The sequence below is a fragment of the Capra hircus genome, chromosome 24 (assembly GCF_001704415.2).
Source record: "Capra hircus breed San Clemente chromosome 24, ASM170441v1, whole genome shotgun sequence".
Lineage (NCBI taxonomy): Eukaryota > Metazoa > Chordata > Mammalia > Artiodactyla > Bovidae > Capra > Capra hircus.
Genome location: NC_030831.1, coordinates 4,242,416 through 4,314,343, shown reverse-complemented (window position 1 = coordinate 4,314,343; position 71,928 = coordinate 4,242,416). Strand labels below are relative to the sequence as shown.

The 71,928-nt window shown below is 47.2% G+C and overlaps 2 protein-coding genes across 2 annotated transcripts; one reads left to right on the top strand and one right to left on the bottom strand.

Annotated features, from left to right (window-relative positions):
• Window positions 17,629-52,574, bottom strand: FBXO15 (F-box protein 15). The gene is made up of 10 exons (XM_018039710.1): window positions 51,898-52,574; window positions 47,284-47,394; window positions 45,363-45,467; window positions 41,272-41,514; window positions 40,597-40,806; window positions 36,917-37,043; window positions 35,781-35,863; window positions 34,723-34,865; window positions 19,161-19,285; window positions 17,629-18,007 (listed from the first exon to the last, which is right to left on the bottom strand). The coding sequence occupies exons 1-10, from the start codon at window positions 52,023-52,025 to the stop codon at window positions 17,738-17,740; spliced, it is 1,545 nt and encodes a 514-aa protein (XP_017895199.1). The 5' UTR covers window positions 52,026-52,574; the 3' UTR covers window positions 17,629-17,737.
• Window positions 52,658-58,735, top strand: TIMM21 (translocase of inner mitochondrial membrane 21). The gene is made up of 6 exons (XM_005696954.3): window positions 52,658-53,296; window positions 55,125-55,187; window positions 55,285-55,382; window positions 57,897-57,970; window positions 58,058-58,163; window positions 58,266-58,735. Exons 1-6 carry the CDS (start codon window positions 52,996-52,998, stop codon window positions 58,356-58,358), a joined length of 735 nt encoding a protein of 244 aa, XP_005697011.1. The 5' UTR covers window positions 52,658-52,995; the 3' UTR covers window positions 58,359-58,735.

Below are 71,928 nucleotides of genomic sequence, written 5' to 3'. Positions count from 1 at the left end.
GCCCAAGAAAATAAGGTCTGTCATTGTTTTCACTTTTTCCCCTTCTAGTAGAGTCCTATTTTCAGAACTCATTTCAAGATTCCTGAACTGATGCAAATGCCCTTGAAATGCATCTCTAAGTAGAGCAGCAGGAACTGAGCCAGGGTGTGGCGCTCACAGCAAGCCCACTGATTCATGCGTCACCTGGACTGGCACCTGGTAAGGATGGGCCCCAGGTGACTCAGGGCAGCTCTTGTCTTCAGGAGGTTTTGTCGTTCTTCCCAGTCATACCTGGAAGTAACAGCAGAGTTCTGAGTATGAGATCTAAGGACCCAGTCATATACCACTGGTCACCTGGTCACAGCAGGATTACACCTGGTTTTGCATCCATTCTAGAGCTCCGTAGAGTCATTTCTTCAAATCAAAGAACAAGGGACCTAGTGTAGTCTAATATGTGATAAGCTCATGTACAGAGCAAACGTCATGGCAGCAATCTCACTGTCCTCTTGTTGGACAATCTATATAAATTTATATCCTCAAACTCAGGTCACAGACACCTCCTCAATCCAGTCATTCTATTTGTGATGTTCACATCCTTTATTCAGGGTTTCAGGTGTGAGGGATTGGCATGGAAGGGCTAGGGGAGGGGGCTGTCTGAAGGTCAGAAGTCTGTTCTTTCACAGTGTTCTTCAGAATTTCCAGCTGATGCAGTAAATGAGATTACAGATGTATGTATATTTACATCTCCCTGCAGGAGATCCAAGAGGGAGGGGATATATGTACATATATAGCTGATTCACTTCATATATAGCTAATGCAATGTTGTAAAGTAGCTATACTCCAATTAAAAACTAATAAATGCATACATATATATCTCTTTACAAAAATAAATAAAAATAAAGCATTCAAACTTTACATAAACTACAATCAGGAAATGTCTATGAAATATGGTATGTCCTTAATAAAAAACAGTAGAGATTTTAAAATCTAACATACATAGGTGATGGATAATAGATGCATAGATAGATAGATATGGATGGAGATATAATTATATATATTGATAGCAGTTTTAACATATGAAATATTTCAAGCATAGTCACTTGGTCACTTCTTACTATTTTGCCATGTTGTCTTTATATCAGTTTTGTGAAGAATTCTCAGTCCCTTAACCCTTTACATCGAAACCTAAATTTAACCACTTATTTGAAGTTTGTTAGTCTTATGCATGTTTTTAATGCCTTAAAGGCATTTTTCTGTGAACTCATACTTCATAAAATACATGCAGGTTGGTTTTAAACGTTTCTAAATGTTATATAAACTGTACCATATTCTCATGCTATGTCTACGAGATTTATTCATGTTTATGCATGTAGCTCTGATTCATTCATTTTAACTGGTGTATTGTGTTATATTTTATGAATATACCCAATATTTTGTTCATTTTCCTATTGATGGACATACAGGATTTTTCTAATTTTTCCAGTGGTGCTATCACAAACAGCGCCATTATAAATATTAAGCATCTCTCCTTGTGCACTAGTCTCCCTTCCACACATACTGAGAAATGGAATTGCTAAATTGTTGTTGTTCAGTCACTCAGTCATGTCCAATTCTCTGCAACCCCATGGACCGTAGCACACCAGACCTCCCTGTCCTTCACCATCTCCCGCAGTCCACCCAAAGTCATGTCCATTTAATTACTGACACCACCCAACCATCTCATCCTCTGTCGTCCCCTACCCCTCCTGCCCCCAATCTTTCCCAGCATCAGGGTCTTTTCTAAGACCCTTAGAATTGCTAAATTATAGAGTCTGAAATATTTAAAATTATGAGAAATGCAAAATTACTTTCCAAAGTGGTTGTATCAACCACCAGCAGACCATATGCGCTTCTAGTCTCCACGTTCTCACCAAGACTTGGAATTGTCAGATCTTTTCGTCTCTGCCAACGGGAAAGTGTGAGCTGGTGCCTCACTCGGGTTTAATTTGAAGTTCCCCGATGATGCAAATCTTCATTCATGTGTTCAGTGTCGACCTACAGTCCCTCTCCTCTGACTTTTCCGTCTATAGTGCTTCCCCGGTGGCTCAGTGGTAAAGAATCTGCCTGCCAACGCAGGAGCCTCAGGAGACACAGGTTCCATCCCTGAGTTAGGAAGATCTCCTGGAGGAGGGAATGGCAACCTCCTCCAGTATCCTTGCCTGGGAAATCCCATGGACAGAGGAGCCTGGTGGGCTACGGTCTGTGGATTTGCAAAGAGTCAGACATCCGTCTAGACCTTTGTTAATTTCTATCAAGTTTCTGGTCTTCAGCTTATTGCTTTGAAGGAGTTTTAATATATTAAATATAATTAAAATATTTAAGTATATTTGCTTAAATATATTTAAACATTTATATTCAATAAATACTTTAATATATTTATCAGTTATATGCTTTACAAACCTCTCACAATCTTTGATTCATCTTTTCATGTTTTTATGAATGGAAGTTTTGCTTACAGACGATTTAATCTTCATTTTCTCCTATGGCTTGTATTTTTTATGTTTTTCATTTAAAATCCATCCCTATACCGAGGTTAGATATTCTCTGATGTTTTCATTTCAAATTTGAAAGTTTGCTTATCTCTTTGGTCTACCTAGGATATATTTTTGTGCTGATTGTCTAATTTTAATTCTGATTTTTTGCAAATGAGTGTCCTATCATCCCAGTACCATTTATTGAATAGTCCATATTCCCCACCTGATTTATATGGCTACCTTGCCAGTAAGTTGTGTCCACTGTGCATTATTTTGCTTCTGTGTTTTCAATTTTGTGTGTTTATAAATCAAGGTTTTGCCCTTGAGCTAGTTCCCACACTGTTTTAATTACTGTAGCTACAAAATAAATCTTCAAAGCATCTCCTGCTACCTGCTTCCTCAGACTTGTCTTCTCCATTCTTAAACTTGCAGCTTTCCACATGGCTTTTTAATTAGCTTATAAAGTAAAACTTTTTTCTTGCAATTAGATTTCAATGGTATTGAATTTATAGATTAATTAATTGGGAACTGACATTATTAACAGTCAGTGTTTCCATGTATAAAAGTGATAACTCTCTATTTATTTACATTTCTGTTGATGTCTTTTGAAAGAGTTGTAAGATTTTTCCAGAAAGGTCTTACATATCCTTGGTTGGGTGTTTTCCCCAAGTACCATATAGTTTGTTTTTATTCAGGTGAATTTGGGGGGCAATTACAATAAAGCATTATTTAATTAAACTTTCTGATTGTTGGTTTTTAAAGGAATTAAATTAAATTTTACACATAGATATTTTTCCAGAAGCCTTAATGAAGTTTCTAATTTTAATAACTCCTCAGTGGGTTAGTGTGGGTTTTTAATGTAGAAAGTCATATCATTTACCAATAACAGTTTCATTACTTCTTTCTAGTCCTTATTCATTTTTTCCCCTTTTTTCCAGTCCTACTGGCATGCCTTGGACCTCCACCCAAAGCATTCACACAAAGTTCACAAATGGACAAAAGTAAAGCATTTAGCAATAGATGTTCAGATTATTAAAATATGAGGACAAATAAGAATGTGATAACCTAAAAGTCAGGACAGTGGTTATCTTTAGGGAAAAGAGAAGGTGTTTGATGGGAAGGCACCAAGGACTCAGGGACTGTGGCAATATTGGGTGAGGGTCAGTCATGATTTTGAATTATAGTAATTATCAATCTGTGCATTTTTCCTTCATGCAATTTCTATATGTGTGCTATAATTTACAATTTTTTAAATGTTTTTAATTGTTTAAGAATGAATTGGACAGCATTCTCTGTCTTCATATGCCTTAGAACATTCTGTTGACAGCTAGTGGTACTCTCTGGCCCTTGAATATAATGCAAAAAAGCAGATTTAAATAGTTTGAACTTTGCTGTTTTTTAAAAAATATATGGGGTTTTGATTACTGATGGGATTTTTAATGATTACATTCTATTAACATGTTCCATTTCTTATTGGATGAATTTTTGCTATATTTTTCTGAAAAATTCTTTTCTGTTGAACTAGATTAGTTCCTAACGGTCTCATGTCTGTTTTTGCATATTGGCACTTCCGCCCACTTTTCCATTCTGTTGTTCTCTGTGCCTGCCCCTCTGAGAGTGATTTTTATTTTCCTGCTTGTACTTTGTTGTGTACTTTTAAAAGTTCTTACCAAAAGTGTGTATTTCTTTTACAATCCATAACAATCTAAAAAGTCTATTTCAATTTGGGGAGGAAAAACAGTCAAACAGTTGAGAATTCTTTCATGATGTGAAAAAGCACCTCACCAGGCAAAAAAAAATCGCTCCCTAATGTACCTGCTTCAGTCTAGCATTTCACAAGTCAGGTTTGTTTAAAACCTGTGTACTTCTGTGCAGGAGAGAGGCTTCCCAGGTGGTGCAGTGGTAAAGAACCCGCCTGCAAGGAGACGTAAAAGACAGGAGTGCGATCCCTGGGTTGGGAAGATCCTCTGGAGGCAGGCACCGTAAACCCTTCCAGTGCTCTTGCCTGGAGAATCCCAAGGACAGAGGAGCCTGACGGGCTACAGTCCATGGCGTTGCACGGAGTCAGACACCACTGAGCACGCCGCACACATGAGCTCAGTTATCTCGTGTGTTGAGCTGCAGAGAAAGATAAGTGAAAGCATCAAACTCATAGGTCAGCATTTAACTGCCAATTTCTTTGTCACGCCTCACACACCCACGGGCAGCCAGGTTCACAATCTCTTCTCCATCTTCCACACCGTCTGGTATTAACAGACGATAGGACAGTTCTGTGGTGACCAGAGTAGGGATGCATCAGCTGTGAGGTTCCCATGTGGTGAAAACAGGACTTATCACAATGTCCCGTAGGAAATTTCATCCCAATTACATACATCTTCCAGAGAACAGCTGTGGCTGAGGAATTTCACAAAAGCCACATTCCCCCAAAACGAAGCCACTAACTCCTCTCGACATACGTGGCCATAAAACCTGCTGGGAGGGCAGTTCTCCAGCATTCATTTGCTTCTAAAAATAACTTGCTTCATCCCATAAACAAAGCACCGCTTTTCTAATGGATATTAGCGGTTTAATTGTTTGAGTCAAGTGGGGCGAGGATGGTAATTGCATTCACTTCTACAAATGCACCTGGACTGGACATTAGTTGACTGCCTGCTCTGTGAGGGATGACATCATCGTGTATCTTGCCCTTGGCAAACTTTAAGGAAGAGGGGAGGCTTCATCAGCTCCACGTGTCCTGACTGCGGGCTTTAGGAGGGCACTCTCCTAGTCTGCATCCTCTTCTAGACGCCACCCTCAAGGTCATTCTGAAGGTGAACCGCAGAGTTGGAACCAGGATACAACACCCTCCACGCCCGCGCCGGGGCCCAGATGGTTCCCGTGAACACTGCAGCCGCAGCGCCATCACGATGCTCTCAACTTCCTAAAACGGGCCCTTCTCAGCTGCCTTCTGCCTCCCTCGTCCACACAGCTGATGCCTCCCTCTCCAGTTCTCCTGGTTCTATGGCTGAGGAGGAAGGAGAGAATGACGCGGCAGGCTCAGCGCCATCTGCAGCTGCGTGTTATATATATATATCGGATTTCCGATCCCAAGGTGGGCATCACTGACTTCCTCCCAGGGAACAACTTCGCTAAGATTCTAGTTCAGCAAGCAGAGAACAGAGCTAGGAGCCTGGTTTTCATTCCTGGGGAGTTTTCGACTCCCTCATTGAAAGCTGTCCGGGAACTCTCATTCGAGGTCTGAAAATTTCAGCCTCATCTTCGAATTAAATAGACGTGGAAAGGTGAAAACAGAGAAATTACTGTTGAATCATAGACACATTTTATTCCAGGCTGCAGTGGAGTAAATGCTGTAAAGAGACAGGTAATAAGTTGCACCCGCTCTGTACTAAGGATTTGTTTTGTTGAACGGAACAACTTGGGCAAGGGGGCAGTTTGAACAGAAGCAGCTCTCTCTCCTCCATCACAGCTGTGGCCTCTCCTATGTTTCTCAGCACTGGACCCTATCATCCCCCGGACTTTTCTAAGGGCACACTGGGAATGTTAGGTCCACTGGGATTCCTCCACTCACCACCGGGTGATCTGTCAGACTTTACACTGCAGGTGAATCCCTGGTGGCCTTGATCTACAGCTCAGAGCTCTCAGGAAATACTTTCCCAGAAAATTATTCCAGGTGGCGCTAGTGGTAAAGAACCCACTTGTCCATGCAGGAGACATGTAAGAGGTGAAGGTTCCATTCCTGGGTCGGGAGGATCCCTTGGAGAAGGGGATAGCAACCCACTCCAGTATTCTAGTCTGGAGAATTCCATGGACAGAGAAGACTGGTGGGCTACAGTCCATGAGGTCGCAAAGAGTCAGACACGACTGAGCGACCAACACTTCCACTTTTACTAGGTATTCTGTCCGAGGAGCCATACTCAAGTCCTGGCATGGGGCCAGGTTTCAGTCCCAAACAGAACATTCAGGGAATAAATTCCTCTACGGCCCAACCATCCACAGATTGGCGGGGAGACACGCCGCCCGCAGAAGTAATGTTCCCTGTTGCGATTAGGTTTTAACATAAATCACAGTGATGGAGATGCATGCTTACACTTCCTAATGTAACAACGCCCTTGGGGAATACATGTGATGGTGACTCCGTGAGATGACATCACGCTGCTCTCTGCCTCCAGGATGAAACTTTTAACCTTTTCCTAATATCAGTGTGGAAGGTTTTCCATTTTTGTTCTACCCTATGAAAGTTTCGCCAGCTGGCAACTTTTTCCTACAGAAAGCTTTGAGAATCTCTTTAAATAGTAGTTATAGGACTCCCCTGGTGGTCTAGTGGTTAAGAATCCGCCCGCCAATGCAGAGACATGGGTTTGATCCCTAGTCCGGGAAGATCCTGCGTGCCACGGAGCAGCTAAGCCCGCGTGCCCCACCTACCGCAGCCCCCGGCTCTAGAGCCTGTGCGCCGCAGGAAGAGAAGTCGGCACTGCGCAAGCGCATAGTAGCCCCACCTTTCCGCAACTAGAGAAAGCTTGCCTACAGCAACGAACACCCAGCACATCCAAAAATAAATAAAACAAAATATTTTTTAATTGTTAAAGTAGTTATAAATGTACGGTAATCATCTTCTCCTGCAAGAGAAGGGCATGTCCAGCTGACGATCCGGCATCAGGCCGGCCTGTCGGGGCCGCATGGAGAGCACGTCGTGAAATGAAACGTCAGCTCGGCCACCAAGCTGCTATAGAAACAAGCCTCTCTCACCTGACTGTTAGCTCCACTTAAGCAGAATGGAAATCATCGGGGCAAACGAGCAATTTAGCAGTGGAACCGTGGCCAACAGAATCTTATCACATGAAGGATCTCGTTCTGGGAAAATGAGTGGATGGCGTTTGTAATTTGTTCCAGATACCACTTAGTAACTCGTTCCATGACAACTGCCCTAACCGGAGGCAAGAGGTCAATGTGCACTGGAAAAGCACGAGAACTAGGGGCTACAGACGACCACTGGGGTGTAGGCTGTGTGTAGATAAAAGATCAAATAATTTTTATTGCAGGCTCCATAGTCCAGTGACATCAGAACTTAACAGCACGCTGCAGTGAAGAGGTACTCGACAGGTTAAATCAATACAGAATGTTTTCACCCCATCATTTTAACCCTGAGGGTGTTTAGACTATTCACCAATAAAAGCATTTCCCTTAGAATTTAGCAACAATAAATGCCATTAAACCAGCATAATCCTTTGATGAGCTTTCTAGAACACACAAGCAAACTGTGTGCATTTTTTCACTTTCATCAGGAGCAATCCCTTTCCATACATATTTCACTGCACAAATTTAATTTCCTGATTTTTTGAGTCCCTATCAAATTTAACAAATTGACTTTTTTTTTTTTTGCCACTAAGCATTTTCTTACAAGCTCATTATTTCTTCCAAGTCTAATGTTCTTATGTCAAGATTTAGCTACTATCAGTTGTATTTTGGGTTTTCTATTTCTACCAAGTCTGAATTTTCCTAATAACGTATGCAATCAAAACATCACTGCAGCTGAAATGGTCAAGTTCAGATATTCTGCTTTATTTATGCATCCATTATATAAATAGGCTTCCCTTTTTTCTCATGGGCATAATCATCCATGAGTGACTGAAATCCCCTTAGTAACTCAGATTACTCCTCAGCTTTCTTTGGTTGATGCTTTGAGATCTTCCTCAGCTTCCCTGTAAAAGCCACCCCGGGAGGACCCAGTGGGAATCAAGCTGACTCTGGGCATCTCTAGCGGGGAGGGGACTATGGCCAATAAGTGACATTTCTCTTCTCTACAGGTACTCAGAGGCAGGCATTGGCATGATACGGGGAAGGATGCTTAGCTAGAGTTATCAGGAAAGGGACTACATTTCCTTGACAATGAGGATCGTGTTTCTAAAAGAGTTCAAAACGGTGCCCAAGTCCAGTGCCTGTCAGTGACCTCAACACATGGAAATACTGCCCAGGCTGTCTTTTTGAAATAGTGGTTGTCGTTGATGTTTAGTCACTAAGTTGTGTCTGACCCTTTTGTGACCCCATGAACTATAGCTGGCCAGGCTCCTCTATCCATGGGATTCACCAGGCAAGAATACTGGAGTGAGTTGCCATTCCCTTCTCCAGGGAATCCTCCCGACCCAGAGATCGAACCTGAGTCCCCTTCCTCTGCAGGTGGATTCTTTACCACCAGGGAAGCTCCTCATACTGTCTCCCAGAAGCTTTCTTATTTTGCTGTTCACATTTCCATCTACAGTCTAGCAGGGATGTGTTTCTGGGTGTGGTGTGGTGGGTCCACTTTTCTTTCCTCCGGACAGCCACCTTGTCATCACAACATCAGCCATTAAAGCCCACTCTTCCCCTCTGCTCTGAGCCACCTGTGCCACCAAACTTGTCTCTGAGTTCTGTCTTCTGCTCCGTTTGTCCACTCTTGCCTTGCACCAAAGGGCGGCCTCATACCTCCTGCCTTTATTTATGCTTCCTCATGGTAGAGCTGGCCCTGCCTCCCTGGCTTCTTCACAGTGACTGAGTTGCTCTCAGTCTTTCCATTGGTATATACTGGTTTCACTGATTTAAGACATCAGTTCAGTTCACTCAGTCGTGTCCAACTCTTTGCGACCCCATGGACTGCAGGTCCAGGCCTCCCTGTCCATCACCATCTCCCAGAGTTCACTCAAACTCATGTCCATTGAGTCGGTGATGCCATCCAACCATCTCATCCCCTGTCATCCCCTTCTCCTCCTGCTCAATGTTTCTCAGCATCAGGGTCTTTTCAAATGAGTCAGCACTTCGCATCAGGTGGCCAAAGTACTGGAGCTTCAGCTTCAGCATCAGTCCTTCCAACATTCAGGACTGATCTCCTTTAGGATGGACTGGTTGGATCCCCTTGAATCCAAGGGACTCTCAAGAGTCTTCTCCAACACCTCAGTTCAAAGGCCACAATTCTTCAGCCCTCAGCTTTCTTCAAGGTCCAACTCTCTATCCATACATGACCACTGGAAAAACCATAGCTTTGACTAGACAGACATTTATTGGCAAAGTAACATCTCTGCTTTTTAATATGCTGTCTAGGTTGGTCATAACTTTTCTTCCAAGGCATGAAATGGGTGTACAAAATACTTTCCATTTTAAATGCCTGTTTCAGGAAAGGCATAACTCTTTTAAACAGCTGTATCCTTGGATTAGGCAGAAACTGCTTCATTATATGTATATATTTACATGACGCTAACTACCTACTTGATGACATCTTCTCAGGTCTTACATGTCCCTGATGGTCCTTCTGCCTCCCAGAGCCTCCAGACATGTGGTATAACATAGAACACGCACATGGCACCAGTTAAGGTGCCAGCTTCAGACAGGGGCGAGTCACGGCTGTGTGTACCTGTGGGTATTTACCCTCTGAGCCTCAGCTCCTTACTCTATGAGGTCATCAGAGTACCATCTGCCCCACAGGTTTATTAAAAAGATACAGGTAAAGCTACAGATGACCATTATATCTACTACTGCGGGCAGGAATCCCTCAGAAGAAATGGAGTAGCCATCATGGTCAACAAAAGAGTCCAAAATGCAGTACTTGAATGCAATCTCAAAAACGACAGAATGATCTCTGTTCGTCTCCAAGGTAAAACATTCAATATCACAGTTATCCAAGTCTATGCCCCAACCAGTAACGCTGAAGAAACTGAAGTTGAACGGTTTTATGAAGACCTACAAGACCTTTTAGAACTAACATCCAAAAAAGATGTCCTTTTCATTATAGGGGACTGCAATGCAAAAGTAGGAAGTCAAGAAACACCTGGAGTAACGGGCAAATTTGGCCTTGGAATGTGGAATGAAGCAGGGCAAAGACTAATAGAGTTTTGCCAAGAAAATGCACTGGTCATAGCAAACAGCCTCTTCCAACAACACAAGAGAAGACTCTACACATGGACATCAACAGATGGTGAACACCAAAATCAGACTGATTATATTCTTTGCAGCCAAAGATGGAGAAGCTCTATACAGTCAACAAAAACAAGACCAGGAGCTGACTGTGGCTCAGATCATGAACTCCTTATTACCAAATTCAGATTTAAATTGAAGAAAGTAGGGAAAACCACTAGACCATTCAGGTATGACCCAAATCAAATCCCTTATGATTATACAGTGGAAGTGAGAAATAGATTTAAGGGCCTAGATCTGATAGATAGAGTGCCTGATGAACTATGGAATGAGGTTCGTGACATTGTACAGAAGACAGGGATCAAGACCATATCCATGGAAAATAAATGCAAAAAAGCAAAATGGCTGTCTGGGGAGGCCTTACAGAGAGCTGTGGAAAGAAGAGAGGTGAAAAGCAAAGGAGAAGAGGAAAGATATAGGCATCTGAATGCAGAGTTCCAGAGAATAGCAGGAAGGGATAAGAAAGCCTTCTTCAGTGATCAGTGCAAAGAAATAGAGGAAAACAACAGAATGGGAAAGACTAGAGATCTCTTCAACAAAATTAGAGATACCAAGGGAACATTTCATGCAAAGATGGGCTCAATGAAGGACAGAAATGGTCTGGACCTTAAGAGGTGGCAAGAATACACAGAAGAACTGTACAAAAAAGACCTTCACGACCCAGATAATCACAATGGTGTGATCACTAATCTAGAGCCAGACATCCTGGAATGTGAAGTCAAGTGGGCCTTAGAAAGCATCACTACGAACAAAGCTAGTGGAGGTGATGGAATTCCAGTGGAGCTGTTTCAAATCCTGAAAGATGATGCTGTGAAAGTGCTGCACTCAATATGCCAGCAAATTTGGAAAACTCAGCAGTGGCCACAGGACTGAAAAAGGTCAGTTTTCATTCCAGTCCCAAAGAAAGGCAATGCCAAAGAATGCTCAAACTACCGCACAGTTGCACTCATCTCACATGCTAGTAAAGTAATTCTCAAAATTCTCCAAGCCAGCTTCAGCAATACATGAACCGTGAACTTCCTGATGTTCAAGCTGGTTTTAGAAAAGGCAGAGGAACCAGAGATCAAATTGCCAACATCCGCTGGATCATGGAAAAAGCAAGAGAGTTCCAGAAAAACATCTATTTCTGCTTTATTGACTATGCCAAAGCCTTTGACTGTGTGGATCACAATCAACTGTGGAAAATTCTGAAAGAGATGGGAATACCAGACCACCTGACCTGCCTCTTGAGAAATCTGTATGCAGGTCAGGAAGCAACAGTTAGAACTGGACATGGAACAACAGACTGGTTCCAAATAGGAAAAGGAGTACGTCAAGGCTGTATATTGTCACCCTGCTTATTTAACTTCTATGCAGAGTACATCATGAGAAACGCTGGACTGGAAGAAACACAAGCTGGAATCAAGATTGCTGGGAGAAATATCAATAACCTCAGATATGCAGATGACACAACCCTTATGGCAGAAAGTGAAGGGGAACTAAAAAGCCTCTTGATCAAAGTGAAAGAGGAGAGGGAAAAAGTTGGCTTAAAGCTCAACATTCAGAAAACGAAGATCATGGCAACTGGTCCCATCACTTCATGGGAAATAGATGGGGAAACAGTGGAAACAGTGTCAGACTTTATTTTTTTGGGCTCCAAAATCACTGCAGATGGTGACTGCAGCCATGAAATTAAAAGACGCTTACTCCTTGGAAGGAAAGTTATGACCAACCTAGATGGTATATTCAAAAGCAGAGACATAACTTTGCCGACTAAGGTCCGTCTAGTCAAGGCTATGGTTTTTCCTGTGGTCATGTATGGATGTGAGAGTTGGACTGTGAAGAAGGCAGAGTGCCAAAGAATTGATGCTTTTGAACTGTGGTGTTGGAGAAGACTCTTGAGAGTCCCTTGGACTGTAAGGAGATCCAACCAGTCCATTCTGAAGGAGATCAACCCTGGGATTTCTTTGGAGGGAATGATACTAAAGCTGAAACTCCACTACTTTGGCCACCTCATGCGAAGAGTTGACTCATTGGAAAAGACTCTGATGCTGGGAGGGATTTGGGGCAGGAGAAGAAGGGGACGACAGAGGATGAGATGGCTGGATGCCATCACTGACTTGATGGACGTGAGTCTGAGTGAACTCTGGGAGTTGGTGATGGACAGGGAGGCCTGGTGTGCTGTGATTCATGGGGTCACAATGAGTCGGACACGACTGAGTGACTGAACTGAACTGAAAGCTTGTTGCGCAATGCCTGGCACACAGTAAGCTCCGATTTTATTATTATTATTAACCATGGTGAATGTCTCAGTTTCTCCCTAGGCAGCATTAAGTCAGGGAGCAAGCACAGTGTTTCATCTTGAGTCCGCAGACACTTTCCTGAGGCAGACATTTACAACAAATGTATTTCGTACACCCATTTCACTGTGACATACCTCTATGTCAATCAGCAAACATGCACACTCGCCCTAGGGGCAGGTACCGGGGTAGTTCACTGTGTCCCCCTCCAGGCTGGAAAGAGAAGTCAGAGGTTAACTCAGGCCAGTGGTCGGGGCTGAGGCCAGGCCAGTTCAGGAAGACTCTAAGATCCGACGTTTGGAGAGCAATTCCCAGCTTCTACACATCCTCGGGGCAGGCATGCATCCTGCGCGTCCTTTTCCAGAGCAGAGCATCGTGCTACGTGGACCTAAAACGGAGGATGTGTGAGCCCCAGGCCCCGGGGGCCTGGTCCTCAAGGTCCACCGGAGGCAGGGCCCCTCTGTAGCCGCCCCGTTAGCCCATGGAGGCTCCAGACCAGCCCGCTCTTCTCTTGACCTCCAGGCTGTGGCAGATGCTCTGCTGAGCTGCCTGGACAGCACCTCTGTATTCCACCACCACCCCCCGGCCCCGCTCCTCTGGGCGTGCTACGCTCCCTCTTTCAGCCCCAGGGGCAACTGCAGCCCAGGACATGCCTAGCAGGAGCTCATAGAAAATCCGGGTGTTATTCCTTGAAGCCCCAGGAGACCACAGACGACGTCCTATGCCGAAGCTGGATGCTGTATTATTCCACAGACGAAATGCACCCAGTGTGTAGGACCAACCCGTGCCTGCAGTTTTTAAAGGCACATTTCTTTACAAACATGAAAAACACTTGTACACAGTGATCTTCCCATGTAAGCATTTTCTTTCTGCAGCAATTATAATCATTAGACTCATAAACAGATGTTAATAAGAACAATAGACAACTATCAAGTCACTATAAAATCCATCTTGGCCAAGGTCAGTAGAAGAATTGATGCTTTCAAACTATGGTGCTGGGGAAGACTCTTGAGAGTCCCTTGGACAGCAAGGCCATCAAATTAGTCAGTACTAAAGGAAATCAACCCTGAATATTCATTGGAAGGGCAGCTGCTGAAGCTCTAATACTTTGGCCACCTGATGTGAAGAGCTGACTCATTGGGAAAGACCCTGATGCTGGGAAAGATTGAGGGCAGGAGGAGAAGGGGATGACAGAGGATGAGATGGACATTGAGTTTGAGCAAGCTCAGGGAGATGGTGAAGGACAGGGAAGCAGGCCTGGTGGGCTGCAGTCCACGGGGTCGCAAAGACCGAGTGACTAAACAAGGTCAGTCAGATCTTCGGTCTGATTTTGAATCGGACAAAATCTTACACATGGAGTACACTTGAAATAAAAGTATGTCCCTTTGACTGCACACCCGTGGGAGGTACATGTAACTCATGCTTGCTTCCTTTGCCAACTGCAGAGTGAAGAGTTTGCACCTGTTACTTTACTTGAATTGATTGAGCTCCATGAGCCCTGCTTCTTATTCCACTTTGTATTTAAAATATTCCAGCATAATAGATTCTCCTGCTTTACAGACAAAAAGACTTTCTGACAAGGCAGTATGATTAGTAAATGGTTTTTTTTTTTTTCATGGCTGTTAATGTAACCTCAGTGCATGTAATACTAAGATGGGCCAGTCCCCAGTAGGGCTAAATTATTTACACTGGGCGTATATGTGGACATTCACAATGTACAGAACTAACACAGGTTTGCACATTAATTCTTGAGAAATCCGCTGTCCCCCACATCCATTTCTACAGCCATGACGTAGCGTCCGGCACGGCAGGCACCTGCAGTGGTGGGGAGGGGGCTCCGCGCGGCCCAGGTGGAGTGAAGAGGCTGCACTGGCAGGAGTGGGGGCACAAGAGCCCTGGCAGAGTGAAAGGGTTTCCTCCGGGCAGGGCGCCCAGCCACAGCGCAGCAGACCAGCGGGGAGAAGGGGTGTCTGCTGAGGGGAAGGGGGCGGGGGGGCAGGGGGGCATCAGGAGGCTGGGTCCAGCTGTGGCCTTTCCAGGTTCCTCCACTGTGGACTCATCCTCTCCTCCAAGACTGTGAGTCCCTCATTTCTCATCACACTGTCACCCACAAACTCAGCACCAACGGATGAGCCTTGCTGTGATTTTGCCAAAGTGTGAAGCTGGAAACTGTTTTGAAAACTGAAATTGATAACCCTAGAGACTTGTGTGCAGGCTTGCAGACTGCAGCCTAGGGATGATTCAGCCTGCACCTGCTCAGGTGAATCAAGGCTCCACAGAACACGGGCCCCTCCCTGCAGGCGGCCCGGAGCTGACTTCACGCTTGGTCGCACAGCTGAGTCGATGCAGCTGACACCATACGCTCCACAAATGCTGAAGCCACCAGTGGGCCTTTCACAGAGAGTCTGCCAGCCCGTCTTAGAGAAAGACTGCACTGGCAAAGCAGCTACAGAATGTCTTCTGTGGAGCTAGAAGAGGAATCTGTATACAGTATAAACCCGGTCATCACCATCAAAAAAGATTAAATAGAAGGGCTGAAAAAGAAAACTGAGACACTGTTACAGAAAGCAGAACAAAGGACTGAGAGACAGGTGGAAAAGATAAGAAACTTCAGAGGATCCACCCAGAAAGGATGACAGTAGATTAACAAAAGGAACGGAAAAATAGGATAGAGAAAATGACTGACATTTCTAACGCGCAGCTGAAGTGCACAAATTCTTAGATTAAAATGACCCATAATGAAGGATAAAGACCTACTTCAAAACACATTATCTTGAGATTTCAAAACACCAGGCATAAATTCCAAGAGTTTCCAGAGAGAAGAGAAAAATTACAGACCATGTACAAAGCAGGACCCACCCAAACGGCATTAGATACTCACAGACCACCACAGGGTAAATGCTCAAGAAGAGGTGTCGCCAAAGCTCCAAGGGAAAATATTCTACCTCCTACAATCTGTCCCCAGTTAAACTATCAGATGGTTTTCACAACTTCGTGGACCTCAAACGCCTCTCCCGTGGCACTTCCTTCGAGACCTACAGGAAAGGCTGTGCCACTGATCAGATGTGCAGTTGACCCCAGAACGTGGGTCTGAACTGTGTGGGTCCCCTGACACTTGGGCTTTTTCCAAGTTACTACTACTGCATGGCTCGATCTGAGGTTGGGTGAATCAGCAGATTCTGAGGAAGCCAGGACAGGGAGGGCCACCTTTACACTACACTCCAATTTTCAACTACGTAGAGGGTCCACAGAGGCATTGTTCAAGGGTCAACTTTAAATCGAGAATGAAGACAAGACTCCACAGACAGGATGCACACGGGAGACTTCTCAGGGTGAGGGCTGTCCAGGAGGGCTGGACAGAGAAGTTTAGATTGAAGCAAACAGCAGCAGAACTCAGGGGATGAGCCTAGCGGGAAGACACAGTAGAACTTAGAGAGTATTTGACATATTTAAGCCTGTGTGGGTGGTGGAGGTGAGATACACTGAAAAACTGGCCAACCCCTGCAACACTGGACAGACCTTTAGGGAAAACTTGAGGGTCATTGAAAACCAATGCAAGTCAACAAAAGAAGGCAATTACTAATCCAAGAAAAATAAAAGGCTGTAGAAGAGAGAAGCCTCACCAGGAACAATATTACATAGTAACAAATCACAACAACAGATTTTACGTTGCAGGAATTATCTGGTATGATGCAAGAGGGAAGACGGCTGGTGTAACAGAGAGATATTTTATCGACCATAAGTCAATAGATGCTAAAATCAACAAAGCCAGAATCAGCTACAGATTTTTACTTAGAAATATGGAGATAAACGAGAAGAGCTACCCAAAGCTGAACATTATCTCAGACCCATGAAAGGGCAAGCAGGAGCAAGGGTGAGTCTTCCAGCCTCGCTTGGTGGTGAGCACAGGACTCTGATGAGACGCCATGACTGTCAATACCTCACTGGCCCCTCCCTCTAACCTTCCCTTCCATCGTTAGCTCAGATGGGAGGGACTAGCTCATCCGCCAAGCTGCCCCCGCTGCTGGTATGCCCCTTAGAGTAGTTTCCACAGATGTGCAAACAGTTGAGAACGCATGGAGCCTGGCGTGCACTCCCTGACCAGCCAGCTGTGATGCATACAAGCACTGTGACTGTGAGCCCCCACGTTGCTGCCAGCATCAACCCCCCGGGGCTCCCCGTTCCATCCTGGTGCTGTCCAGCCGCGGAAAGGAGAGTGGCCCTCTTTCTCCAGCTCGACCTACTTCCAACGCCACAGACGGAGAGCTGCCGTCTGAATAGCACGTGCGCCACACTTCTCTCTTCTAAGGAATGACACTTTCTTCGGATGATTACACACGCATCTTTCCCTCTGAAGCAGGTCATTTGTCTATTTTACTTTCCTTTATTGAATACTAATGTGGCTGCTAAGTGCCATGAATACAGCACTTTCTAATCCTAACGAATACCATGAAGTTCAGGTTTAAATGTGTTTCCTTATTTGGGGTTCTAACCTATAAAGAAAAAAATCCTATGTATCCAATACACACACACAGTGATCACATGGTCTTCACCCAACATACAGACACACACACACATACATACAGTGGTCACATGGTCTTTACCCAACACACACACACCCACACACACACCCACACACACACCCACACACAGTGCCTTTATAAAGGTCAGGTAGCATGATCTTTATTCTACACACACACACCCTCCCAAGAGAAAACTTACCAGTTTCCAGTCTCATCCATTTTCTTGTATTTTAAACTGCAAGGGCAGGAGAAGAGTAAATATTTCCCTTTTTTATTTTATGTGAATTTCCACTGTGATGTCCTACTTTCATGTTTTTAAAATTTAACTTAATCTTCTATACGTTAACTTTAAAATGACCCAGGAATCATAACTTATAATGTGAAATAAGAAGATACTGAACAGACCAGTGCTTTATTTTAACTCACGACAAACACAAGGAACAAAACCAGTTAGTCCAACAAAAACAAACAGCAATAATAATTTGCCACCGATTGCTACTGCTTAGTATTCTGTCCCAAACCACTGGTTCACTTTTGCCAAGCGCAGGTAGAGAGCCAGGCTGACGATAAAGTACTCCTCCGTCTCCTCGATCCACACCAGCTCCATGCGCAGCCTTCCTTCCGAGTCTGAGTAGTCCACGTAGTATGCCTCCCCCAAGAAATTAGGGCCGTCGGAGGGCCCGGGGCAGCACCGCACACACACCGGGGAGCTGAAACACCAGAAGGGCTGCCCGTACTCCTCCAAAAGAGTTAAGTCCATTATAGAGCAACTCTACAAAATAAACACAAACAGTCACAAGTGGCAAGGATAAAAGTCCCAGTTAGACCTGATGGAGATACGGAGCCTCGTCAGGAAGGACTAAGTGAAAAAGGAGGGAGAAGAGAAAAGAGAACAGAATTACAGGAGGCGGGAGCAGCACGTGCAGTGTGGACTTCCCGACCCCTTAAGTCTGCTAGGTCGATATTCTGTCTTTCCCGGTCCTCAAGATCTACCGTGATTTCAACGTTCTGTAAGACTCATCTGAACCCATTGTAAAAAGCCAGGCCTGTGCTCCTGAAGAAATGGAACAATATTCTTTTGTGTACGACAGATCTTTGCCGAAGCTTAAATACCTATTTACATGTACAGTTAATAAAACATCTCATCACAGCAAAGAGCAAGTGGACCAAGAGAGACGCCTTAGTGATAATGAGGTGGTCTTCATGCTCGGTGACAATGCGGCTCTTGGCCTCGGTTATCACCCCTCCCCCCTGTGAAGAGGCCTCCATGCTCCTAGGCAGGATAAGGCCTAGCTTACTGGGGGCCTCTGCATCCACAGCAGAACCGTCCCGTGGAAATCCAGTTCATCCCACACAATACAGAAGGAGAGGAGTGAGATCCAGGGCGCCCACAGGCACAGGGGGCACTGGAGGAGCCAGACTGTGCGAGCACCACCCTCCTCACCACCCCAGCCAGCCCCCAGCCCCCACAGCAAGCCTCCCCGCTGTGCGGCTGGTTTGTGACAGAGGCAAACTCCGATTTAACTGTTCAAGGAAATATCTGTATGCTGGAACAGAACTGCAATATACTTTAAATGGGTGTAGGAGTAAGACGTTTTTGAGTAAATGCGACTTGCCTGGTGCAACCTACAGCTCCACTCTTTGTCCATAAAACAAACAGCCAAAAGGGCTTCCAGGGAACGCGGGGGTGCAGTCAACACCGCTCAGAAACGGTGCTGAGAGCCACCCACCCGCCTCGCTCAGTGGAAAAGAAAACGCACGCAGAGCTGGATAAGTCAGCCAACTGACGGTCAGCGCTAAGAAGACGCGCACAGCTCTTCCGACTCCAGAACAATCAGTCAAGGACTTTCAAAGCAGCATCACACATACACGTCACCAGACACGTTAATTATACAGAGACCGTGTACTTTAAGGAAAAAAATTACCTTTATACAGCCATCAAAACTATTAGTTTTCCAAGAAAGGCCAACTTTTCCAATAAGAGGTAGGTGTTCTGTGTTATTTTTAAAACTTATCACACTGAGCTTCATGTATTCATTTTCAAGGTATCCTGAAAAGATTGAAGATATTTTAAATTACTATAGAGCAACCAATGCAGGACCACAGATCAAGATTCCTCGGGTCAGCCACTACAGGAAGCCTCATGGATCTAAGAGCTGGGTTTGGGGATGGAAGGAGAGAGAGACCCCGGCGTCTGGCCGAGGCCAGGGCACCACCACCTGCACCTGCATTCCTGAGACAGAGAAACGAGCGTGCCTCACTGGGGAGACGGGGAGACAGAGAAACGAGCGTGCCTTCCTGGGGAGACGGGGAGACCCCGGGGTGAGCCCAGATAGCACCCTGTCACCATGGGGAGGCCGCTGAGAGGCAGGGGCTCCACTGATCTGATAAAACAGAACAGCAAGGAAAGTGAGGAAACAGAGCGTGAAGCTTAGGAAAACAGGGGCCAGAAAGTGCACAGCAAGGGCATTAAGTGTGAGGGAGGACAGAGACATCCAGAGAAAGGAGCGGGGAGGGCAGGCGACTGTGGACGTGGTCAGGGAAGGAGCCCCCGCAGGGCGTCTCCTCACAAGCGCGTAAATGAGCAGAAATCCCAGCCCACGTGGACCGGGAGCTGAGATGAGCCCGGGCCACCTGGACCAGCGCTAAGCGGCCTGCGAGCAGCCGCCATGGTGGGGCTGTACGCGCGCCTGGGGGCCTGCGGGGCCGCTGAGCCTCCTGCACCCACTGTAACGCGTCCTGCTAAGGCTGCATCAGCCATGACAGGGCCACGGGCCCTCACCCGCACGTGAGCTTTCTTCAGAGGCCACACCTGCCCGAGCGTGCCATGTGAGTCATGGGCCAGCAGGGGGAGGAGAGCCAGGAAGAGCACAAGCTCTCTGACCCCACGCCGTTCCATCCACAGGACAAGAGAAAGCCAAAGCTGGGCTGCCATGGGAGTCAGAGTCCCACTCTGGGGACTCGGCACAGTGTCCTCACATAGGCACATCAGAAAGATCAGCAGCAGGACACAGGCTCCGAGCGGAGTCCCATCGGGCGGTGCGGCTCCAGCTCCGCGGGGCAGCCCAGGTCCCTCCTCTCCAGCTTCTCCAGCGAGGCCTAGGGGGAGCCGAGGCAACACCATCCTGCCCAGCAGATGTGGCCCTGATCAGACCCGTGTCACTGCACAGCCACGCAGGGGACTGCCGGCCAGTCCGCAGGCCATGGCAGAAAGCGGACTCCAAGGTACCACAGCCAGCGACAGCTCAGTGGCATCCGTACGAGTTGATGAACATGAAATCTCTCCAGGAAGCGAGGACCGCTGCCATCACCAGGCATCCTCGCTGTAGACCAGTAACGACACTGTGGCGTCTTCACGGTCAGCGCTCTCCCCACCGACCCTGGCAACTGCTTCCATCTCTGACACGGAACAAGGGGAAGCTCTCTCTCCACATAAGCAATCTGCACACAGGACGCAGGTGTGAAGGTGAGTGTACATAAAACGGGTCATGCTTCTGAGTATTTCCTGTACACCAAGCATAAGCTAAGCACTTTGTGCATAGCAGCTTAAAAGAACAGCCTAGAACAGGACTACTAATTAGACACCGTGCTTCTCTGAGCTCAGAGCTGAGAAAGCAGAGAGGCAAACAGCGCCCTCTCTGAGGCCACACAGCAGGGAAGCGGCACAAATGTGACCCAGACCGTGTTCTGTGTCTACGACGTTACAACAGAGTAAAATGGATGCAAAATCAGGGAAACAGGATCACCCACTGGCTTAAATACTAGCTGAGAATGTATAATGTGGGTTTAGATTCTCAGGAGGCTTTGTTTTCATTCTACTACCCGCAGAGTAGAAAGTATGACTGCACAGACCCGACGTGCTGGGGAACCAGCTACAGCCCCCCAGCCACGGCTGATCCCTGGGCTCCCTGCCTGCCGCCCCAGCCCTCCTGTGACCGGGGCTGAGTGGCCTGGCTCCTGGCTGGGGCGCGTCCCTGCTCGCCTGGGTCAGCGTGAGCAGCGGGCGGGGGCAGAGAAGGGAAAGCTGCCTTGACGGATGGGGCCAGGGGCACAGGCAGCACTCTGGGGTCAGTTCCTGGGGTGACAGCGTGATGCTCTCACGGGAGAAGCCGCAGTCTCCAGGAAGACTGAGCCAACACATCCTCATTAAACTCCTGTGATGCTTAAGCCATTCGGAATAAACTCTGTTGTTGGATCCCATCTAACCTTAACCTGCCAACATATAAAGGCCACCCCTAAAACGCAGAGAAATACAACACAAGGCTCACTACCCTTGGCTTCCAGGACATGCGCTTACAAGCACGAAATCTAAGAGTCGTAAGGACTTCATTTCAAACCCTGCCCAGGCATTTACTAGCAGCGTGACCATGGTCAAGCTCCAAGCCAATCACAGTGAGAGAGGAACAGAAAGTGCTTTATAAAGCTGTGTGATTAATGGAACTAACAGTAAATAGTAACATTAGAGGATGGGTCATCATAAATGCCACGCTAAGCACTTTTATGTATTATCTCAACAATAATAATCCATCTAAAGAGTTAAGTCTACCGCCAGCCAGAAAGATGCACCGTGCTCATGGACGGCAAGACTTGAGACGGTTAGGATGTCCATTTACCCAAATTCGACATACAGGCTTAATAATCTCAATCATAATCCCAGCAGGTATTTTCCTAAACTTTCTACTTTGTATTGGGGCACTAACAAACACTGTTCTGACAGTCTCGGGTGAACAGCAAAGGAATCCAACCACACATACGCCATCCAGCAGGCATTTAATAACTAATTTATCAACAAAGAGCAACATTTGCCAAGCTGATTCTAAAATTCACATGGCAATGCTAAGGGCCTAAAACAGCCACACAATCGTGAAAAAAAGAAAAACAATTGACGTCAAGAATTACTAAAGAGCTAAAGCAATCAAGACAGTGTGGTATTACTATAAAGATCAAGAGACGAACAATGTAGAACAGATGGGTCCAGAAACAGACCAATACTTTTACAAGCAACTGATTTTTTTACAAAAACATCAAAATAATTCAATGAGAAAAGAAAGCCTTTTCTCAAATGGTGTAGGAACAACTTTCTATTCATTTGGGAAAATGAAATGAACCTCAACCCTTGCCTCATACTTCATACAAAAATTAATTAAGGATGTTTCACAGACTTAAACCATAATCCAGCTGGAAGAAAGAATATCTCCATAATCTGGTGCAGAAGGTTTTTTTTTTTTAACAGAAAACAGAAAACAATACCATAAAACAAAAAAATAATAAATGAGATTTCATCAAAGTGAGAAACTTCTGATCACTAAAATGGTATAACCATCAAGAAAATGGGGAGCTTCCCTGGAAGCTTAGTCGGTAAAGAATTCACCTGTGATGCAGGAGACCCGGGTTCGATCCCTGGGTCGGGAAGGTCCCCTGGAGGAGGGAATGGCAACCCACTCCAGTACTCTTGCCTGGAGAACCCCATGGACAGAGCAGCCTGGAGGGCTACAGTCCATAGCATTATAAAGAGCCAGACACGACTGAGCGGCTACACCACCCCCACTGAAAAAATGAATAAGCAAGCCACAGACTGGGAAAAAGACACCTGCCAAACATGTATCTGGTAAAGGACTATTACCCAGAATATATAAAAAGCTCTTACAACTGAGGAATAAAGAGACAAACTACACAGACACAAGGTCACTCCAAAACAAGACATACAAATGGATACGAGCACGTGAAAAAGTGCTCCCCACTGGCGGCCACCAGGGAGAAACCACCACTGCCACACACCGGATCGGCTAGAATTTAAAAGACAATAACTTCAGTGGTTGCCCAGGATATGGAGCAACCACAACACTCAGACACAGATGATGAGAGTGTAAAATGGCACAACCACTCTAAAAACTGAAGTCTGGTTAACTTCTAACACATAAAAATCTCTTATACATAAAATAAAAAAAGATTGTCAACTTTCAATCCATAAACCTGCCCTAAGCTTCAACTTTTCAGCCCTAGGTATTTAGCCAAGAGAAAGAAAAATGTATGCCCACAAAAAACACTTTCATAAAAATTCTATGGTAGCTTTATTCCTAACAGTCCAAACCAGAAAACAACCCAAATTCCTTCTCTAGCAACAGGAAAACCGGTGAGCAAATTCTGGTGTATTTTTTCAATGGAATACAATTCATCAGTGAATAGGAGTGACGATCACCCCTGCATCTCAAAGACACCATGCTGAGAGTCTGAACGCAGGACATACCGTATGAGCCCTACTGTATGACGTCCTAGAACAAGCAAGACCCACCTATCGTTAAAGAAGGAAACATGTATATGGGAGCTCTTGAACTAGTCCTGTAATTTTTTCTAAGTTGGAAAGCAGAGGGGAAAGTTACAGAAAATGAAGCACTCAAGGGTTAGCTGTTATCTTGATCAGTGTTCCTCCAAAGGCCCCTCTGCGAACGCACCAGCCCCACTTTTCCCATCCAACCATAACTCCGGGCAGGGCCCACTTGAGTCCTCAGAGCTTCCTCGTCCCCCAGTGCCGTAGGGAGCTTACCCGTCACACCTGCGGCTGACAGCACCCTTCTAACTCCGTTCATCTCTTTCTTTCCTAAACCCCTGTGTGTTAGCCACTCAGTTGTGTCCAGCTCTTTGGACTGGGTTGCCGTTTCCTTTCCCAGGGGATCTTCCCAACCGAGGGACTGAACCCGGCTCTCCAGCACCGCAGGCAGATTCTTTACTGTCTGAGCCTCCAAGAGAGCCCTATACTCTTGAACATTTAAAGATACTGGACCGTTGATCTCTTTCCTGAAATAACCTGGTCTCTGAGAATAAAGGTCATGTCTTCTGTGGCATATTAATGACACTACTGTTAACAGTTCTCATTTCTCAGCTATGATTCGAGTTCATTTTTTGCATCACAAATAGAACATAGAAAAAGTGGGAAGTAAAGACAGTGGGGAGGAGAGACCAGTGTTTTTTCCTAAAGCAAAGAACACAGAAGGAGGGCAGGGGGTTCAGTTAGATTAGAACTGCCTGAGGCAAGGACAGCAGAGCACAAGTTAGCTAAACAGATAAACTGAACAAGACAGAACCCTCGATTACCATCTGGAGACCAGCTCAGGAGCACAAATAAATGGAACAGAAGCAACTCTCAGATGTCTGTGCAAGTTTTGGATAAAGAGGGAGGGAGACCCTATAAACCTAGAAATACAAGCCACAGAGTATTAAGAATTTACAGCTGCAGAGACCTGATGCTACAAAGTAGTAATTAGGAACAAGACTCTAACGATCAAACAGAAATGGCACGAATTCTTAAGGTGAGAAAATCTCCTGTCGGCTGTCTAAAGTAAATCTCCCCTGGAATACACATGGCTTTGCTATTTTTCTCAGAGAATTATCTTGAGATAATCTGCAGACACGTCTGTTATTCCAAACCCCTGATATACATTAACTGTAAACAGTTAAATGCAGTTACAGACCAGGTCCCTGAACACGAAGAAAAAAGTCTGACAGACCCAGTGGACATGTATTTGTGATTTTCTCTAAGGAACTTCTGGACATTCATGAAGTCAGAAAATCTCAAACAGAAGTAAAGAGGCCAGAAATGCAAAAGAGGAGGAAAAGAGCTCCTGTGAAGGCTTCCCAGGTGGCTCAGTGGTAAAGAACCCACCTACCAGTGCAGGAGAGGTGGGTTCTGTCCCTGGGGTCGGGAAGATCCCCTGGAGGAGGAAACGGCAACCCACACCAGTACTCTTGCCTGGGAAATTCCACGGACAGAGGAACCTGGTGGGCTACAGTCCATGGGGTTGCGAAGAGTAGGACACGACTGAGCAACTACACAATGATGAACAGTTTCAGAACCTCAAGGGTCCTCCCCACAGGTCCTGGGTCCCCAGGCTGGGGCAGGTGAGGGGCAGGGGGGCCAGCTTCAGGGGTCACAACCTGTGCGTCTGCAGAGGACCCTCCTGGTTTAATGTCACCACTCTGAACTGAGTAATTTTCTCACAAGGAGCCTCGAAGTTCCATTTTATGCTGGGCCCCACAAACCACATCGTCTGTCCCGCTTCAGGGAAAAGACCACTGGCTCCCAATGAGCCGTGATGTGAAACGCGTGGAGGTCCGCGTTCTCCTGCCGTGTGGACAGCATTCTGTAGCGCCAATTTGTTCATAACGGGCCACCAAATGTGCAAACCAGGGAAAAGGCAAGCACCACCACTGACGAAGATGCTATACAAATTATCTGCTCTAATTTTCAAGATAATCACCACCTAGAAATGACCAAACAACTTCTAATGCCTTCCTGTTACCATAAATGTTGAGAGGATAATCTGACCTAGAAACACAGAAAGTAATCAGTATCAAGGAACAGAGGAAACAAAAAACTATCTATTTTTGGAATCACAACCAATAAAAATGGGGTAACATACTACATAAGAAACATATCTCAAACAAACCACAAAAAAATTTAATGTAGAATTTCTTAAAAAGAGGTTATCTGGGCTAAACAGTTTCTGCTCCTCAAGAGATGAACAACCCTACTTTTTTGTAGAGTGAAAAGTTTCTCAGGCCCATAACTTCCTTCAGATCCCTCAGTGTTTTCTATTGCACCTTATAGAGTATGGTACTACTGATTATTTAATCAGCATTTTAATGAAAAGCACATCAAAAAATCTCCAAAGGATATAAAACAAATCTAGTAACGGAAACATAACCTCAGCGTATTCACTCACAATGACACAAAAATGAGTCGAGAAAGGTAAAAGACCTACGTGACAAACATTTCTCCCAAGGACAGGGAAGAAAACTTAAACAGAAGGTCCAGAGCCCGGAATGAAACCCCATCAATCCCTTCCAAATTAATGTACACATTCGATACAAATCTGATCAAAATCCAAATAAGACACTTAAAATCTGGCCAAGCGATTATTTTAAATATATCTGAAAGCATAAATGGATGGAAATAACTGAGACATTTTCGATAAAAGTTTATTGGTAAGAAACGTTACCCCAGGAGAAGAACACATTTTTGTAACAAAATCCACAAGTAAAGCCTGGAGGAACTTCCTGCCTGGTAGAGTCACTGGGAGAGGGGCCCAACCCATAGCAGAGAAGGAGCCCTTGTGGGACGGCAGGAAACTGCAGGCTGCCTGTGGCCGTGTTCCCAGCCCAGGGATGAGCCCAGGTCTCCCGCATTGCAGGCGGATTCTTTACCAGCTGAGCCACGAGGGAAGCCTGGGTTTACAAAAGGAAGGGAGATCATCAAAAGGGAACAGAGGCGAATGTCCGCCTGGCCTTGCCAAGTGGGTACTTTTTACGTGTAAAAATCTTGGAGGAAACAACAAGAAAAAAAGGACTTTTTATATACAATGAACAATTTTTTAGTGGGACCTTCTCTGGTGGTCCAGTGGCTAAGACTCCACACTCCCAAAGCAGGGAGCCAGGATTTGATCCCTGGTGAGGGATCTAGACCCTACATGCTGCAACTCAAGATTCCTCATGCCGCATTTAAGACCTGCCAAAATAAATAAATATTTAAAAACAACACCACCACCACCACCACTTGGGGCCGGGGGTGGGGGGGGTGTGGGAATCCAAAACAACATGTACAAAATTTAGAAGGCAAAAGAAGACAAAATGTCAAAAATATTTGCAACCAATATAACTCATATAGGTCTAGTAAACATTTAAAACAGTGGAACCAATCAAACACAAACTGGAAATTCAGTTAGGAAAGAAATATGAAAACCAGCCAGCACTGGCATAGCCCTGTCTCCTGGACACGCCTCACTTCCTTTCTCACCTGACCACTGCAGCTCTAGCAGCTTAGGTGCCCTAAGCAGCCCGCCGACAGCTGCTCCAGTAACCGCCAACTCAGCCACAGTCCACAGGCCTTTTAAAACAGTCAATACACACGGCTTTGCTAATTTTCTCAGATAATTATCTTCAAATAATCTTCAGACACGTCTGTTATTCCAAACCCTTGATATACATTCAACGTTCGCAAATTTAAAACAATCAGATGTCATTTTCACCTCTCAAATTACCAAATATTTTTCAAAATAATGCTCGTGATAATAGTGATATAATCATGGAAAAGGAGACCTAAATGCCCAACAGAAGGAGCAGAGGTCAATAAAGCATGATAAAACCAAACACAGGTTGTCACACAACTTCCCAAAGTCTAATTTTTCAAAGGCTATTTAGTGACAGGGGGAAAAAGCAGGCACTGCTCCCACAGTGTGGTCCGCAAATATAAACATAGCTCTAGATTTGAAGATGAACCAAAAGAGAAACAAGAGTTGTCCTTGGGTGATTTTTGTTTTTTTACAAATGTCCACATATTCAGAATTCTCAAATCCCATAAAAGGAAAAAGCCATTCATTTTAAAATGCATTTTGTAACAACTCAAATAAATGACACTAGCAGCATACTTTGTTATTTATAAATTCTTTTCCTCTGCCTCTTTACCATCACTCTCCCTCTCAACACTGATAAAAAGTCTCAACATGCTGTACTGTGCAAAATCTTTTTCCTCCAGCTTCTGAAAATTGGTAATAATTAGCTTGATACTAAGATCAAAAAATACACATTCTTTCATACTTTGCACTGCTGAACATGCTCTTTTTCAGGCTCCATTTACACTTCAAAGACACGACTGGACCTCTTCCTGTCTGCTCTTCCACTGGGTGAACTGTAATCGCATCCTGAGACAGCCTACCCTTAGAAAGCTGAGGTCTGGAGACAGGTTTCAGGAGGATTCCTACCTCACCATTCCTCTCTGACTGAACAGTGTGTACCGACAACATGATCCATGCTGAATACTCTTCCTCCTGGGAGTCTGGAATCTGGGTGAGGCTGGCAGAGGGTGCCACGTGGCCAGCCCCAGTAAGAGCCCTAGGTGCTGAGGCTCCAACATGCTTCTCAGGCAGACAGCACTCAGCAGGTGGAGTCACGACTCGTGTGTAACTGCACGGCCCTGGGAGGCGTTCCTGGGTTTCCCTGGGCACGTTATGACTTCTGTACTTTTGCAGATGTGGGTAGACGGTTGGCACTGGGTCCCCAAGACCCAGAGGATCTACGGGGAAGACTCACAGGACTCAGGGCATAGCTGTCTTAATGGCTAAGATTTATTACTGCGAGAGGATACAGAGCAAAGTCAGAGAAAAAGAAAAACCGCAAGGGTCTGGAGGAAGGAGGTGTGAGCTGCCAAGGTCTTGCCACTGCCTTCTGCAGACTGCCTCTGCAGCCAGGCCAGGCTGCTCAGCGCCCTGCAATTCTAGGGCTATGAGGATAAAACATTTATCCTTGACAGGGGCACTGTGCTGTCATCCCCTCCCGCAATGACAGAGCTGGAATTGACTAAATATACCACCTGGAACCACAAGTGCATTTCTCAAAAACCTAGAGGACGTCTGGGTATGTACTCTGGCAAAGAGGGATGACGACTCTGATGGCAACGGCGCCCTCTGCTGGTCCGCATCGCGGAACGACAGGCAGAGGAAACAGGCAAGAGTGTCTTGTGAAGCCTTATGGGGAAAATGTCCCTTACGGGGAAAACAACAGATGAAAGGCGAATTGAATTGCTCCCATCACAGGCTCCCATTCTCTTTTACTCAGCCTCCTTCGTGTCCTAACAATCATCTCACCTTCTCAGGGTATGTCAGCGTCCCAGCAGAGAAGGGCCCCCACCTGACACCCTTGCGAGCCCACCGCCTTGAAAAGACAGAGTCACACAGGAGAAAGCACACCCTAGAAGCACAACGCTGCAGAGACAGCGTGCAGGAGACAGCAGCCAAGTGCTCGAGACCCTGGGCTCCGCAGTCAGCCCAGGGTGCAGCGGAGGGAGCACTCCCAGCGCGAGCTTCAGCCGCTCCAGCAGTAACCCGGGAGGGGCCACGGTGCCCAGCCCACAGGCTTGCCGTGAAGACTAACACAGGCACGAAGCGTGCGGCAGGCACCTGCGACGAGGGCCCGCCCGGGTTCTCTGCCACCCTTGTCCTGTCCTCATCACAATCGAGGGCACAGCTCGGGCATGAGGGACGCACACAGAGCGCAGTCGACAGGACGCGGTGTTCCCTGACAACGAGGCGCGGGCAGTCCTCTCCTCTGAAGTCCCAGCAGCACCCCCGACACGGACCTCGGCCCAGCCCCTGGAGGAGAGAGACCGTGTCAGGCCGGGAAGGCGGGACGCAAAGGGCACCCGAGGACCCGGGGCTGGAAACCTGCAGCGCGAGAACAAGCGCTCTGCCAGCCGCAGCCCCGGGCATGCACATGGCGCCCTGGGAACAGGTGCGCACGTTAGCAGCCCCTCCACGGCGCGTATCAAGAAAAGGGATGAGATTTCATTCTCTCTTTTAAATAACAGAATCAAGGCAAGTGGGTGGACGGACAGAGAAACTACTTTGGGCTCAAAGAAAAGCAGAGAAAAAGGCAGGTGGGCTGTTTCTGGGCAGAGCAAATTCAAGCCCAGAATAGATCATTCTTTACATCACCTTTCAATTCCTTCCAACCTCGAGAGTCCAAGATTCTGGGCATAAAGGGAACCGGGGGGAAGAAAATAAAGAAAAGAAAACCTGAAAGTTAAACAATCTAAGCAGTCAACTCAAAAAGCTAGGAAAAGATCAAAATAAAGCCCCAAATAGATGATTTCTAGGAAATTATATGAATCTTAAACTGATTCAGTTAAAAGTAGAAACTTTCTTATGACTGAAAATGAAACAAATTTAAAACATAAAAAACTGAAAACTATAGTTTGAGTTTAAATGGAAAATACTAAAAACGAAATAACTGAAACTAGTATTTTTAAAATAAGCACATATATGAGAACAGGAGCTTGTCTTAGGGACTCTAGGATGTTAACCTTCCCACAGAAGATGTATTAATGAAATTTACTATGTTAATAGTGTAAAGGAGAAGAAAGCATACCATCAATAGTTGCCCAAATGAATTTCATAACATTTAATAATTATTCCTGATTTTTGTAAAAAATCCAACAAATCCAGGAATAGAAAGAAACTCAACTTGAGGACATATAACAAAAACCTAGAAGAAATGTACTTAGTGACAACATATTTTACTAACTTAATTCCCCATTAAGTTGGAAATACTCTCACAAAGGGGAATTTGCCAGTATCTTTCAATATTATATTTGCAATGTACTCTTTGAGCTAGCAATTCTATTTCTAAAAAAGTCTCCCAAAGACAAGCTGACAAGACATGAAGTGATATGCGAACAAGGCTATTCACTTTACATTCACTAAACCACTAACAGCAAAGGCTGGAAACCACAGAAAAAGACATTAACAAGTGAAAGTCGCTCAGTCATGTCCGATTCTTTGCATGGGCTTATACAGTCCATGGGATTCTCCAGGCCAGAATCTGGAGTGGGTAGCCTTTCCCTTCTCTAGGGGATCTTCCCAACCCAGGGATAGGACCCAGGCCTTCCGCATTGCAGGCAGATTCTTTACCAGCTGAGCCACAAGGGAAGCCCAAGAATACTGGAGTGGGTATCCTCCAGCGGATCTTCCTGACCCAGGAATTGAACCAGGGTCTCCTGCACTGCAGGTGGATTCTTTACCAACTGAGCTATTGGGGAAGGACAAAAAGAGAAAGACCTGTATCTTATCTTAAAAACTAATCTTCAGAATAAATTATTAATTGGAAAAAATGAAGGAACTTCAAAGGGAGTCTAGTATGTCATATTTTAAAAATTGGGAGAAATATGAATATATTAATATATTGCATTATGTATTCAAAATGAAACATTGAAAGAACAAACTTCGGTCTAATATGAAGGATTACCTTTGGAGGGAGGGAAAGAACAGAAGTGAAGAGACAGGGCAGAAGTAAACTACATTGTTTTACAACTTCAACTTTGGACCATATAAATGTGGTATGTAATTTCTTAATGTAAAAACAGAAGCAAAGCAATCCTGAAAAATAAAAAGTCAACTGAAACAAATCACCCTAATCATATACCAAGGTGATAGCAAACCACACAGAGCAGAATTATTTTAGGTGACTTAACTTTTTCTAAGGTGATATACATATCTTAAGCACATAAAAAGCCACAAGGAAAATCTTAAAGTAACATGTAATGTGTGCTTAGTCACTCAATCGTGTCCGACTCGTGTGCTTAGTCACTCAATCGTGTCCGACTCTTGCGACCTCATAGACTGTAACCTGCCAGGCTCCTCTGTCTGTGGAATTACTCCAGGCAAGAACACTGGAGTGGGCGCCATTTCCTTCCCCAGGAATCAAACCCCCACCCAGGAATCAAACCCAGGTCTCTGGCATTGCAGGCAGATTCTTTACTGACTGAGCTAAAAGGAAAGCCCTAACATGCAATAGGTTATTACTAATATCAGTATTCGGGGGGGGGGGGTTGAAATTGTATATATTTTGATGTTGTTTAGAACAAAGACTTTCAGCATAGGAAAAGAAATATAAGTATATAAAAATGATAGGTGAATTAAAAACCCCAAGATCTTTGATTTAAATGAATGTGTAATTTATTTCTACACATATTATAAAGTCAACAAACCTCATAGCTCTGCCCAGTGAAAACCCTAGAAGAGATGAAAACCCAAGAGCAACAGGCGTCCTTAGGATATAGAGTATGATCTCTAAATGCCACAGTCTATAGTGAGAAATAAAAGGAAACAAAGGTCCTGGGGAAATGGCCAAGTCCAGGTCTGGGTGGGAAACAGACAACATGAGCTTGGAGCATCTCATCCTGTTGGAACGCAAGCAAGTTACCAAAGGGGAAGAGTCATGTCAGAAGAACAGAAGCAGATGACCCATGACAGGACAGTCTGAACATCACAGTAATAATAAAAACAATGGCTTCAAATGGACTAAAATAACCTCTGTTTTTTCAATCCATGAATTAACAATAATACCTCACTTGAGAAGGAAATGGCAACCCACTCCAGTATTCTTACCTGGAACATTCCATGGACAGAGGAGCATGGTGGGCTCCAGTCCATGGGGTCACAAAGAGTCAGACAGGACTGAGCAACTGAGCGCAGAAAACTTATAAGTCATCTTCAAAGACTATTACAGCATAAATTAATATGCTGTATGTAAATCAAGAAAGAATCAAGCATGTATCATGCCTTTCCTGTATTATTTATATTTCATGATAACTTAATAATTGACAAAAGAAAACCATTCTTTATCAAATGCTAATAATAGAAGAAGGAATGATACAATTAAGGAATCACCGTTTTATAATCTCTAATAAAATGATGGACTAGGCTTCCCTGGTGGCTTGGTCAGTAAAGAATCTGCCTGCAATGCAGGAGACTTACATGCAGGGCAGAAGACCAGGTTCAGTCCCTGGGTGGGGAAGATCCCCTGGAAAAGGAAATGGCAACCCACTCCAGTATTCTTGCCTGGAAAATCCCATGGACAGAGGAGCCTGGTGGGCTACAGTCCACAGGGTAGCAAGAATGGGACATGATTTAGTGACTAAACCACCAGTAAAACAATGGATTTAAGTACTCGTCATCCGGTAAACATTCATGGAGAAATTTACAAGGGAAGAAGCGGGCTTGTTCTTCTGTTGATGAACCCGCCCACCAATGAACCCACCCATCAATCTTTATATTTACACAGATAACTTGAAAGACACAAAATACCAAAGCTCACACAAGAAGAAAACAGATAACCTAAACAAGCCCTACAGCTATAAAGGAAACTGACAATGTAGCTAAAAACCTTCCCACAAAGCAAGCTCCAGGCCTTGATGGCTTCAAAGGTGAATTCCACCAACCACTTAAGAAAAAAATACTGCCAATTCTATCCAAAACCCTCCAAAAAATTCAAGAGTTGGATATTTCCCAACTCATTCTATGAGATCAGCAGTGACCTGAGACCAAAACCACACAAAGATATTTTAAAAAGAGTTGGAAGATACAGCAAAAGTAACAGAGGAGACGGTTACTAACAATCTTAAGAAATGTGCAAAATTTGTATGAAGAAAATTCTGATACATTCCAAAAAGACATAAAAGTATTTTTGAACAAACTGAAAGACATTCCATACTTGGGGGAGGGGGGACAAATAAACAACAAAGATGTCAACTCACCCTAGGTTAACATATACATTCTTCATAATTGTAATAAAAGTGCCAACATACAGAGAAAAGCCTAGAAATCTTCTTAAGACAAATGCAAAGATGACTCAGAGAAGAAGGAAGGTGTATGAACAGGCAGAGAAGCCGACCTGAAGTCAATCCCACTGACCAAACTGGGGACAATTTTAGCTTTACAAAGAATAACGTCTATAACTGATTATAAATTATTGAGTACTTAATAACCCAAGAGTCCAAAGTGACACTAAACAAGAAAGACAGGAGAGAGTGCCCTCAAAGCTGTTTCTACCATGGCCGGTGATAAATATACCAATTTCGTAATCTGCAAATTGGTGGTTAAAAGAGAAAGGATTAAAGCATTTACCCTGCCATTACAGGAAGTCACCCAGTTGATGAGGGAAAACGTTCTCTACAAGAGCTCAGCTAATAACTGCAGACAGAATGACGCAATTTTAAAATCACTGTTTTCTAAACTCCAAAAAGATGATGTAGGCAGGAAGTATTGCTAACATGCTGTTAAGTTGCTTCAGTCGCGTCCAACTCTTGGTGACCCCATGGACTGCGGTCCACCAGGCTTCTCTGTCCATGGGATTTTCCAGCCAAGAATCCTGGGAGGGGTTGCCGTTCCCTCCTCCAGGGGATCTTCCTGATTCAGGGATCAAACCCAAGCCTCTCATCACCTGCACTAGGGGGTGGATTCTTAGCCACTAGCGCCACCTGGGACACCCAGGCAGGGAGTATTAATGGATGTCAAATCCATCAGGTGGAAGAATCTGGGGGACCAGGACATTCAGAAATGAAATATGTAATTTTCGCCTATAAAATATTCTTACAACCAGTGTGAAACTTGAGTCTATGCAAGTCTGTACACCGAAGTTTAAGTTTACAGGATACAAGGACCGATACCAGGTGGGAAGAGTCAGAACCAGGGCAGGCACCTGCATCACCCCCACCCCCGGGTGACGGCCTCTGCCTCCCATCCACCGCTGCCTGGGTTCCTTTGCCTTCACCCTGGGTACACCCCACACTGGGCCTGTGGGGGCAACCACCACATTCACCATACTCCTTTGAGAAGGAAGAAGTCGGGGTGAGAGGAGGGGCACGTGGCGGGGCAAAGCACCAGGTACCAGGGGAAAGGGTGAGCAGAGAATGTTCCAGAAGGTAGAGAAGGGGGATGTGATGATGGAGCCAGAGCCAGCAACTGCGAGCGGGGCTGGCCCAGAAGCCCCACAGCCTGTGATAAGGGGTCTGCGGGGGAAGAGGGCACGCAGGGCCAGGACAGACACGGGTACTGGTCACTCGGCGGGCCTTCCTTAACTCGGGTATAAAAAGCGGTCCCCGTGCCTCTCCAGACTTTGAATTTCACACTGAAACAAACACTCAAACTCAGGGAGCTTCACCTTTGCTGGCGGAGAGATTGCGAAAGGAGCCGCAGAGGCAGGACACGCCCCCATTATGCATGTCCACGTGGAGCCTGTAGCCGTGCAGTCCACGCTCGGGGCTGTCATCCGAGATGGGTGCGTGCGGAGGCAGCTCGTAGGGGCTGAGGAGCGAAACACACGTGCGAATCTATTAGCCTCAGAGGAAGACGCTCTGACGGGAAAGACTCCCTAGAAAATGAACACCCCTTCAAGACGGCAGCTGCCGCCAGCCCTCTGTGGATTCCTGATAGGGTTCAATACCACTGGCTCAGGAGAAGGGCATGTTCCTTTTCCCTACTTCTATACAAACGGGCAAAAACCTGTGTTCCCTGGGCACCCCCGGACCACCACGACAGAACGTGGCTGGGACCCGCCCTGGACAGCAGCTCTGCTTCAGGTGGTCTCAGCATTCAGAGGGTGAATGCGCGGCAGGAAGACGCGCCGGACAACAGACCAGCAGCTCAGGGACCGCCGGGAGGAGACCCAGAGCTACAATGAACGAGGCTTCATCCAGGAAGAACCATGTCAGCAGCTAACGCACCCAACGGAGAAGCACGCAGGAGCTTTCCAGGTCGGTATGTGGGTGCCTTGGCCCCGGGGGGTGAGAGAAGTGGAGAAATGGAAAGCACGGCCCACATGCTGACCTGAGGTCCATTCACAGGTGTGCTGTCCCGACCAAGCACAGCACACGCCTGGAGCTCAGACCCCAGGGGCCACGTCGGCCTGCTGTCCCGATACGAGCAAGCAGAGCGTGCAGCGTCTCAGTGCGCTCGAACCTCGTCACTGCGAGGCGCTGCCCTGATCTACAGGCCGCGTCCCGCAAGGCGCGCCAGCCTGAGCCCTAACGAGGGCAGCGGAGGCGATTCGCAGGTAACCCCGTGACTGCTGGCAACAGCTGCGTCATCATGCCGTCGGCTTGTGGCTACTGATTAAAAACACGGTATCTTTAAGCTATTCTTGGAACGCTAGGACGCTTTCACCTCAGACTCCCTTACGCTGACTGTACGAAACTGCACACACCGCACAGCGATACGTACACAGCAGGCGACCCCAGCATGCTCCTCTCCACAAGGCGGTGGAGATGCAGATTTGCCATAACGAACGCCAGCTCCTCCTCCCTCTGCAAAGGCAATTAAAGGAAGACATGCGTCGGCAGAGATATTTTCACTGTTCACAGGGTCGCTGTTTCTGATCGCAGCACATGCATCAGAGAGATGTTGTTTCTTACCATCTAAGACCCCGCGGCGCTAACTCACCATCACTGCCTGATAAGACTTAAGACGTCACAGTGACGGCAGGACCACAAGGCACCTGAGGCACACAGTGCGTGGAACCAGAAGCATTAACACCCTAGCACTCGTGAAACCTCAGAGTGCCCTGTGACATATGCTGACTGTGAGAATATACAGTTAATTCCAGGTTGTTTCGAAGGCTTTTCAGAGATGAAGAGGACGCCGGTGAGACCTCCATCATGGGGTCAGCCAGAGTCCTGGCGTCTGTGCGGCCAGCCCAGGTGGACAACTCACGAGCCCGGAACAAGCCCCGTGCGGCTTGGTCCACAGTCGCCATGTGCAGAGGGAGGGTGGGAGGAAGAGCAGAGGCCACGGCAGGACGAGGCAAGAAGCGGTCTGGAGTCTGGCGTGGGGCCCGGACGCTGCCTCGCCATCGTGAACACGTGTGAACTGTTCCACAATCAGCTTGTTCACAGGCCGCAGCCACAGGGGCGAGCCGGCCTGGCCCCGTGGGGAGCAGGACACTGTCGCCCCTCGCTGCCACTACCGCCCAGGGGATGAGAAGGAGCTGGTAGACTGGAAACCACCCCAGGGAGAGGAAACGCCTTGGGGGCTGCTCCCCCGCCATGAGCAGAGACACCGGTGAGCACCCAGGGTGAAACGGGCAGGAAGAAGCTTCCGCAGAGGAAGGGCCCGAAGGAGCGGCAGGCAGGAGTGTGGACTACCTGGAGGGGAAAGGACGTCCTGGGAAATCACAGGGTGACGGGAACCCAGCACACGGGCAGGAAGGGCTCGTGCCGTGGGTGTGGGCAGCAGCGGGACCCCGGGTGGAAATGTGGAGTCGTGAGGGGGCAGCAGGAACCGCACCCTCTGCCCCACGTGTGAGGGCAGCGACGGGGGTATGGACGGGGGGCTACAGGGTGGGTGTGTGCTGGGCTCACCTTCCAGAGCCCCACCACCAGGCCGGGGGGCAGGCAGAAGACCCGCATCAGCCTGTCGCCGCCCACTGCGCTGGACTCGGTCAGCTGGCTCAGCTGGTACTTGGTGATCAGAGAATGCCATCGGGGTCTTTGAACGTCATGCCAAAGAAAGCAGAGAGGAACGTGAGCGTTGGCTGGCCCGTGCTGCCGACGCTCTTCAGTGCATCCAGAAAGACTTCTAGGAACCTCTAACCATGCACAGGAAGCTCCTGGGGAGAGACAACCTGCATAAATAAAAGGCAAACCAGGCAAGCCCAGCACTCTCCCCAGCCCCTGCCCTCGCTGCAGTGAGCAGCGGCATCACCCGGGGCAAGGGGAAGGGCCGTCCTCACAAGCCTGGACACCATCGCCACCAGGAGCAGAGTCTCAAAGCACGGCCCTCAGTAACGCAGATGAAATCCCTTGCTGCTGCTGCTGCTGCTGCTAAGTCGCTTCAGTCGTGTCCAACCCTGTACAACCCCACAGACAGGAGCCCAGCAGGCTCCCCAGTCCCCGGGATTCTCCAGGCAAGAACACTGGAGTGGGTTGCCATTTCCTTCTCCCTTAAATGGCAAAAAAGGAGCAGTCCACTGGGCTACCTGAAAGCAGAGTCACCTCAAGTTATTATCAAGAACAACTCAGAAATAGTGGAAACTGTTAATGTCAGAAAACAGATTTAAACCAAAATCACAAGGGTTTTCATGAACTAGATGCAGCGTGAACTGTTAGGATTGAGAGTCTGAGAGAAAGTAACTCCCACATGCAGAACACAGCTCTGACACGCAGACCAACAGAAGGAAGCCACGCTGTCCGCTCCACCGCAGCGGACGGAGGTGCCTGTCCTTCCCGGAGGCAATCCGGGCAACCGGGAGGGAGAGGAGCACTCAGTGGCTGGTTGACACAGCTCAGCTGCCATCAGAGGGAACTCTCTAAGGAGCGGGGGGCCCTCCAGCACCTGAGGCACACGCCAGCTGGTGACAGGTGTTCAGATGTTCATTAGGCAGAAGCATGTAAAAATCAGGGTGTTCCACTGTGCACTCTTTGAAAGCAGAGGGGCTGTAAGCATGGAAACCAGACCCAGCCATGGCTACCTGACCACCTGAGCCCCTCACCCGGCTTCTTGCACTAAGAACCACACAGGTTAGGCGAGCGTGGGTGTGAGGCAACGATCTAAAAATACACCCCAAGGGCAAATACCCTGGGGGCAGCTGAACACCAGGCTGGGGACCGAGTGCAGAGTTAGGAGAACCAGAGCTGAACGCTTAGCTCCAACCCTGCACACCGTCTCAGCGTGACTTCACCTGTGTCTGGGGAGACAGCCCCCGCCTTGGAGGGCGGGCGGGCAGGGGACGACAGGAGAGCTCCTCTCTGGAGCACTAGGCACCATGAGGAGCTCCGGGGCGGCAGCCACTGTGATGTCACCAACGTGGATGCAAGTGGGCGGGGCTGGGAAAACACCCCGAAAGGAGCCTGACACCCCAGCCCTCAGACCACAGCTCCAGACCGGTTTGATGAACACCACAGAGGCCATGCCAGTCCCCATTGGCCTTGGCCTTACAATTCACCCTGACGCAGAAACTAAGGCTGCCGGTGACCCGACATTTCTCCAGAATCCGGGAGGCAGAGCATCCCCGGTGACACAGCCAGCACAACAGTAAAGAAGGCTTTCATTGGTTAAAAACAAAGTCCTCATGGAGGACACAAAATAAAAATCACCATGTCTCTCCTTTGCCATCACGCAGATGCATGCGAGGGTTTGTATATCTGCACCATGGACGCATCTGCTCACAAACCTGGAATAAAAGTGTCGATCAACACAGATTCCTGAGAAGCACTTTCGGAGTTTGTTCACCACCGCTGATCAAATAAATACTGGCTGAAGTTCAGTGAGTTTTAATGGAAATAAATTACATTAAATAGATTTTCACAGTGAATTCTAGCTTTCTGTCACCGTGCAGTATCGGGTATTCCTGGCTTGGATGACAATTTCAGGAACATAGTATCTTTGAGTGAGTTTACAATTCAACACCATCCATTTATGAACATTCATGAGCGTTTTACTTTGATGCAGACTGTTCTGTCCTCATCCCTATAAACATAATCTCATGATGTGCCAGTAAGGTACTGTTCAGTCATGCTGGCACAGAAGCTGCAGACTCACTCTCTGAAAACAATTTCATGGTGCATAAAACCTAAACACTGGAGAAGGGAACTCTGGGGTCCACCATGATATCAGGTAGAATTTCAAGAGTCACGCAGATAAAGATACCATTCCAAAAAAGTAGCTGTTCCCAAAATACCTTCGGTTAATATAGCCACGGGAAGCGATGCCAATGTTTTCCTTCACAGTAGTAAGCATATTTTCGGAATACAATAAAACCTGGACCCACTAGCACTAGGAATACGACACCCCTATTCACAGCATGACAGCCGGACCAGTGATCACGGGAAGAGCCCTCAGCCAGCCAGCGCCAGAGTCCGACACAGACAAGCGGCTCGGCTACAAACTGCAGTCGTCTCTGTAGTCAGGGGCACCGGGAAAGAAGGCAGTTCTACTGAGCAGAAGGCAGACGCTGCAGTGAGACCTCAACACCTTCCTCGGCAGGGGCTGGGAGAGCCCGTGGTGGGGCTGCAGCTCAAAGGGCGGTGAGAACAGTGCACTGCGAGGTCAGAGGGGCTGGGGGCAGGAGAGGAAGCGGCGCCAGACAAGGCAGCCGCCACCTCTGCACTTCCACACGCACAGCCAGGAGCTCGGGAGGCCACACGTGACAAAATCCAGCTTAGAAAAGTCAGCACGACCAAGTTCTTAGGAAAACCAAAAGCCGAAGAATGAGTGTGAACCCAGGGCACAGCCACCTCACTACGGAATAATAAGAAGGACTCAATAAGCACCAGCAATAAGACACATAAGACCCGACGTATGTGCAGCAGCAAGACCCGATGTGCACACTGGACGGTGAAAACCTGTGGTTTCACAGCAGCCACGCACACTAAACACTACATCACAACCACCCTCACCCCATTTCACAGGTGAGAATGTGGAGGCGTGGTCTGCAAGCCGTCTGCACAAGACGGCACGACTAGCCGAGTCCAACAGAAAAGCACATAAAATAGTGACTGTACGATCTAACGCGTAAACTGTGATCACTGTATCATTTACTCAAGAAGGAAAATATGATCGCTTTCTATGTCTCTGTGTTAAAATGGTTTTAAAACTAAAAAACTCAGCCAGCCACCTATCCTCCAGGAAGTTGCCACAAAAAAACCATTCCCTAAGCCATAGATAGGGCTTCCCTGATGGCTCAGGGGAAAAGAACCTTCCTGCCAACGTAAAAGAGGCAGGTTCAGTCCCTGGGTGGGAAGAAAAGTCCCTGGAGAAAGAAAAGGCAACCCACTCCAGGATTCTTGCCCAGAACACCCCACAGACAGAGGAGCCTGGCGAACCTACAGTCCATGGGACGCAGAGTCAGACTCGACTGAGCAACTAAACAGCGAGCTGATCGACGCGATAAGCCCCTTCTTTTCCTATTCGACAGCAATCCAGAGTGAAAGAGGGGGCTTGGACATGCAATCAAATCAAAATATACCACTGATATTTTTGAATGACGAAAGGCAGGCCAAGTGTCATTCCACATGACACAGCCTCACGCAGCGGCACGCACCTGGTCCTGCTGGGGGCTCTGGACTTGCCCATGAACACCGGCGTCACTCCACACAGGTCCAAGGTGGACAGCGTGGCCAGAGGCGGCCAGTCCTTGCCATACCACGCGACGGTGACCGAGGAGTCGTTGACGGAGAGGTCGGCGTGCTCCATGGTGTACTCTCGCCCATCGGCTCCTCTCAGGATGATCACCCAGCCGAGGCCAGACACTCTGAAGATGGAAGAGCGAGCGAGAAGGTCTGCCTCATGGCAAAAAGTAAAAACGCAGGCTGCCACCTGTCATCTCTAAAGCACCTGGAACCCTAAAAGCCCAAGCTCCTAGCACACGCCTGAGGCGTGTTTCCAGGCCATGGCAGCTCTCTCTTGGGACCTGTCCCCTCACCTCCCAAACACCCGTGGAACTGCTGCTCTGTGCCAGGAACCAGCAACACCCAGATGAAGACGGCCAAGGCTCTGCCGCTCAGCAGGGCCCTGAATCTCCCGCTTCATTAGAGCCGACTACCAGGCCTCATAAAACCTTCGGACCATATATATGGGGTGGGAAAATACCATTCATTTTATAGATACACAAAACCAGAAAACATCCAACACTCCCTCCCCATGTAAACCACACGTAGAACCTGTATACACAGTACTCGGGGCTCAGGCCATCCTTCTTTGCTAACGCGAGGCCTACCTAAGGGCCTCCTTGGTCTTCACCGGGAGGCCTGTGTTGGGGTGCAGAGGTTTGAGAACCTGCGCTAGAGCCGCCTTTACAGAGGCTATCTGTTTTGTAAGATACTCCTTCTTCCAATATCCAGCTTCTTTATCCCCCGCTGACAGTAAGTTCACGGACAAGTCCGTCTTCTCTGCCGGGTCAACTCTCCAATGAGATCTTTTAGGTGAAAAGGCAGCTGAGTAGAGTCTGATCCAAATAAAACTGGGGGAGGAGAGGAAACAAACGTGTTAACAAAGAGACACTGCCACGCACCTGCCACGAGTGTCAGAGGAACACGCAGCAACTGGTCACGTGATTTAACAGCTAGTCAAGTGACTGTTGTCCAGTTATTTCCATGACCAAGTCAAGCTGAACGGTTCACAGCTGTTCAAGTGTCAACATGAAGGTCAGTGTTTTAGACTCACCAGCCCTAGAGACACACACTAACGGGAAATGCATGCTTCCCAGAGCCGAGGCAAACAAGCCATCTCACGTTATCTTGGTGTCATCCCAAGCAAGAGCTGCCTTCTCACACCAATAATTGAAAAGGTCTAACATAGGAGAAAGCAAGAAGGGTACACAATGTGGCTTCCTAGCTTATACACATGCGTGTCTTTGAAAAGATCAGAATGCAGTTTTATGCATACATACATATGTACACACACACAGAGAAATGCTGATGGTGACTGACATGTGTTCTAATTTTTTAACAATGAACATGGACTGCTTGCACAACAAGGAAAAACTGAAGACGGTTAGTAACACCTAACAACAGCTAACATTTCGGAGCACTAGCCCTGAGCACGCTTCAGCACTTCTCAGGCCCGCACTCACTTCACCCTTCCAGCAAACCCAGGAGGTGGCGGCTACGACGTCCCCCCTGCACGGACCATGTGACTGAGGCCCAGCTGCAAGGTGCCCGGCCCAGGTCTGCTGACAGAACCGCCACTGAATCCTCACAGCCTCAACCCCTGCCTGTCCCTGACTCTCAGCAGCACGGACACATGGGCTCCAACAATCATATCCACACCCAGAGCGCCCACCAGCTGGGGCGCTGGAATTCCAACACCACTCTGACCCAGAGGAGGCAAAGGGCAGGGGGTCACAGGAGTGGAGCAGCAAAAGGGGCTGAGCTGGGGGTTCCCCTCGCCAAAACTCTCCATCAGGAAGGAAAGGCATTCCGGAGGGAAACTAAGGCAGGAGTTAACACAGGGTTTCCTAGAGTGAAGGGCAAAATTTACATAATTAATTATTGACTAATTCCTGTCTCCGCGTTTCTACTGAATGCAAAAAAAGGATGATCTGCAGGAGGCCTGGGAGGCAAGACTTCTGGAGGGGAAGGTCTGGAGGGGTCAGCCTTTTCAGACAGCACAGTTGGAGGGATCCTCCAATACTCTCCATGCAGGACTTCCCAGCAAAAGAGCCAGGAGTCAGACCCCTGCCCACTACCAACATTGCTTTCTAGTATGAGTTTTTCTAGTCATTTCTCCCCTCACAAAATCATTTCACTCCAAGGCTTATTCATGTTAAAGCTCAAAATTTTACAGGCTTTTTTACATGGACTAACAGATGCAAAATAATGATCAGTTGAGAACATTCAGGTAATCTGTGCTCTTTCACCAAAATCCCTTGAGAAGATGCTTGCTTCTGAAAACTCTCTTTGCATAAATGCCTGTCCATGCTTTCTTCTGATTTACTCAGTCATTCCACTTCAGTGTTTTTCTACTTCAGCAAGATCTCCACTGAACCCCAAACTTCCCACCTCCACACCACAGGAACTGCGGCTCGCTCTATTTTCCATAAGCTCCAGCACTCACAAACTACAGAACACGGCCTGGAGAGGGGTGTGAGGGGCAGGGCAGTGACGTCACACCCTTGGCTGGCCACAGGTACCACCCTACACTTTCACACACATTATCTCACTTAATTCACCATCGGTAGAGCCTCAAGAGAATAAAAAACATCCTACACAATTAAAATATTCAATATTACGTATATTGTTCCACTTCATTATCTATAAAACACAAAGGTCAAGCTTAAGAGGCTTTTAGACAGTCCCTAAACCCAAAAACACTCATTTCTTGATCACAAAATGCCCAACCTGGTTAAAAAGCTAGAGCAGACTGAAGGGCAAGAGCTATCTGACTATGAGCCATGCACAGGAAGAATTCCATCAGGTTGGTCAGGAAATGGGGCCAATTTAACATTCTGATAAACAGTGTTTCCCAGAGGACTGGAGAGAGCCAGGTTCAGCCCGATCCAGGCTTCCCTGTGACCCACCACCACCACCGCAGAGCCAAGGGCTCATGCCGAGGGCTGCCCCATGCAGGAGGGGGGGACCCCACCCTCATGACGCATCTCCCCGTAAGTCAACAGTGTAACTCGCCACGGGACGGCTCCTGTCCTCTCTTCAAACAAGGCTCAGAAAGTACCAACTTCTCAGGAACATTCATGGTTTACCTGTTCAGTTGTTAACACAAAGTTGTTTTATGAAGTCTGGCTGTGAAATCAAGACTGTAATTCTTAAGAATACAATTCAACTTATCCCACTAAGACTCTCCTCCATAAAAGAGAACAAACACGAGGGTAACTTCAGAAGAAGCTCAGATTTTTACAGCACAACCACTTCCAAGAAAGTGGGATGGACAGATAACCGACAACAGAAGTGCAAAGAATCTAACTACAGCTGAGGCTCCCAGTCTGCTGAGAGCCCAGGGCCTGCACCCCGTGGGACTTGGACTGAGGGGACAAAGCCTGAGAAACTTACAGCTTAGCAGTTTATCTGAATAGTCTAAGTTCTGACCTTGAATTAAGTAAGAACTCCCAAGAAGCTACAGTTCTGGTCATTTAGTCAACCCCCTCCTTGAAAAACGCCTCACCGCTCTTTGCTTCAGTGAATGTCTTCATCTCTGAGGGTCACTAAGGGAGAGACACACAAAACTTGCTTTCCATTCATTCTCGAACTATCTCAGGAGCTGACACTACGCATATATACTGACACAGACACGTATTTTCTCATACAGGAAATATCTTTTTAAAGTTAACGGATAAGAAAACCACCCTGACCAACCAGAGAATGGCATATGTCCCCTTCTTATTATGAGAACGTGGCTGGAGAGATTTTTAACACAGATTCTAGAACACAGAATTTAAATCTGCAGAAATGTATACCAGGGGTCCGATACTATTTTCACCTTCCCCGCTGGCTCTGATGCAGCTGTTGCAGACCCCGCACTGAGGAGCGCTATACAGCTGTGTCTACATACCACAGCCCTGCCCCGTCCCTCTCCGACCCCTCACCGAGTAAACCACTCCTGAAATCCGCATTCCCCTCCACCATGCTCTCTGCCCTGGTTGACACGGGGCTTCTGCGTGGGACCAACACCCGTCTGACCCTACTGATGTTGAAAACAGAGGGGTGTCACAGCTAACACCCCACAACGCTCGCCAGAAGCTGGGGGGAGCCCACGTCTCACCCTCGAGACAACGTTCTGAGCTGCCGACAGAGATCATAGCGACAGCACAGAAGAAGGGGTCTCACCCCTCTTCCCACGGACCCCCCACCAGCCCGGGGGCTCTGCGGGCCTCCTCTCCGGGGCAGAGGCTCCCTGGGCATGCTCTGTCCTCCCCGCCCTCCCCTCACGCCCCTGCACCAAGCACGTCCCACGGCAGCCGGGTTTCGGGGAGCCTCTCCCTTGTCTTCCTGCGGGGTCTGCTCCACAAGGCCCAGCGGGGCAGGTCAGGGCAGGTCCCACGCCAGCGCCGCGGGCTGCAGGGGGAAGCCTGCCCACCTCTGGGGGACAGCGAGTCCTCCCGGAAAACAGACCTGAGGCCACTTTCTCCAACAGCTTCATCGAGAACAAGCGTGACCTTTTCCAGTTCATGCAAAGACTATCCCTTTCCTAAAACGCGGAAGGGCAAACCACTGAAAACTTCACCCGGGAGACATACGTCTGAAACCACTCTCGAAATTCTTCTACATTCTCAAAAATGGCTCAGTAGCTCTCGCTAGTTTTCACAACTTCCATCAAAACGCCACTGGACCCGGCAGCAACGTGCAGTCTCCTTACTTGTCGCTGGCCAGGTGATAGAAGCGTCTGCTCACGCACCCGGCACACAGCAGGGCCGCCGCATCCAGGTAGGACAGGATCTTCAGCAGGACCTCTGCGGGCAAACTGGGGGGCAGGGGGAGGAGAGGAGTCAGAGCAGCTTCCAGAAAACACCTGGCCGTTCACCTCCCAACACAAGCAGCCTTTCTGTGCAAGAGCCCCGGGGTTCCCGTCTCAGCTCTGCCGGCGTCTCTCCCTCTGCCCTCCTTGGGAAGGAGGGACGCGGGCAGAGAAGTGAACGAGGCAATGTCAGAAAGCAAACAGTATCGCACTTCTGAGCATAAAGCCCCACAGGGAGAACAAGGCCCGCCCCTCCCCTGGGCCTGCGGGCTCCCTCCCTCGCCCCTACCCCCAGCACCCGGCTCCGGCAGCAGGTGCAGGCCCCCCGCCCACTGCGCTGCCCCTCTCTGGAGGCTCTTCTCCAGGCCCTTTCGTCTCTGTGTTCAGTTCTCAGCTTAAATGTCAGCTCCTCAAGAGAAGTCTTGCCTGACCATCCCGCCCTACTAATCTGGATTAAAGAGTCCATTTGCTTTCTGGACAGCATGTACCCCAATTTATAATCTACTCTTTGTTTCAATCTGGGTCCTCCACAGGACTGGAAGCCTCATGAGAACACATGTGAGTGGCTCACCAACTGCCTCCTTCCCCAAGCAGAGTGTTTGGTTCAGAGAAGGCCCTCTGGTATCCATGGACAGATCACCTAAAGTGATATTTGTTCTAGATCTCCTATCAGATTGTTGTATGACAGAGTCTATTCCCAGAGAAGAGTGAGAAGACAACTCTTGAGAGTGCCTTGGATGGCAAGATGAAACCAGTCAATCCTAAAGGAAATCAATCCTGAATTGGAAGGACTGATGCTGAAGCTCCAATACTTTGGCTGCCTAATGCAAAGAGCCTACTCATTGGAAAAGACCCTGATGCTGGGAAAGATTGAAGGCAGGAGGAGAAGGGGATGGCAGAGGATGAGATGGTTGGATGGCATCACCAACTCAGTGGACATGAGTTTGAGCAAATTCCAGGAGATAGTGAAGGACATGGAGACTGGCGAGCTGCAGTTCATGGAATCGCAAAGAATCAGACACGACTGAGTGAATGAACAACACAATTCCCAGAGTGTATGGTTTAAAGTTTAAATCCATGTCCTTAGTTAAATCTTTCTTTTTTGGCTTTTCTTCTTTTTAAAAACATAGTGCAAGCATGGACACTGTTACCTGAGCAAGTTACGACGTGGTATTAAAAGTCCAAAACTTGAACTCAGGCTTTCTGTGCAAATTCGCGTTCTACAGCACGTGGACTAGGTGAGCCCACTCCCCGCCCTGCAAGACGCCCCCGGTGGTGCCGACTTTCCAGGACTGCACGCAACACTGAGCGCACAGCTGCTGCTCTAGAGACGTTAGTACGGTACTAAGCCACAGGCATTTCAGTATCAATTTCAAAGAGCAAGTATTTTTATCAGTTTCTACAGATCTTGTTGTTGAGGGTCACAGAACGGAACCTGACATGACAGAAAAGGGTTCCCCAAATCCAGAAAGCCAAGTAAGTCTGAGACCTCCTGAGCTCTCCAAAGGACACACTTTAATCTTCTTTCTCCTTTTCCAAGGGTCTTTATCAAGTAGAAAGTGAATAATTGTGAAGAACATTTTTCAAAAAGGAAAATTAAATGCACTTGTCACTTTTACAAGTTCGGCTTCATGAAACTAGTCTGATGATCACGGTGACAGGCTGTGATGACTCACAGCCAGCGCTCCATGCTGTACATTCTCCCCACACACGTCTATTCTTAGAGAGCTCAAAATAGCAACCTGGTGTATCCGGCACTAAACTTTCTCTAGTAACGCCGCCCCTGCAGCCCTGAGCTGCGGCAGAGCACCTCGCCCCTTACCTGTCCAGGGACGCAGAGCAGCCTGCGCTGGGCCTTCTGCAGACCTTGTCCTGCCGGGCATGGCGACTCAGGGCAGCGGGGCCTGAGGGCAACATGGCGCCTGGCCTCGTTCTGAAAGCACACGGGGAAAATACTAATTACAAAGGTGAACTGTCCGTTCCCCTCTGCGAAACAGAAAGGATTCATGCACTCCAAAGATGACTCGCTGTGAAACTTCGTCTACAGAAGGCAGGGGTGGCAGTCAGACATTCAGTGTCCTGAGCAAACCTGGAGGCTGGGCTGACTCTGCTGCGTCTTATAAACCATCAGCATATCAAAAGGTGCTACAGAAAGAACTTGGTGGAAACAGTGAAGCAATTATCCTTGAATCAAAAATAAATACATTTTAAAAAAAAGTACTGAATGGAAGCAAAAAGGGACGATAAAATGTGCCAACTGTCCAGTTTAAATAACACAAAAGAAAAACGGCACAGTTAGCATCAGTTCAGTTCAGTCGCTCAGTCGTGTCCGACTTTTTGCGAACCCATGAATTGCAGCATGTCTCAGTAGGGTTTAAAACAAAAAAACTTAAATTCCTGAACTGGATCTGGCACCGTCCTCAGGCTTGCCCATCTTGGAGGGCTAATGAGCGGTCCCAGTTCTGGCTCCGGCAGTCACAGCCACAGGACCACCAAACACCCACCTGCTAAAATCAATGTTCACTACAGTCACCCCTCAAGACCAGCCGCTCTCAACAGCAGCTGGCCAGGGACCTGAGACGCCCAGCCAGTCAGCAAGCACACACCTCCCGGTGGACACGCTGCTTCTGCTGGGGCGATCTGGAACCTGTTTCCTTACCTGCCTCCACACACCTGACCCCCACCCCCCACCACACACAGACACAGCGATCACTGACCCTCCCAGCCAGCACACATTTCAGAATCAAGCAGAACCTAGAGCATGCAGCATCCACGTGCTTGGCTCACCAACCCTATGGCTCTGAGGATACACTCTGTTCACCACCGGTTTAATCAGCCCATCCCATTTTTCCTACCAGATATGTGCGATGACTGGGGGGCAAAGGAAAGGGACCCCAAGAACTTGGAAGACAGGGCAATAGTCTCTCTGGGAGTGCAAGAATGAAGTCCACATGGACAGACCAAAGGATGGCCCTTAACCGTGAGCACAGCCTGCTCTCAGGAGGCTTGGGGACGGTGCTGCCCACAGACTTGGCATCACCTGGTGCCTGCCGTGGAGACAAACAAGATCAGTGGACTTGAAGCTTGTTGGCTATGGAAATCTTTGCTTAAACAAAAATGTCAAGAGAAGTATAAAAATTAGTGCCCAGGTGGGATTCTCTGACTAAAGGGGGAGAGGACATTGCAGAGCTTTCCAAACGAGCATCTCATCCTGCCCTCTCCCACTCTGCATCTCTGCACTTGGCCAGGAAGTCAGGGAAGATGAAGAGCACCCGAGTGCCTTCGGCTGCATGAAGCCGGGATGGAGGATCTAGACTGCACTCTGCGTCTCCTGGGTTGAGATGCCACCATCTCATGGAGATCTTCCAGCCATGCCCTCTAAACTCCAATCTGCACTTCACGCACACATGATGCTCCCCCCATTTTTTTCCTTAGCACGCGTCACCAGACACCACACATTTCCCTCGCCCACCGTCACTGGGGTGGAAGGACTGTGCTGGCAGGGCTTCTTCATGAGGTCTACTCACTGCCTATCACCCACAACACCCCCAGCATGAAGAAGGCATTCAATAAATATTTTCTAAATTAATAACACATCGATTGAAAATGCAGACTCTATCAGCATACACTACAAAATCTTATGTTTGTATTTCTCAGAGGAAAAAACCAAACACATATACACAAAGAAAAGCAGTCTGCAAGGAAAGAGAACAAGGTATTAACTGGTAATACATCTGATTCACAAGATTAGGGGATTATAGTTTTTGGCGGTGCCTGTTTTTAAACAGAACTTGGAAGACTGGAGAACACAGTGCACTCCCTAATATTTCCCGTGTACTGAAAATGTAATGAGTTGTAAGGGAGGGTTGTTGTTCTCATCTCAAAACTGAGAACCCCACACACAGGAAGGTCTGGGAGCACAGCTATCACAGCAAAACATCCTTTCAGCTGGAGCCTTGGTTCTCAAAGGCCCCCAGGCATTCTGGGCTCCAGGTCCTCTGAGCACACCCTACAAAAAGCTTAAAACTTCTTTAACATTTTTCCCCAAAATTGTTACATTAGTGTTCCAGGTCAAGAGGGAATCCCCAGCTCATATCTGTTTGAAAAGTACAGCCTATTTGTTCCTGTTTTGTTTTCCCATGATTAAACTAGATCTCCCTAGCCCTGCATTGCCAAAGCAGAAGACTGAGGCTCTAATGAGGTAATTAAGTGACGTCTGTGTCACCATATATCTTATCGTTTTGGACTTTGGCACCATTGAGAGCATATCTGCATTTCTCCATAAAATAAACTAACTGTACATTCTTCAGAGCTACACAGTTCACCACCAGAAGTCCCATGCATGTCATGAAGCTCTGTATGGCTACAAAGTTAAGCAGTGCGTATTAAGCTTTATAACTAGTAAGATGACATTTAGTTTAAAACCGATTTTTTTTTCAAGTGACAAACTTTACCTGATTGCTTTGAATTAAGTTCAGTATTTTAAAAACCTACTTTCTGGGCCTGATTCTTAATATCTGATAAATCAAAGAAATTAGACCAAGCAGAAACTAAGCCAACTTGACAGCTTTCTGTGATATTCTTACAGTTTAAGATATTTATACAAATTCATATTTTGTGTTAAAAAGATTTAAACATATTAAACATTTTGTGTGATTCTTTGTTAAAATCTAATTTTTTCTGCCTCAAGACATTAAAAATAACCACCTACTTAGACTATAACCATTCTTAAGATCTGACTTTTCTTGACCAAAAAGAATTTATATACCACCAAATCACAGACTGCCATGCACACTTCCATGCCAGGCATAATTACAGGCATTCTAATTACATCATTTCAACAAGAAGTTCACTCAACTTGCAAAGTAATAGAAGATTCATCATGTAACAATCATCCTGCTTCCCACTAACAGAACCTTATATATAAAGACTAATTTTGGTAACAGTGGCAAATTGATTTAAAGTTCAATCTTCCTACTTTAAATTCCTGTCTTTCTCTCCTACATAATAGAAATTTTACAGGCATTATCACCATTTTGTCACGAGGCTTGTGATATGTGGAGCGTTTACAGCTATTCTCAAGAACCAACTATCACTGTAATACCTAGGGAGGGGGGCCCTGCTTCTGAAACTAGCGTAAATGGGGTAATGAATCCTGGCACTATGGACACGGGACACAGTCCTGGAGATTCAGGGGGAAAAAAATATACCTTAAGTAGTTGAGCTGGTAAGTAGTAGTCGTGAAATGTTAGTCACTGCTTAGTAACAGAATCCTCTTCTATGCTTAAACACAGACATCTGGTTTATTAGAAGGCATAATATGGCAGACTTTCTATATCCATAAATCAAGATCTACAAGCAAAAAGAGAGTCTTCAAGAATCCAAACAGTCCTTAGCACTATTCCTCCACCTTGCAATCTAACTGGGAAGACCGGTGCAGAGCTAGGAACAGCTCAGGATGAAAGAAAGGGATGTAATAAGACAAGAAGACATCACTAGGGATAGTTCCTCCGACATTCACTCTGTGAAGTGAGCCACTGCCCTTGGAGTTAAGCTGAAGTTCTTTTTGGAAAGCAGTTGCCGCCTCCTGCGCCCTGCCCCTCCCCGACCTCACTCCTCCAATCTCCTGTGACTGCAGAAGAGGACCACCCTTCAGCCGCCGGGCACCCCGAGAGAACTGGAGGGAAGACGAGCCCCCTGTCACCAGAACAACAACAACACACATACACACACCCTCCTCCGCTTGGACAAGAAGACTGCAGAAGAGAATCAGGGAGCGAGCACCGAGGGGTGTCTGTCTATTAACAGAAGGCATCCCCCCAGGGTCTGCTCAGAAACGCAAACCTGGCCGTGATGGCGGAGGTGCAGCTCCCAGACCAACCTGCCTAAAAGCGTTACCTGGTTAGGGGGCTGAGTCCTCCATTCGTGAACTGGGTGCAGGAGAGAAAATTGATTATGTTTTGATAAGTAGAATCGACTTTTCTAAAGTCATAAAAAAGACAAAAACCCGGCCCCAGAATTAGGTAGGAAATAACTTCGCGAACATGCTTTGGAGGGGAGCCTTGCCGGCTACCCGGAGCGGGAGCGCGGAGATTCCCACCTGCCCGCGTAGGTGGGCGCGTCCACGCGGCGGCTCTCCGCGAGGGCTGCTCCAGGTTTAGGGGCTCGCACGCCCCCGTACCCCCAGGGCCCACTAACTGAGTGAACCGAGGAGACAGAATATTCCAGGGAAGCTCCTCGACTTGTACCGTGACTTGGGGTTACCCCACGCTTCCAAGTTTTAGACACTTCCTCTCTCCGTCCTTCCAGAACTTTCCCGCGCTAACAGGTCGGAATCAATGAAAAGAAAGAGAAAGGGAGGCGGGAGAGTGAGGGGCTACTCCTGTCGGGGCTCCCGGGCGCCCGCCCCAACGCCACCCCACCCCCGGAGAGTCACCTGAACCCTGCGCGCTCCGCGGCAGCCCCGGGGCTCCCGAAAGCTGAGCCAAAGCAGCCAAGAGGCGGGGGCCGCGCCAAGAGGCACTGCCATTGCAGCTGCAAGAGCCGGCCGCGTCCGATCGCCATGGATACCCAGCGCCGACGCGCCTCCTCCTGGCCGTCGCACCGCCCCGGGACACGCCCCCTCGCTGGCGCGTGCGCAGAGGAGCTGTGGGGGGGCGGGGCCGAGAGCAATTCCGCCTATCAGCCGGCTCCAGGGGACCTCGCGCCGACGCCGACGCCGAGGACGCCTGGCGGCGGCGAGAGTGCAACGGGGACTCTGTGCTCCCACGCAGGCTCTGAGAGTGCTTCGCCCTCCCCACCTGCTGGCTCTCGGGTAGTCTTCGCTACTTCCTGCCCGACTTGTTTAAGAACACCAAACGAAAAGGCTACATTGTCTGCCCAGAGGCAACAGCAGGGCCACAGTCAGACCGAGAATTCCCCAGTTGGCACGGCCCCTTCTAGTGGGACACCGGGATAGGCGGTTTGTAACCGCGAACTTGATTTTTGCAAGTTCCTGAAGTACGCAGCGCCAGGGGCTCCCATCCCGCCGGCCACCAACAAAGCCCCGCCTTCCTGTCCCGTCGAGGCGCGCGGCGTCCGCGCAGGGGCGTGAGGGAGGCCCAGAGGCGTCCGCGCGCGCCCCGGCTGCCTTGCACTGTGGGAGATGTAGTCCTTGAGCGTCCCGCGCCGCGGCAGTTCCGGGAGGAGTGCCGCCCTCGAACTACCACTCCCAGGGCTCCTAGCGGTCTTCCAGGTCCTTTTGCGAGGGCCCTGCCGGGGATCAGGTGAATGTCAGCAGAGAAAGGAATCCAAGTACTTTCAGTCCAGTGAAAGGAGAGCCGAAGGGAAGGGAGACTCGGCGTCAGCTCCTTTCGGGAGACGTTCTGTCTTGATTGACGCAGTTGGAGCTAACGTTTTTGCCGAACACGCCCGTGCAGCGTCACCGGTGTGGACGCGAGCGCTCGAGCCCGCGCCCGGCCGGGTGTGTGGCAGGTCGCGAAGGTCTGCTCTTTACAGCTGGCGTCTTCCCTGAGCGGGGCGACCTTCCGGGAGCATGATCTGCACTCTCCTGAGAGCTGTGCGGTGCACGGAGAGGCTGCATGGGTGCCCCGGGAAGCCATGGTTTCTGCCACACTCCGTGCCTCACAGAGCTTGCTCGCAGACTGAGCCCAGGTGGAGATGGGGGCTGCAAGAGCAGAACACGGCGGCGCGACCTAGGTATATTTGGGGAGTCAACCAGAGATCCATCTGGACGCAAGGACGGAGCCTCCAGAGCGCGAAGGAGGACGGCAGCAAGCGAGTGTCCGTGCACAGGAGTCAGGGCGGGGAAACTGTCCTCTCAACGTCACAGAAAGGTAAAGGGGATTCCGTGTAGCGATCAGTCTCTCAGCAAACGTGACGGGAGCTGCCAACGCCCTTTATATAAGTTCAGAACCGAGAGTAAACGGTTCACGCAAATTAAAAGGTAGAACCGTTGAAGGCAGTTCAGAAGCAGAGAAGATAGGCCTGCAATTTTCCCAGATTTGAGAATTCACATTTGACGGTTGATTTTGATGCAACTTTGCTGAATTATGCCTGTAAGATTTTTCTCAACTTTTATTAGTTTGGTATGGAGAGAGCTTATAAAACCGTTGTTTGATGTTTTGTAACAGACAAGTAGATTTCCCAGGTGTTACTTCATCTCATTTGAATCTCACCGTTTACTTTTTCAAACAGGCTCAGTAGTATGTATAAGGCTAATTTCCCCAGTTTTGCACAACTAAAAATTGAATGTGAGTATTTCTAATCTCAGTTTCCTAATAGCCACGCCAGTACCTCTTAGGACAACCACACCTGTCTTTAGTCTCTAAGAATAGCGCTGTCTCTGACATTTGGCCCTTAGATGCAATGCTGTTTTTTATTTATTATTTTGATCAGTGGGAGGCAGCTTTAGAGGCTTCCATTCGACTTTTCTGATTATGGTATGGTGGGCAGTGCACCTCAAAGGACCTAGTTTAGGGACTATTGTTGCTGATGACTGAGTATAGCCGTTCCAGTTATACTTTGAAAATCAGGGAAATGACCGTCTGGTAAGTCCACCCAGCTGTGACCCTCTTACATGCCAGGCTCTTTATTACATAGCCACCACAGGTACTCAACAGAGAAACCATAGAGACTCCTTAGGTTATTGATGTCAGCTTAGACTCTGTCCGGTGTACCTTGAAGTGACCCTTTTTCCAGCATAGGGTCACCAAGTTAATGGCTGAGGGGCTCTGGTGAAGGACCAGGGGAATCTTATGCTTGCGCAAGTGCCTCCTGATGGAGTTGGCCTTCCTTCGGTAAATGAATGCCAGGAGTGAAGAGCGGTTCAGGTCCAGAAACCGAGCTGTTCATTGTCACGACTGTTGCCGCCTGGCTTCAGTGCTGGGCCATCCCCAGGGCTGTCAGAGCACCTGTGGGCAGTGTTTTCCAGGCCCCCCTCGGGACACCGGCCCTGGTGTCCGACACCCGCTTGAGTACACCCACAGTTCGCTGTGGCAGTGCTGTCATTTTTACTTCACTTAATGTGGACCGCGCTCGCTCCTTCTTTCCCAGCACGAGCCGAGCTGTGCACCAGCTCTCAGGCTGCTTGTCAGACTTTAGTGTTTGATCGGAGAGTGCTGATCAGTCAGCTCCCATTTGTCCCAGTCTGTATTTCGCGCCCCTTCCTGTCTCCCTTAGGATATAGCTGGCTCTGCTGGTGGGGCCTCCGGCCGCTTCAGGGCTGGGGTAGCCCATTTCCTCCTTCCTTCCAGTTACATTGTACCTTGGTCAGAGCACGTGTCTTGCAAGGTGGAAGTCCCCACCAGGTCTTCGAGCAGGAGGAAGAGCTAGCCTTTAACTGGGAGGCGTGAGCTGCCACTTCATGTGGGAGGGTTCAGAGGAAGTGGATCAAAGGATTTCCTAATCTTAGACAGTAAGGAGGCATTAAGATCAAGTACCTAAAGTACCAACTCCTCAGCCGTGCTCCCAGAGTTGGCTGGGGTTCTTTCCAAATAACTTTTCAAGTGATTCCAATGCGCAGATTGGACAGCAGCTGCTCCAGAACACGCGCCGACCCCTCCCGTGTCCCAAACCCACATCTCACCTGCTGGAAATCCTGAAGCCAAGAGCATCCAGCTCATGTCCGGCACACGTGTAACCAGGGGTGTTTTCTCTTTACAGTGAAAGAAGCTGGAAGAGATTTTACCTACTTAATAGTGGTGCTTATTGGAATCACCATTACAGGTTGAAATCACAGCAAGTATAAACCTCCTGAATGTCTTTTTCTCTCTCCATTTCTCTCGTTCTTGTTTTGCTAATTTCCTTTTTCTGTGGTTTTCAGGTGGCTTGTTTTACACAATCTTCAGAGAACTTTTTTCTTCATCTAGTCCGAATAAGATATATGGGAAAGCCCTAGAAAAGTGCAGATCGCATCCTGAGGTTAGTCTTCAAGGCTGAGTTATTTCAACTCCGATAATAGGGAGGAAAAAACATTGGGGTGACCGGGGGAGTGGTGGGCAGAAGTCACATAGTGGTTCCGAGACTGGTGAAATTTATGTAATAAATCGGAGTGGTTGGGTTGTGATTATGTTATTAGCTCCTTGTTCGCTACTTGAAATGCTTTGATTTATGGGCAGCACCCAGAGGTCCATACAGGGACATTTCAATTCTAATTGTAAAGGCTTAGACTGTACCAGCATGTTAGACTCATGCAGTAAGTGTCCAGTCTTTTTAAACACCTGACCCATGACCTCGTGATCATAGTGGGAATTGTTGGAGCTTACTGAGAGCATAGTGTGCACCACACACGCTGCCCAGGGTCTGAGCGCTCATTCGCATGAGAACCGCTCATGCCGGGCGCGGGCTCTATCCTGCATGCAGAAGAACACTGACATTTAAAGAGAGCAAATTAACAAAGCTAAGATGACCAAGCCAGTAAGAGGGAGAAAGTGAATGTGTTAGTCTCTCAGTCATGTCTGACTCCTTGTGACCCCATGGACTGTACCCTGCCAGGCTCCTCTGTCCATGGGATTCTCCAGGCAAGAATCCTAGAGGGGGTTGCCATGCCCTCCTCCGGGGGATCTTCCCGACTCAGGGATCGAGCCCCGGGTCTCCCACATTTGTAGGCAGATTCTTTACCTTCTGAGCCACGAGGGAAGCCTGATAAGAGGGAGAGCCAGAACCTAGTCCAAGTTTGTCTGATTCCAGATCTTATGTCTTAAGCACAGCCTGCCTGAACCAGGAGTAGGCAGACGCAGAAAAGCTACATTGATTTTTTTTTTTAAAGGATCCCATCGAGAAGGAAGTTTTCCATAGGGCTTTCCAGTCACAGAGAGAAAGCCAGTGTAGCCTGTGAAGGCCCAGATTTCTTACTCCTGAGTGCAAAGCTTCAGCATTGAAAAATCTAATTCGTTGAAAGCTTAATTCTTGTACTTTGAAAGAATATGGCATATAGCATCATAAATCGCATGGCTGTTTCTCATGTAGACCAAGGAGTAATAGCAAAGAGACAGTCCCTGGGGAGGGCGGGAAGGTTTCGAACCCGCAGACGCTGTCAGCCTAGGTCCTGTCAGCATCCATGCCCTGCCCTGGGTTTCCCTGGGCACCGCCTCCACATGCTCCATCAGTGTCTAGTCTTATCAGGACGGAAGCCTCAGGAGCTAACGGTCTCTGACATCTTTCTTTCTTACTGAACTTGGGCGATCTGAGAGCCGTAGGGGAGATGCCACTCTGAGTGAAACTCAGCAGGGAATAAGGAAGTTCCCACTGTAGTTACTGGAAAAGGAAATGGCAACCCACTCCAGTGTTCTTGCCTGGAGAATCCCAGGGACAGCGGAGCCTGGTGGGCTGCCGTCTATGGGGTCGCACAGAGTTGGACACAACTGAAGCGACTTAGCAGCAGCAGCAGCACTGTAGTTACTGGGAAACCTAATTCTACCTGACAAGATACGCTTTACACACTATGATGATAAATATGACCAGTCGCGTAAATGTTGGAAGAGATGAAGAGTTGCTGCGTTGTTCGCAAACTAGCCATTCAGTGATTTTCAGCATTGGAACAAAACAGAACTTCCCTGAATAAACGCGGAGTGGGATGTTTTCAAGCTCATAACTTAACTTGCTGCCTGAACAAGCTCTACAAAGAATAATTAAACTTTAACAAGTTGATTTTCTCAGCATTTATTAGGGGCCTGTTCTTTGCCAGGCTCTGTGACTGATTGAATAATGTTCTGATGCTGACATGTTTAATCTATTATAGTGAGTTATTTGAAGAATTGTCCCATTTGTTTCAAATACATAGTTCTTTAATCTGTCTCATCTTACCTATTACTTCTTTTTCTTTATGTCTGAAAATTTTGATATGAAGACACTCAACAAACAAACTAAATATTTCTAGAGTTGAAGCAATATTTGTTTTACTTTCATATCAAATTTGTATTTTATGAAAATATTCCAAAGTATTTGCATTTTCAGTTCAGTAAAAATTTCATTTCCGCTTCATTGTGAGTTTTCCCATTAGGAATAATGGTTTCCTACCCCTTGATCTGGTGTGCTTTAAATAGGGTCATTTGTTTTTATATGTGTGTTTTGGAGAAGGAAATGGCAACCCACTCCAGTATTCTTGCCTGGAGAATCCCACGGACGGAGGAGCCTGGTAGGCTATACAGTCCATGGGGTCGCAAAGAGTCGGACACGACTGAGCGACTTGCCTTTCCCTTTAGTGACTAAAGTATCATTTTGCTCTCATAAGTTTTAGTATCAGACACCATTGGGTAAATGTTGCTAAAAATGTTCAGTGGACATTAATTAGAGTGAACTCTGGGAGATAATGAAGGGCAGGGGAACCTGGCGTGTTGCAGTTTGTGGGGTCACTTGGTTTGTCAAAAAATATTTTTCCAGGAAGCTTTAAAAAACCATAACCCTGACAGAGCAGGCCTGGTCTGTGTCCTCTAGGTCATCAGTGTTTTCGGTGAGCCCGTCAAAGGCTATGGGGAGGCAACACGACGAGGCCGAAGGCAGCACGTTAGGTATGGGATCAGCCGGGATCCGGGGGGCTGGTGGGAGAGGCTTAAGTGAGAGGAGGTGAGGCTTGTGTTCTTTCACTTTCTTGACAGCTTTATTGAATACACGAAAGATGGGCTGAAACACATGCGAGTGAAGTTCTACATCCAGGGCTCGGAGCCTGGGAAGCAGGGAACCGTGCATCTTGAAGTGAAGGAGGTGAGCCGTGTGGGGCAGGGGTCCCGAACCCAGACTCACGGAAGTGCCGAGGGGAAGGCAAGGCCTTGATGCTCTTTCGTTTATGTTTTTGTTTTCTTCCAGAACCCAGAAAGTGGTGAATATGAATTTCGATATATATTTGTAGAACTTGAACCTTATTCTAGAACTATTGTCATTGAAGATAATCGATCCTGAGACAATCAGAAGAACAAGCAAGCTTGTGTTTCCTGATGAGTGTCGCAGGCTCTGATCATCACAGCCCTTGGCCAGCCTCTGTTTTGAATAAAACAGGAGGGAGTGAAGCTCATAAAAGTGAAGGCTACTGGGTAGTTGTTACATTTAGACAAACTGAATTAGAGATTTTCTCGTAGAGTGAAAAATCATGAAATAGAGCATACTTTATGTTAAATCTTTGCATTAATGGTCATAGGCAGAGTTTTTGCTCTACTGAACATCTTATACGATAAATTTTTTGTTATTAAAAGTTTTACACCATGTAAATAAAGTTCAGTATTCAATGCTTTTTTATGTTGTATAAAATCTGTGAAATAAAATTGAAACTAATTGAGAAAGGAGTACATCAAGGCTATATATTATCACCTTGCTTATTTAACTTATATGCAGAGTACATCATGTGAAGTCCTGGACTGGATGAAGCACAACCTGGAATCAAGATTGCTGGGAGAAATATCAGTAACCTCAGATATGCAGATGACACCACCCTTATTGCAGAAAGCAAAGAGAAACTAAAGAGCCTGTTGATGGAAGTGAAAGAGAATGAAAAAGCTGGCTTAAAATTCAACATTCAAAAAATTAAGATCATAGCATCCGATCCCATCACTTCATGGCAAATAGATGGGGAAACAATGGAAACAGTGAGAGACTTTATTTTCCTGGGCTCCAAAATCACTGCAAATGGTGGCTCCAACCATGAAATTAAAAGATGCTTGCTCCTTGAAAGAAGCTATGACAAACTTAGACAGCATATTAAAAGGCAGAGACATTACTTTACCCATAAAGGTCCGTCTAGTGAAAGCTATGATTTTTCCAGTAGTCATGTATGGATGTGAGAGTTGGACCATAAAGAAAGTGAGCACCGAAGAATTGATGCTTTTGAACTATGGTGTTGGAGAAGACTCTTGATAGTCCCTTGGACTGCAAGGAAATCCAACCAGTCCATCCTAAAGGAAATCAGTGCCGAATAATCATTGAAAGGACTGATGCTGAAGCTGAAGCTCCAATATTTTAGCCACCTGATGAGAAGAACTGACTTATTGGAAAAGACCTGATGCTGGAAAAGATTGAAGGCGGGAGGAGAAGGGGATGACAGAGGATGAGATGGTTGGATGGCATCACCGACTCGATGGACATGAGTTTGAGCAAGCTCTGAGAGTTGCTGATAGACAGGGAAGCCTGGCATGCCACAATCCATGGGGTTGCAGAGAGACACGACTAAGTGACTGGACTGAATAAAAAGCTTCCCAAAGCAGCTTCTTTCCATCTATTTTGGAATCAGACTCGAGATGAACATTTGAAAATATTTGAGAACTAGCCATTTTAAGATGTTTTATCTGTGTTTTGCTACCAGACATTCTCAGGTACTTGGAATTTTCTTAAATAGGCCTCTCATATTCCTTTCCTGGCAAAGCAGTCATGGAAGCTACCACTTGGTTGGGTAGGATTGGTCCTCCCCTCAGTGGCATTTTCAAAAGTCTTCTATGAGAATTGGGGTCACAAGGCATCGTTTCTGCCCTAAAGTCATTGACCATGCATTTACAGCACAGCAAGAGGTAGATGTCGGTCTTCTGCAGCCCCGGCCACACACCTGCACCGCTAAAAGTACCTCCTGCCAGATGCGGTCTCATCAAGTCCTCACATTCACATGGGGCCAGCCGGCTAGATGGGGGACGTGGGGCTCTTCTATTCTGTACTATTACTGGGAACCAGAAACATGTTCTCATGTATGTATTCAACCTTACAATGCCTTTTAAGGTATCATTTTCATTTTTGTACCTTCAGTTCTTAGCATTCTTGGAAGATAGTAGGTTTTCAAAAGTTAAAAGATGCTTACTCCTTGGAAGAAAAGTTAGGACCAACCTAGATAGCATATTAAAAAGCAGAGACATTACTTTGCCAACAAAGGTCTGTCTAATCAGTTCAGTTCAGTTCAGTCACTCAGTCGTGTCCGACTCTTTGCGACCCCATGAATCGCAGCACGCCAGGCCTCCCTGTCCATCACCAACTCCCGGAGTTCACTCAGACTCGCATCCATCGAGTCAGTGATGCCATCCAGCCATCTCATCCTCGGTCATCCCCTTCTGCCCCCAATCCCTCCTATGGTTTTTCCAGTGGTCATGTATGGATGTGAGAGTTGGACTGTAAAAGCTGAGCACCGAAGAATTGATGCTTTTGAACTGTGGTGTTGGAGAAGACTCTTGAGAGTCCCTTGGACTGCAAGGAGATCCAACCAATCCATTCTGAAGGAGATCAGCCCTGGGATTTCTTTGGAGGGAATGATGCTGAAGCTGAAACTCCAGTACTTTGGCCACCTCATGCAAAGAGTTGACTTATTGGAAAAGACTCTGATGCTGGGAGGGATTGGGGGCAGTAGGAGAAGGGGACGACAGAGGATGAGATGGCCGGATGGTATCACTGACTCGATGGACATGAGTCTGAGTGAACTCCGGGAGTTGGTGATGGACAGGGAGGCCTGGCGTGCTGCGATTCATGGGGTCGCAAAGAGTCGGACACGACTGAGCAACTGAACTGATTAAATCCAAGCCTTAGAAGCATCTAGACATACTTCTAAAACACAGACAACTTAGTTCTCAGAAGCTGACTTTAAAAGCTGCTGAAGTCTTAGCATGCCGGCTCTAAGAAATAGAAGACTGAAAATTATGGACGCAGTATTGTCACAGTTGAAAGCATTCATGGATCAGTAAAACAAAATCACAACCAAAAAATATGCATCTAATGCCTCTGGAGGGTTGAAATTTCTCTAGGAGCAGGCTTGGAAAAAGGAAAACATGAATACTGCTCTTCAGAATACGCGCGCGTGCGCGCGCACACACACACACATACATCAGCACACACACACACGTACACATACATCAGCAAAAGATGGTTTTGCAGCAGAAGAACAACCAGCTTGTAAAAAGTCTTCATATGTAACAAAAAAACCCAGGTCTCCCACATTGCAGACAGATTCTCTACCAGCTGAGCCACAAGGGAAGCCCAAAAATACTGGAGTGGGTAGCCTATCCCTTCTCCAGAGGATCTTTCCAACCCAGGAATCAAACTGGGGTCTCCTGCATTGAGGTGGATTCTTTACCAAGTTATCAGGGAAGTCCTATGTAACAAAATACAAAGAAAAAAATTTGATCATACAGATAGTGGAAGCATAGTAAATGCTTTGATACATGTCTGTTGATTTGACCCTAGAGTTTTGTGCACTTTTGAAAAAAATTTTTTCATGGTAAAATATTTCTTTGACTGCAGTGAAAATGGTGTGACTATTTTGATGGCTCAGACAGTAAAGAATCCACCTGCAGTGCATGAGACCTGGCTTCAATCCCTGGGTGGGGAAGATCCCCTGGAGGAGAGCATGGCTATCCACTCAAGTATTCTTGCCTGGAGAATCCCCATGAACAGAGGAGCCTGGCGGGCTACAGTCCATGGGGTGGCAGAGTCAGACACAACTGAGTGACAACACATTTACTCAAAAACTCCGAACATAAGCAACTCAGAATAACCATTCACATTAACCAGATAACGCTGGGTATGTCTTTTCACTATGAGGCATCTGATGCTGGGGCAGTCAGTGATGTACACAGAGCTTCTAAGAAAGGTGCCCCCTACTTCCCCTGACACCCCAAGGACCTGCTGAGGCATCTGCTCCTCTTCCACTAAATCCCGTTTCCAGATTCCCCACCCAACCTAGGAAAGGATTAGTCAGTGCTTGTTTACAGTCATCATTACTAAGATCTCTGGCAAGTTGTAAAATGCCTCTGCTTGTCGTCTTCCTGTCCTTTCCCCTTTTCATGGAATTCATGGGGAACTTTTGTTAAAAACAGTTAACGGCAATACAAAGGCCTCATTAGATGTTTTGCATGTATCCATTCCATGGATTGAAGATCTAAGGAATTTTCAAAATAATACTAAAAGGAAGCATGCCAAAGTGAAAAATTAGTTGAAATGGTCAAATTCATCAGCTAGAGATCCTGGCTTTATTTCTGGCAACTATTATCCATCGGGGCGTGTATTTCACACATTAACTTGGTGCGTGTGGCAGCATAACAGGCTTCCCTGGTGGCTCAGTGGTAAAGAATCTGCCTGCAAAGCAGTAGAGCTGGTTTCAGTCCTGGGTCGGGAAGATGCCCTGGAGAAGGAAACGGCAACCCGTTCCAGTATTCTTGCCTGGAGAATCCCATGATCAAGTCAGGTATCAAGTCACGGGAGAAGACAGAAGAGCAGTGGAGGAAGAGAAGAACCAAGTGACTTGGCAGCAACGACACTCCAGTCCAGGGGAACCTCAGTGATGAGAACTTGTTATCCACATTCACCGACTGTTCCTGCCACGCGCAAACATAGACATGGGGATGTTCATCTACTTAAGCAAAGTTGTCAGCATTGTCTCAGAGAGGAGGAAACGCTACAAAGCAAACGTGCTCTGTGGGGCTGGCAGCTTCCTGCTTACAGAGGAGACTGAAGGCCTGTGTTTGATTTCTCAAGGAACCAAAGAGGCGCAGACAATGAAGACCAGCTGTTCGTTTTTTCCAAGAAGCCGCTGTGTGTGATGGGCTGCCCGCGGAAGCTCCCAGTTTTGCTTAGGAGCAATCCAGATAAAAACCATCAAGCTTTTAGGCTAAATGTCATGGTCATTAATATCTCGTATCTAACCTATAGTTATGTAAAGTGGACATAATACATCAAAATACTTCATTTTTCAAGTAGCTTCAAATAACGATTGTAACAGGTTTATTCTTTTTCATGTCAGTTATAAAAATGTTCATTTCTGTCTTTTATCAAGCATGATGGCATCATTGTTAGTATTATTATTAATACTGATTTATTTTATTTGGCTCAGATGGTAAAGAATCTGCCTGCAATACAGGAGACCCAGGTTCCATCCCTGGGTTGGGAAGATCCCCTGGAGAAGGAAATAGCAACTCACTCCAGTATTCTTGTCTGGAGAATCCAGGGACAGAGGAGCCTGGTGGGCTACAGTCCATGGGGTGGCAGAGTCGGACATGACAAACAGTATCATTTTATTTTGAATTTATACAACCAGGACATGCCAGAACATATGCTAAGCTTCTCATGAGTGATGCCACCTGGCAGCCACCTTGCTTGCAGGGCTCACTGTACCCTCTGACTGTGGAGAGGAGTGCAGCCTGTGGCTTGACTGCTTCCGGTCCTTGAAATGGTCTTGATTTGGTTACTGTGGCTGCAGTCCTGAGCTGCCAGCACCCCTCCTCTGTCTGCAGAGGCCGCCTGCAGAGTTCTAGAGACAGGAGTAGAGATTGGGGATCCCAGGGCGGGGGCACACTCCAGTACCCAGGCGCCTTTGCCCAGAAGCTCAGTCCCCAGGGGAACAGTGGGATGCGGTCTCTCCCACTTAAACCCATCATAGCTCAGCTTCCCCACGCTCTTACTCTCAGTGTGTTCCCTTCTTTCCATCACTCTCTGATTCTCCACCCCGCTTCTCTCTCCAGTCCCCTCCTCACTTCTCCAGCTCCTCATCTTCTCCCTATTAGCTCCTTAACAGACTGTAATGAAGACTTACAAACGTCTATGCTCCTTCTTCCTGATTTAAATCAGGCCAGGTGGATATTGGGCTTCCCTGGTGGCTCAGATGGTAAAGAATCTGCCTGCAATGCAGGAGACCCAGGTTCGATCCCTGGGTCAGGAAAATCCCCTGGAGAAGGAAACAGCAACTCACTCCAGTATTCTTGACTGGAGAAGCCCATGGACAGAGGAGCCTGGAGGACTCTAGTCTGTGGGGTCACAAAGAGTCAGACACCACTGAGCAATTAACACACACACACATAGATGGCTCTCTGGGTCTCTGGATCAGAAGATGGGAGGATGAGTCTTATCAGTTGAGTACCCAACTAGGGAGCATCATTTAATCCATCACAGGGCCCAAGAATCTCCCATTCTTAATGGACTCATAGTCAAGTAACATGCATAAACTGGGAACCATGGGCCAGGGGAAAGCCCACCGTTGATTCTCACTGCTTAGCAAGCTTGTCACTGAGTTTCCTGTATGTGCTGGTGTCTCTCTAACCAGGCCATCTTCTTCCTCGGGACAGAGCCTTAGCAGGGGCTCAGTACACACACACCCGTGAATGCCGTTGGCCTTGAGAGATGCTGCCTCAGGTTGTACTCACACAGCTATTTCTCCAGAACTCAAATGTCTCGTCCTGGCCCCTCCCCAGCCACATGTCCCAGGGCTCCGCTCCCACCTGCTAACAGGACATCTGTGGTCATTTAATAGACACCAGCTCACAGATGGAGGTTCAGTTTGGGAAGGACAATTAACCTGCAGCAGAGGTCAATTATCTCACTGTTCCTGGTGAGAGCAAAGAAGGTCGTCTGGCATGCAGCTTCTGTCGGGCTCCCTGCGTGCCCAGAGAGAAGCAGCAGAGCCTTGTCCTCCAGCCTCCAGCCGACCCTTCCCTGTGCTCCAGGCGCTAGAGGAGCCCTTCAGAGCAAGTGTCCACAAGGACCAGGGAGCAGGCTGTAACTGACAAGCTGGCCCCCAAACCCTGACTTCAGTAGAGCTGACTCTTTTTTTCCCTGAAAACCCTAAAACCACAGATGATATTCTTCCATGATTTCGGTGCCTTATAACCCAGCTGACCAGACGTTAGAGAGCCATGTTTAGGAATAAGCGAAGGGATTTAACAGTAGATTGGCCACAGTCACCCAGCTGTCAGGTTCAAACAGTGAATTGCTTGAGTTCGATAGTTCAGGTCTTTGTCCACCTTAATGCCTTTTACAGAAGTCACCATGAAGTCCTGTGACAGGATTGCCAGAGGGACACCCTGCAGTGATTTTTCAACTTACCTGCAGGGGACTTTAGAAATACCCTTTGGCACTCTATGTGCAGAGTGTAGTGGGTGAGGGAAGATTTCACAGCACAAAGAAACCATTTCTCCTTTTCAGGGATAAACCCAGAACCTAAGTTGAAAATGTAGTTGAACTCAATGACAAGGTTTTAAAACAGACCCAATTTAAACACTTCTCCAAATAGAAAATGTGACATTATGAAGCAGTATTCAAAGAAATGAACAATACTTGACAATTTGTAGGGGAACAGCCTTCAGATCTGAGCACATTTGCAGAACGAGAAGGAATATAGGACTGTTGAGAAGGAAATGGCAATCCACTCCAGTACTATTGGCTGGAAAATCCCGTGGACAGGTAGGCTACAGTCCATGGGGTCGCAAAGAGTCGGACACGACTAAGTGACTTCACTTTTGCTAATGTGCTTAAAGGGTTTACGTTAATTAGATTCTGTATCTTGGTCAGAATACTTTACAGAGGGAAAAAGAAATAAACCCTTAGCTCTGAAGCATTTTTAATATGCTGTTCAAATACCTTGTTCAAAATTACATTGAGAAGAACTATTTGGAGAAGTGTTTAAATTGGGTCTGTTTTAAAACCTTGTCATTGAGTTCAACTACATTTTCAACTTAGGTTCTGGGTTTATCCCTGAAAAGGAGAAATGGTTTCTTTGTGCTGTGAAATCTTCCCTCACCCACTACACTCTGCACAGAACATTTTCTTTTACTATAAATATCTCCTCGCACTGGTCTTGTTCATTATTAGGATTTTACTTGTAGGAGTCCAGTTTGGTCCTGGCCTGGGATTGTCTTCACAGCTGAGAGGGTGTCAGTAGCCACTCAAGGAATCGGGGAGATGGGTCCCCGATCCCATGCTCCCACTCAGCCACTGGCCCAGGAGCGCTGAGGTATCCAGCTGGAAGGAGAAGAAAAGATGCTCCTCCAGGCGGCTTTGGGCTGCAAAAACATCGTAGAAATCAACTATCAGACAAGCCACATTTCTACTCTTTAGGGAGAGGAGTCTGGGAAATCTTGACAGTGCTGTGAAAATCAAGAGAGTGTTAACCTATGAGTGGGAAATCTGCAAATGTCTTATGGTCAAGTATCTAGGGGCACAGCTGTTGAGCTACAGAGACCCGTAAATGGAATCCTTGTTCTGCCCCTGACATGGTTGAGTCACACCGACAATTTCACTTGACCTCTCTGAGTGTCGATGCATCTCCATGGAGATCAGGGAGCGCAAGGGTCAGAGGTGAACACGCCCGCCCAGCTGAGTGTGAGGCTGGAGTATAGGAGGCCGTAAGCAAGGACTGCCGTCGCCACTGTGTCCGCTTGCCTTTGTTCAAGAACAGAGATCCTCACTGAGACTAGAAGTTCTGAAATTAAAGCCACATTTTTCTATACAGTGGAAATGTGTGGCCACAAGAATTCAGTTTTATTTTCCAGGAACAGTCTAACATATGTAACCCACGTATGCAGGGTTGAAATGCAAAAGAATGGGACTTCCCTAGTGGTCCAATGGTTAAGACGTTGCCCTTCCAATTCAGGGGTCACGGGTCAGCCCCTGGTCAGGGACTAAGATCCCGTGAGATGTGTCCAAAAAAGAAAACAAAAAGAAAATGTATCTATAAACAAGAACTAATGGTCAAAAATTAACCAGAAAGGGAAGAATGTCAAATTAATAAAACTAAAATTTGTTTTGTAATGCAAAGGAACAACACAGAAATGAGAAACTGGGAAAAATCAACACACGGTGTATTTTTAAACAAAAGTATTTTAAACAAAACTACTGCAATAGTGTATTTTTAAAGAAAAATATGCCCTTCATCCCTCTTCTACTTTACCAAATGCCACTAAAAAAAATCTATCTTTTTTCTTAAATGACCTTCCCTCGAGTTAGTGATAGCTACCCGTCCTGGTTTTTAAATACTGGAGAGCAGCAAAATTATAACCATTTTAATCGAAGATGTGAGCAATATAATGACTTACAATAATACATTATATAGCACCTCCACGCTACCTCATAATTTACCCAAAGGGAATATATCTTAAAAGGAAAGGATCTAATATTCCAAACCAATTATCCTCCAGTTAAAAATAAATAAACTTTTCAAGAAGGAAAAGATATCCTATAATTTCCTTCCCCAATTAGCATGTGATCAGGCATGTTGCTTCCCTTTCATTGCCATAAATTCTCAAATTGTTGCAGCATAAGTCACCCTAAGAATTTTAGCATAAGAATAAAGATGTATCTGACACAGTAGGGCAGCGGGGAGGGGGACTAGGGATAGTGAAAATTAGTCCACACCAGATGGGCCAGACTTCAGCGTCTGGCATACTGGGATGCGGGACAGGCAGCTGAGCCCACTGGACTTCTGCACAGCTCAGGACTGGAGACCAGAACCATACGTATGCCATGCTCATGCATCCTCCAAGTGTCCGAGGAGCCACGAGATGGGAGCAAACATCAATTGCTCAGGGCAGAACTGTGGGCGAAGAGCAAGGGTCGCCTCCCCCACCCTCTCCTGATCTTCCCTCTGTGGGTGTCTGTTTCCTGACCTCCTCTACATGTAAGGACCCCATGTTGGATTAGGGCTCACCCTTATGACCTCATTTTAACTTACCTCTTTCCCTAGTGGCCCTTAATCTGCCTGCCAACCCAGGAGATGTGGGTTTGATCCCTGGGTTGGGATGATCTCCTGGAGACGGAAATGGCAACCCCCCTGGGAAATTCCGTGGACAGAGGAGCCTGGCGGGCTACAGTCCATGGGGTCATGAAAGAGTTGGACACGATTTAGCAAGTAAACAACAACCTCTTTCAAGAGCCTGTCTTCAAATACAGTCATGTTCTGAGGTCCTGAGGGCTAGGATTTCAACATACGAATTTGTATGTGTGTGTTCAGTTGCTCAGTTGTGTTCGACTCTTTGTGACCCAATGAGCCCGCCAGGCTCCTCAGTCCAAGGAATTTTCCAGGCAAGAACACTGGAGTGGGTTGCTGTTTCCTGCTCCAGGGGGTTTTCCTGCCCCAGGGATTGAACCTGAGTCTCTTGCGTCTGCTGCACTGGTAGGTGGATTCTTTGCCACTGTGCCATCTGGGAAGCCCCAGTATGAACTTGAGGGGGACATAATTCAGCACGTTAAATTAGGAGAATATCCTTATTTGTAGGAAATAGGCACTAAAGGATGTGGAAGTAATGTGACAACATGTAGGAGGCTTATTCTTAGATGGTGTAGGAAAAAAAAAAACAGAGTTCTTTGTACTGCACATATTTGCCACTTTTCTGTAAGCTGGAGGCTCCCAAAAAGCTGTTAAAGAAAAACAGTCCAAGAGGAGAATTTTAAATGTTGTTAATAAGTAGGTGAGCCTGCCACCACGAATGAAATCATGCTGCAGCTCTTTGAAACCTCAGCTCTGAATTTATCCAAGTCCTTTCCTCCTATTCTTTACCAAGATGAATGCTTTACTAAGCAAAGCGTTCTTTGGATAACCCATTACCAATTGTTGGAGTGAATTCTTAATACCCTGCAAGAAAATGATCCTGGAAAGTATAAAATATTTACAGCCTGCTGTCTGCTCTGCCTCACTTGAGGAAAATTCTCATCTGTACACAAATGTTCTTCAGTTTTGGGGAACAGATGGTGGAGAGCAATAAGAAGTCTGAAAAATTAGAAGCAGGAGCAGAGCTCGGTACCCAGCCGGAGAAGCTGAGCCCCGTGGGGAACAAATATCTGGATGTTCTTGAGACAAAGAACTTGAATTCGCATTGCAGAATTCGTCCATCAGATCCTGCCCCTTTCTTTTCTCAATTTCGTATAGGTCTCCCTCTGTCCGCTAGGATCGTGTTGTCCAGCACACTAGCACGCCCTCAGGCCACTGCACAGGATGTCACAGCGAGGCGTCATTAATTCTCTCCCCTCTGCAGGGCAGGTGACCTTGATAAAGAGACTACACGTTATTTCCCTCTCAGGAGTGGCCCCTCTGACACACTCCCTTTCTTCACTCCTCTCTGCTTTCCCGGGAATTGCCAGCAGCCCCTACATGAATGCCCACTCCCTCTTACTGACTTTAGGTCTGTCTGACCTAATCACGGTGTTGTATCATCACTGAAATAGGCTCTCAAGGGAGTCCACCATCACATAACCAGCTTTGTTTAGCCTCGTTCACCTAGGCAATGCTACCAAACAAGAACACACCTGTACTTCGTAAACAGAGGTGGACTCAAAAGGATAGCCACTTGTGCACTCATGCACCAAGTCCCCTCCTTTTAAAGACCCCCGAAAATCAAACACGCGCTGTTGTGTTCGCAGTACTGTTTGGTGCATTTGATGTTAACTTTTCTTTCCTGAGTGTCATTACAAATTCGCAGACCTTCAAAACTATCTTACTCGAATTGAGGGTGCCGTTTTCTTTGTGATGCTCAAATTGTTGCAGGGAGATGAGCAGAAAGCCTTTTGCGCTAGCTGCTTTGTCCTGATGTCATTGAGATCCCGTGTTTGAGGATTACCTTGCCAGGAGCGGTGGTGGAGTGGCTATGATATTCAGTTCGGTTCAGTTCAGTTGCTCAGTCGTGTCCGACTCTTTGCGACCCCATGAATCGCAGCACTCCAGGCCTCCCTGTCCATCACCAACTCCCGGAGTTCACTCAGACTCACGTCCATCGAGTCCGTGATGCCATCCAGCCATCTCATCCTGTTGTCCCCTTCTCTTCCTGCCCCCAATCCCTCCCAGCATCAGAGTCTTTTCCAATGAGTCAACTCTTCTCATGAGGTGGCCAAAGTACTGGAGTTTCAGCTTTAGCATCATTCCTTCCAAAGAAATCCCAGGGCTGATCTCCTTCAGAATGGACTGGTTGGATCTCCTTACAGTTCAACAGCTATGGTATTAGAGCCTACCATATGGATACCGAGTGTACGCATGGGAGATGGAGGTGGGCAGGGGGATGTGCAGAAATGATGTTCCTGCTGCCATCCCTAGGCCACATTTTATGATGAAACTGGAGAAAATATTTCTTATCAAGGTCATACTTTTAAATTAATTTAACTTTATGACTTACCATTGAATTGTGCTGAACATTCAATTAAATAGTTTAATTGTTCCTAGTTTATTTCTTTTAAAACCTACCTCTTTTAATTTTTAAACCTCTCTCCAAAACTATAATCATGCCTCCTTCTTCCTAATAAGCTGCTTGCATCTCACTAACCCCCATTCTGTAGTCAGTTCATTGACTCTTCCATTCAAAAGCCCATCATACTTGTGTTTGTGGAACTGGGACCCGAAACCCAGGCACAGGAGCATAGGCCACAGGGCACAAGTCGCAGGCCAGTGGGGGGGGGAGGTGTTCAGGAGAGCTGACCTTCCTAACTTCCCTCAGTCCCTCCACCAGGGGTCTAGTCACCGTGGCCACCACCACAGAACAGAGCTCCAGGGTTGTTTGTCTAAAGTTGCCATGCTGAGAACCTCTTGGGCCATCTTGACTCAGGACAATGCACAACATATTTTCTGCCTTAGAGAAATCCAGCAGAGTCTTTCCTTTGGTTTCCAGAAAGCCAGTAGAGAGTTTCACCGCTCCTGTGTTTTAATAAAGGGAAACATCTTTAAATGAAATTTTTAAATCCTTGGATAGAACCCCTGGGTAATAACTCCAGGTAACAGCCCAAGCGTCCTATCTGCCCAACCACTTGTTCAACAGCCTCCTTGCACGTTTACGGTTTGCCTCCTTATCGTCTGCTGCTGCTGCCAAGTCGCTTCAGTCGTGTCCGACTCTGTGCAGCCCCATAGACGACAGCCCACCAGGCTCCCCCGTCCCTGGGATTCTCCAGGCAAGAACACTGGAGTGGGTTGCCATGTCCTTCTCCAATGCATGAAAGTGAAGAGTGAAAGTGAAGTCACTCTCCTTATTGTCTACTACTACTACTACTAAGTCGCTTCAGTAGTGTCCGACTCTGTGCAGCCCCATAGACGGCAGCCCACCAGGCTCCACCGTCCCTGGGATTTTCCAGGCAAGAACACTGGAGTGGGTGGCCATTTCCTTCTCCAATGCATGAAAGTGAAAAGTCAAAGTGAAGTCGCTCAGTCGTCTCCGACTCTTAGCAACCCCATGGATTGTAGCCCACCAGGCTTCTCCGTCCATGGGATTTTCCAGGCAAGAGTACTGGAGTGGGGTGCCATTGCCTTCTCCTAGGGAGTCCCTAATAGGTGTTTACTTAGTAAAACTTACGTGGTTGCAATCCTGATTCATAACAACTCAGCTTCTAGCCAGTCAAACATTTAGGGCTGGGTTCCCTAAATTCATGGGAAATAGATGGGGAAACAGTGGAAACAGTGTCAGACTTTATTTTTTGGGCTCCAGAATCACTGCAGATGGTGACTGCAGCCATGAAATTAAAAGACGCTTACTCCTTGGAAGAAAAGTGATGACCAACCTAGATAGCATATTCAAAAGCAGAGACATTACTTTGCCGACTAAGGTCCGTCTAGTCAAGGCTATGGTTTTTCCAGTGGTCATGTATGGATGTGAGAGTTGGACTGTGAAGAAAGCTGAGCACTGAAGAATTGATGCTTTTGAATTGTGGTGTTGGAGAAGACTCTTGAGAGTCCCTTGGACTGCAAGGAGATCCAACCAGTCCATTCTGAAGGAGATCAACCCTGGGATTTCTTTGGAAGGAATGATGCTAAAGCTGAAACTCCAGTACT

Coding starts and splice junctions, on each gene's coding strand:
- FBXO15 (XM_018039710.1), bottom strand. CDS start 52,025: ATGGCGATCGGACGCGGCCGGCTCTTGCAGCTGCAATGGCAGTGCCTC. Junction 45,468..47,283: donor TGCTCTGCGTCCCTGGACAG/GTAAGGGGCGAG, acceptor CCTGCCCCCCAG/TTTGCCCGCAGAGGTCCTGC. Junction 35,864..36,916: donor TGGTGGTGGGGCTCTGGAAG/GTGAGCCCAGCA, acceptor TTGCCTTTGCAG/AGGGAGGAGGAGCTGGCGTT.
- TIMM21 (XM_005696954.3), top strand. CDS start 52,996: ATGATCTGCACTCTCCTGAGAGCTGTGCGGTGCACGGAGAGGCTGCAT. Junction 53,297..55,124: donor CCTCTCAACGTCACAGAAAG/GTAAAGGGGATT, acceptor TTCTCTTTACAG/TGAAAGAAGCTGGAAGAGAT. Junction 55,383..57,896: donor AGTGCAGATCGCATCCTGAG/GTTAGTCTTCAA, acceptor TGTGTCCTCTAG/GTCATCAGTGTTTTCGGTGA.